The sequence below is a fragment of the Vigna unguiculata genome, chromosome 7, assembly GCF_004118075.2.
Source record: "Vigna unguiculata cultivar IT97K-499-35 chromosome 7, ASM411807v1, whole genome shotgun sequence".
Classification (NCBI taxonomy): Eukaryota; Viridiplantae; Streptophyta; class Magnoliopsida; order Fabales; family Fabaceae; genus Vigna; species Vigna unguiculata.
Genome location: NC_040285.1, coordinates 29,691,170 through 29,762,793, shown reverse-complemented (window position 1 = coordinate 29,762,793; position 71,624 = coordinate 29,691,170). Strand labels below are relative to the sequence as shown.

At 31.7% G+C, this 71,624-nt stretch overlaps 6 protein-coding genes across 17 annotated transcripts in view; 2 read left to right on the top strand and 4 right to left on the bottom strand.

Annotated features, from left to right (window-relative positions):
• The first annotated feature begins 9,191 nt into the window (after positions 1–9,191).
• LOC114190378 (heterogeneous nuclear ribonucleoprotein 1-like) lies at positions 9,192–12,714 on the top strand. 2 transcript variants are annotated; one of them, XR_003605796.1, is made up of 3 exons: positions 9,192–9,593; positions 10,554–11,908; positions 12,378–12,714. XR_003605796.1 is itself a non-coding variant. In XM_028079230.1 (2 exons), the coding sequence occupies exons 1-2, from the start codon at positions 9,372–9,374 to the stop codon at positions 11,760–11,762; spliced, it is 1,431 nt and encodes a 476-aa protein (XP_027935031.1). In that variant the 5' UTR covers positions 9,192–9,371; the 3' UTR covers positions 11,763–12,135. The 2 variants fall into 2 exon arrangements, 1 of the variants encoding a protein (XP_027935031.1); XM_028079230.1 differs by lacking the exon at positions 12,378–12,714 and having other exon boundaries at positions 10,554–12,135.
• A 1,592-nt stretch (positions 12,715–14,306) lies between these two features.
• Positions 14,307–22,874, bottom strand: LOC114190436 (tuberculostearic acid methyltransferase UfaA1-like). Of its 6 annotated transcripts, none has more exons than XM_028079315.1 (24): positions 22,345–22,874; positions 19,566–19,783; positions 19,252–19,357; positions 19,058–19,159; positions 18,929–18,988; positions 18,721–18,799; positions 18,464–18,611; positions 18,026–18,149; positions 17,734–17,914; positions 17,564–17,592; positions 17,246–17,394; positions 16,898–17,000; positions 16,658–16,753; positions 16,515–16,570; positions 16,307–16,430; positions 16,094–16,156; positions 15,918–15,977; positions 15,667–15,828; positions 15,471–15,544; positions 15,297–15,390; positions 14,997–15,133; positions 14,829–14,909; positions 14,626–14,731; positions 14,307–14,551 (listed from the first exon to the last, which is right to left on the bottom strand). In XM_028079315.1, the coding sequence occupies exons 1-24, from the start codon at positions 22,516–22,518 to the stop codon at positions 14,495–14,497; spliced, it is 2,583 nt and encodes an 860-aa protein (XP_027935116.1). In that variant the 5' UTR covers positions 22,519–22,874; the 3' UTR covers positions 14,307–14,494. The 6 variants fall into 6 exon arrangements, with proteins under 6 accessions (XP_027935116.1, XP_027935117.1, XP_027935118.1 ...); XM_028079316.1 differs by having other exon boundaries at positions 18,059–18,149; XM_028079317.1 differs by lacking the exon at positions 22,345–22,874 and adding an exon at positions 20,198–20,269.
• A 2,294-nt stretch (positions 22,875–25,168) lies between these two features.
• On the bottom strand, positions 25,169–28,761 carry LOC114192439 (cellulose synthase-like protein G2). Of its 2 annotated transcripts, XM_028082157.1 has the most exons (8): positions 28,039–28,761; positions 27,846–27,953; positions 27,361–27,483; positions 26,880–27,092; positions 26,678–26,777; positions 26,413–26,582; positions 25,974–26,321; positions 25,169–25,881 (listed from the first exon to the last, which is right to left on the bottom strand). In XM_028082157.1, the coding sequence occupies exons 1-8, from the start codon at positions 28,750–28,752 to the stop codon at positions 25,324–25,326; spliced, it is 2,334 nt and encodes a 777-aa protein (XP_027937958.1). In that variant the 5' UTR covers positions 28,753–28,761; the 3' UTR covers positions 25,169–25,323. The 2 variants fall into 2 exon arrangements, with proteins under 2 accessions (XP_027937958.1, XP_027937959.1); XM_028082158.1 differs by lacking the exon at positions 26,880–27,092.
• Positions 28,762–30,619: 1,858 nt separating this feature from the next.
• On the top strand, positions 30,620–34,925 carry LOC114190922 (protein unc-13 homolog). The gene is made up of 5 exons (XM_028079999.1): positions 30,620–31,267; positions 31,939–32,817; positions 32,906–33,361; positions 33,476–33,662; positions 33,742–34,925. Exons 1-5 carry the CDS (start codon positions 30,722–30,724, stop codon positions 34,713–34,715), a joined length of 3,042 nt encoding a protein of 1,013 aa, XP_027935800.1. The 5' UTR covers positions 30,620–30,721; the 3' UTR covers positions 34,716–34,925.
• Positions 34,926–36,556: 1,631 nt separating this feature from the next.
• Positions 36,557–39,891, bottom strand: LOC114190330 (protein PIN-LIKES 3-like). 2 transcript variants are annotated; one of them, XM_028079168.1, is made up of 10 exons: positions 39,702–39,891; positions 39,352–39,431; positions 39,116–39,240; positions 38,492–38,649; positions 38,184–38,384; positions 37,979–38,071; positions 37,345–37,445; positions 37,201–37,253; positions 36,923–37,108; positions 36,557–36,824 (listed from the first exon to the last, which is right to left on the bottom strand). In XM_028079168.1, the coding sequence occupies exons 1-10, from the start codon at positions 39,834–39,836 to the stop codon at positions 36,700–36,702; spliced, it is 1,257 nt and encodes a 418-aa protein (XP_027934969.1). In that variant the 5' UTR covers positions 39,837–39,891; the 3' UTR covers positions 36,557–36,699. The 2 variants fall into 2 exon arrangements, with proteins under 2 accessions (XP_027934969.1, XP_027934970.1); XM_028079169.1 differs by having other exon boundaries at positions 38,492–38,613; positions 39,702–39,890.
• Positions 39,892–63,126: 23,235 nt separating this feature from the next.
• LOC114192605 (TNF receptor-associated factor homolog 1b-like) overlaps positions 63,127–71,624 on the bottom strand; it is a 12,313-nt gene continuing 3,815 nt past the window's right edge. For all 4 annotated transcript variants that reach the window (XM_028082382.1, XM_028082383.1, XM_028082384.1 and 1 more), the window contains 7 exons: positions 70,231–70,389; positions 69,394–69,742; positions 68,726–68,838; positions 67,493–67,640; positions 65,805–66,277; positions 65,520–65,721; positions 63,127–64,690 (listed from right to left, as the gene is read on the bottom strand). In XM_028082382.1, the coding sequence (XP_027938183.1) occupies positions 63,287–64,690; positions 65,520–65,721; positions 65,805–66,277; positions 67,493–67,640; positions 68,726–68,838; positions 69,394–69,742; positions 70,231–70,389 (2,848 nt within the window). In that variant the 3' untranslated portion in view covers positions 63,127–63,286. The remainder of the gene's footprint in view (positions 64,691–65,519; positions 65,722–65,804; positions 66,278–67,492; positions 67,641–68,725; positions 68,839–69,393; positions 69,743–70,230; positions 70,390–71,624) is intronic.

The following is a 71,624-nucleotide window of genomic DNA, read 5'->3' as shown; positions in this document are numbered from 1 at the left end:
TATGTGAAAAAATAAGAAAGAAGACATCACTGTGTGAACACGTGTCAAAAAATTACGAGGATAAGAGAGATAAAAAATAAATATGACGAGGATAAAATGGTAATTTTGTATCCATCACCTTCTAATCTCTTCCATAATAGAGGGATGAAATTTTTTAGCCATCCCTCTAATCCATCCCTGCCATTCCCTTGCATCACCCTAAAAAGAACAAGGTGATCACTCTCCATGCCTTCCTCTCCAATCCTCTTGAACATACATCCCCTAAAAAAAACAGGGTCTTAGTCTCACATAATAAAATGGTGAAGGTCAACGTCTTTAAAGAGTTATTGGGTTGTGTGGTATATTGGTAAGTGTACCAAGTCACTTGTGGTACAATTAAATTGCAGTTATTACACTCATAAGGAGTATTAAATATATTGGTAGTTGGTTTTTGTAAGGTTTTTAGGAAAATATGGACAATAATATATATTATATAGGTTGAGTATAGTGGAGACTACGTTAAAGTCATGTGTTTATTGCAACTGTCAGAGGTCCAATAAACACAATAACAATCATGTACTTGCTTATTCAAATATGCAGGATGGATTCAAACAAAATTCAAATAACCTTACATAGATTTCTCTTGTAGTAATATCATCTAGTAACCTCATGAAAATCCAATCTTAAAGATTTTCTTCTACGTAGTAGCTCCTCTAGATGACTCAACTAGATACATCGTAACCTTGCTAGTCATTTGATGATGAATATTACTTCCCTATTCATGAAGGTCAAGAAAACACAGATTCTTCTTGTGGTGTCTATCTAGGTCTTGAACAACTTACTCAATTCATTGACATAAGGTATGTTCAATACCTACATTAAGAATCAGAACAATGAGATTAAATATGCAATTACATCCCTGGTAATTTGCATTATTTGAATTAGTTAGTTTAGCTATTGAAATCTCATTCACATGATTAAACATACATTAAACGCGTTTTACTGCATACCTAGAGATAAGTATTAAACATACATCAAATCAATAGAAAACATAGACATCTAAAATATAATTTGCATAATTGAAAAACAAGTAATAAGAAAGTTATTGTTCCATTCTCAATGCTTATTTTGATGAAAGTCACATTTTAAATCTTCACAATCCACCTTTTAACACTAAGTTGAGCTAGTTCTTTTATTCTTGCACTTTTATAAAAGAACTTATTAAATTCATAATTAACTAATTTTCACTACCACATTTTGTATTTTTAAGTTAAAGAAATCTGATTTATTAAAAAATATATTAATTAGAAACATCATCAGTGCCAAAATCACATGTAAAATTAAAAAATCTAAACATTTATCATTAATGTTATGATAAAACAAGTTTATAAATAAACTAAAAATAGAATGATGAGAAATAACAAACTTTTTCAACAAAGATTAGATAATTTTAAACACTCTTCATTCTTTTTGTACCAAGCAAGAGAATAGATTATTCTCTCACGATCTCTTTCACAATGAAGACAAATAATATAAACATTAATATACTAGTAACTTTATTTGGAATAAACTCTTAATATTTGTATAAAAAAATTTATATTGAATTTTTTATTAAGAGGATTAAATGAAAATAAAACTATTTTTAATTTAAAATCTTAAAGTTACTATTTATAAATGTTTCTTAATATACATTAATTAACTTTGTCATTTTTTACTTAAAATAAAACTAATATATAATCTTCACGACTCCTATAAAGATCTAAACACATCATAATTCATATAAACTCTAAGTTCAAGTATAATTAGCTTAAATGCACTCCTTATTAAATAAACACCATTTTTTATGATTGACAAAAACTTTTTTTATCTTCCTTCTTTGGATTCAAGATAAGAATTCTCACTATAGCATTTGTATCCTTCGACAAAAACAATTAAATAATGCCAACGTCTCAACAACAATAAACATCAGAAAATAATAAGTTCACAAACTTTGAATTCCTCTTCAATCCTTCATGCACATGCCTCCAATATAAACATTCCACCTCCTTCTCAACCAAGGTGGTCCCAAATGAAAATATTAACATCATTCCAAACTTTTCATTTGTTTCATTATCTTATAAATTTTTTAGATAAAAATACTCTTCCCCCACCATAATATAGGTTAATTATATTCGAGTTATTCACCTATAAAATCTCTTCTTACAAAATATTTGGCTTTAAAGATACGCGATGACAAAACATTAATGTATATTAAATTTTCAAAATTCAAGGCTTTTTACATATGAAATTTGATGATATAAAGTAATTTATAGTTTGAACTCTACATTATACCTTAAAAAATGCATTCCAATAATTTATCAGTTATTTTTTGAATTATACAATATTTAATAACTTATATATGCTTGATGGCTACTTTTAATATAATGATAAATACATGAAGAATTTATAACCTCCGAATTTGTGTATTAACTTTATAATCATAATAAATATTTGAATTAGTATATTTATTTTTATAATCAATTATAATTAATTTCTTCTAATTAAAAAAAATGATATCAAAATAAAAAGTCTTATCATTAATTACTTTACACTGTTCAACTTACTTAAAAATAATAACTTTGATAGGGTTAACGTTATAAAAATAAATAAGTATCTATTGGGTCGGATAATGTAATGATAAATCAAATGCAAACTAAATAAGTATATTATTTGTAGTGTTTGGGTTTAATCAATCCAAGTTAATTTAAGATCTCTAGGATCATAAACATTAACTATAAGCCTTATCTTTACGCTACTAAAATTATTATAAAAACTGATTATCATTTAAAAACTATTTGAGGCTATGACATTTTATTTAATTTTACTTATGATAATTGTATAATACGTTCTTTTAAATTATTCTAAAAACTAATAAAAAAGTTATAACTTAATTAATCTGATTATGTTAATGATGAATTATATTGAATTGAATTTAATAAAAAAAATGTAAAATCTCATCATAATTAATTGAATTGAATTATATTGAATTCAATAACAAATTTTCTTATCGAATTGAATGTTTAATTTGCTTAAACCTTACTTATCTCGATCTCTCCATTATCTTTAGAAAAGGATGTGATTAATGGTTTCAACGAAATATAATGCTTATATTAATCAAATTTAATATTATTTAAACTATATTCAAAATATTTTTTCACATCAAAATATAAATTATTTTCATCTAAGCAATTTATTATGTAATAAATGTATGCGTATTTCCATTTTGTTTGTATTCATATTCCTAACGCACACTTACAAATAACTTATATTACCACAAATTAGGCAATTTTTTTGTTTAAATATTTTAAAAAAAATATGTTGAAAAAATAGGATGGGTTCAATCATTAAATTTATATAATATATTTGACTGGATTAAACTAAAACCTAAGTAAATTTATTTTACCTTTACTTATTTTAATTGTTTTTAATATGCAATGTATGTATACTGTTATTCAGTTCGAATTTAAAAACCTAAGTTACTGTATATGACATCTTTTATTGGTATTATTTATTTAGAATTAAAACAGGCGGAATAAAAATAAAAAAATTGATAAAAATTATATACTTAGTACTGAATTAAAAATTAAAAAAATAAAATAAAAAAAAGATTTAAATTAATTTTTCTTTCATATTATTTCGTAAATATATATTTTGGTCCTACAAAATTTAATTGATCATTTAGTCATCAATATTCTAAAATTAAACAATTTTATTATATAACTAATATATTTTTTCACATTTCTATACAAACTTTATTGATGTGTCTATGGACAAATGAGAATAATGTAGTTAATTATTTACATAAAATATTAATTGATTATAAATTTTAACATTATATATATATATATATATATATAAAATAGTGTTTGTAAATTATAATTATAAATATCATATTAATATACTTATTAATTATAAATATTATATGATAATTTAAAATTGTGTGTAAGAGTGGATACGGAAGTTTTTTTAGCCGGTGCACAACAATAATATTTTTTTTTCATAATTTAATAATCATTAAATTAACTTGTGTTTATCTATTCACCAAAAGGACATAGATCAATTTTCTTTTATTAGTTAAAATCCACTCTAACAAACACAAGAAGTATGTATATAAGTTTCTTTTAATATTAAAATGTTATTGAATAGTGTTAGAATGATTTATGTAACACTCCATTTAATTAATAAACATAATTAAAATAAAGCGTCACACAAAAGATATAATTGCGCAGTCCCGAAATTTAAACTTAACTCCTTACAATTATCCAACATGTCCCAGAGTTTAAACTTAACTCCTTACAATTATCCAAGGCACACCACGATGCTAAAACTAAACTGATACAAAGTTCATCAAGAACAAAATAGTAAAGTAAGAGTTAAACTGGTACAGGGGCCACAGCCCAACAAGAAAGCCCATAGAAGAAAGATCCAAAGAACTAGGCAGCGAAACCATCACCTCCCTGATGACCACGGGTGTTCCTCGCATCTGCTCACATCAACAAGTCGATGATAATCGCAAAAGAGAGAACCACATATACAAAACACACAACAAACAACAGAAGGGTAAGCTAGAGCTCAAAAGTGGTTTTATCATGAAGTCAGTCATACTTTCACAGTCCAATATACATTTATCATCCAAGCATGTTATGACCTTCCAATCAATACACTAAGACTCGACTCGACTCATCCGGATACATATAACCTGATCGGATTCAGCGGATGCTTGCACTTGTGGTGGATATCTCTGCTCACCCCCGAGCTATGTGTTACAAGTGTTACAATGAATCAATTCCCTCACATACAAGGTTAGCCCTTAATGAGTTTCAGGCCTCCTGCTACTCTCACCACAAGAGTCAATCCGCTCTAAGTGAGACTAACTGACTTCTTAGAGTGTCAGGATGCAATCCTTACCTTGAATCCTTACCAAGTTATATAGATGGGGCACCACCATGGACTCCCTCTAACATGGGTCATGGAATTACATCCCGACCACTGAAGCACCACCATGGGGTCTCACCTAGAGGCTCATGGGATTACGTACTGACCACAGACCAATCATACTCAATCAATTAAGTAATATTTATCATGCACATAAATCTCATGTCAACCTCTATAACCAATCCTCATTCCCATCACATGTGGAGTCCATACCAACTCATCATTTCCAAACCATGAATATAGAATTTCATCTCATACCAATACCATGCCACTTTAATTACCAACCATCTCATACATGCGACATGCCAAGGTCATGTTAAACTTATCAATCACATACCATAAACCATTATACTCATACCCATTCGCCCAATTCATGCTTTTAAAAGTAATTGAATCAATCCACAAGTTCAACTTAAAGTAAGGAATTAAAATTCTGTAGCAATTCTCGCTTAAGCTAGACTGATCTCGCTTAAGCTAGAAATTCTCGCTTAAGCTAGACTGGTCTCGCTTAAGCTAGAAATTCTAGCTTAAGCTAGACTAATCTCACTTAAGCTAAAATCTCTCGCTTAAGCTAAACTAACAGCTTTTCACTGGTTTCAACATGTAAGAACACAAAATCTCAAACATGTTGCATAAAATGTTGGCATCATATTTTCATGCTTTAAAAGGGTAAACAAATCAATCATGGGAGCATACAAGTATTTAAACAACTCTGTTGTCAATCTCGCTCAAGCTAAGGAGCTCTCGCTCAGGCGACAGGGGTCTCTCGCTCAAGCGAAAATCTTTCACTTAAGCGAGATTGAAAACAGAGAGCACTGAGTTCTCGCTCAAGCTAGCCCATCTCGCTCAAGTGAGAGGCGTTCGCTTAGGCGAGCACTCGAAACCAAAGGGGGGCGAGTTACTGCCATTCTCGCTTAGGCGAGAGCTTCTCGTTTGGGCGAAAAACAACTCGCTTAGGCGAGCATAGCAGATCTCACCTGTTCTCACGCATGCCAAGCTAAAAATCCATCCATAAACAATACACAAATTATTTTCACACCATCAAAAGCACATCAAATCATCAAGAACACCCAACAGAACCAAAACAAAAACATTACTTATAAAAGCATAAAAAAAATCGTAGCTTCCCTTACTTGGAAAGAGCTAGCCAAAAGATTCGTATACCCAAACAGTGAGCACCACAACTATGGGAACAACTTATTAAGCTGGAAAAATGGTAGAACAAAGGAAAATAATGTTAGCAAGAGGGATCCTTGCTGGAACCAAGACAACAATGCTAGAAAAAAAGGAAGTACGAGATGAGGGATAACTTACGTGAAGAAGGAATGAGTTCGAACTAGCTTGACCATGGTGGTACTGAGCCCTAACAGAGTTTTTGTGGAGAGGAAAGGTAAAAGTGAGAGCACTAATTTTGGCAAGTGAGAGCATAATGAATGACCTTGGCTGCTTTATGGGCCTTGACACCCTATGGGCCAACCTTTAGGCCCAACTGATTAGAGTGGGCCTTTAAAAATAAGGGCAAAAAATAAAGTGGGTCTTACAATTTATATACTTTTTTTTTCTAAAATACTGACATTTTAATTTTCACATGCTATGTTAGTTTTTTAATGAATGTTTACCAAAATATCACACCGGGTAATATGAAATAAAATTATTTTTTGAGTTGTCACCACAATTCTTTTGGGTGTATATGAGAGTTTTGTAGTTGTGTCATTTGAAGTTTGCTTTTTTGTTTAGTATTCGTGGATATAAGCCTCAAGACCTTAAATAAATTTTCTGTGTGATTTTATTTTTCAATTTTGTTCACAAAACATTGCATGAGAAGGATCTGCAATTTTGTTCAGAAAAAGTAATAGTACAAAGGTTTGCAATTTTTGTGATAAAATTACACATTGAGTAATAATGCTTTTGTTTAGTGTGGATATAAACCTTGAGACCTTAAATAAATTTTCTGTGTGATTTTATTTTATTTTTGCTTATTTGTATGTGTGTTTTGGTTTGAAGAGATTACTTTTCTATTTGTGATTTCTAACACTGGTATCAGAGCAGAAGTTTTGATCAAAGGATTATGATCATCAAGGGAGGAAGGGGAACAATGTAGCATGCTGACTATAATCAATGTTGCCTATGTAGGGAGGTCTCGATCATTCTTTTTGTGTAATGACTTCATTGATACTTATGTGGTTGGGTCTCACTTGGCTAAGGTAGTGTTGGTGATAGATTCTCCTTGAATATCAATGAGTTGCCAATGACAATGATGTGTAAGTTGTTGTCAATGAATTTGATGTACAAGGCAGTGAGAATTGATGACAAATGTCATCAATGAGTCCCTCCAAATCATAGTTATGACAAGAGTGATTCAAACAAATATGTTGGTAGAATATCATATGTTTGTTCTAAAGTATGTGAGACTTTTGGTGAAGGAAAATATGTGATTTTTTAATGGGTGTTCATCAAAATTTTCACACCGACTCGTGAAGACAAAAAAAAAAAGTCAAAATGTATTTATTATACAAATTACATGTGTGTTAAATTTGGTCATCTAAAGGATAAAATTGATAAAATAATTATTTTAATTTATATTTTTTATTTAAAGGGTAAATGGAAAATGATCTATCTTTGCGGTTGTTACCACGACTCTCAACATTTTGTAGTTTTTTTTAAAAAAGAATTGCACAATAGGAGTTTAAAATTTTATCCATAAAAAATTGCACCATAAGAATTTGGTAGTTTTTTTGCGGTCTTTTGCAAAAGAAATTGCATGGGAGGGGTTTACAATTTTGTCTATAAAAAATGGTACAATTAGAGTTTGCAATTTTGTTAAAAGAAAACACATTAAGATTACAAGGAGATTTGTAATTTTTGTTGAAAAAAAAAATAGTATGTTGAATAATAATATTTTTGTTTGAGTATTCATATAGGTTTAAGATGCCGAACCACGTTAGATTTGATTTGTGGTTCTATTCATGTTATTGCTCTTTTATGAATGTGTTTCTGTTCCAAGATATTCTTATGACATGATTTTCCAATATTATATCTTTAAAATATCACTTTATAATTGTTGTGGTTAAACTTAGTGAAATGCAAAACAGGTGAACACTCCAATTGTTTAAAAGATAATGATACTTTAACCCACTTTTTTTACCCACTTTAACACACCACTCCAATTACCACTAGATCATCACATCAAATCACATCACTAAAAAGAATCAAAATAGATGATCTAAAGATAATTGAAGTAGTGGATTAAAAGTGAGTTAAAATATCATTTTTTTGTTTAAATAGTAGGAAAATAAATATATGATACATAGGAGAAAAATAATAGGTTTAAGTGTCAATATGTCTAATCCCTGATAAGATGAGTGATGTTACACAATTTATAACTAAGTGTAAATCAATTCGATTGACATATTTCTAGCTTGATTCGTGATAGAGTTAGCTAATGTTATATTCCTTAACTGATTAAATGATATTCATAAGTGAAAGAAGAAAAAAAATTATAAATTTTAAAAGATTTTAGTTTTAAAATAAAAGAATTAAAAAAAAAACTTAAAATATGGATATTTCTCCCCATTTTTCTAACTGTATTAATCATTGGGTCAATTATTGTTAGAATGTAAAAAAATATTTTTTAATTGTTTTTATCATGATTTAGCAAACCAAAATGACCTGTCACTTGATTTAAGTTATACAATTTGTAACTTTCTTCTAGTTTAACCCTCAAATTATAGAGAAAACTTAACTAATTTGGATAACCCCATGCATGATTAAAATTACTTATTTTTTTTTTATAGAGAAATAGTTCACATCCATCGAGTAATAAAAACCAAAAATAGATTCAAGCTAAAATAAAAAAATTCACAAGACTCAAAAAATTATTTATTTTGAAGTTCAATAAAATAGTTATTTTGATTATTAACATTTATGCATTAAGAAAAAAATCGATTTTTTAATGACATGAATGAAGAATTATTTTAAAATCATTTGATATATAAAACTGTGAAAGGAAACAGTGTTTAAAATGATTTTTGTTGTGATAATTAATTATTTCTCTCACTGAATTTTCTTTGTTGGTCCAAGGAGGTCCAATTCTGATTTATCATTAGTGGAAGGAAGAGGTTAATTGAATAAAATTGGCATGGGCTACACGTGCGACGAAATTGAATCAAGCAAATCTGAGCCGTTAAAAGGGACTACTTCTCGAGAACCAATTTTACTACCTTACAAAAACCCAACACACTCTCTCATTCATTTATTCGAAGCCCTCAACCTCCAAACCCTCTCTTCCTTCTTTCTTCCTTTTTTCTTCTCCGTTCCCAAATCAAACCTAAATTCCCACCTTCTTCCCTCTCACCAAATCGCCAACACACTATTCATTTTTATTTATTAATATATACATACAGAGGGAGAGAGGGGGAATGGATTCGGATCAGGGAAAATTATTCATCGGTGGGATATCGTGGGACACTACGGAGGACAAGCTCAAGGAGCATTTCGGCAACTACGGCGACGTTTTGAGCACTTCTGTTATGCGAGAGAAGAACACTGGCAAGCCCAGGGGCTTTGGTTTCGTCGTCTTCGCGGATCCCACCATTCTCGATAGGGTTCTCGAGGATAAACATGTCATAGATGGCAGAACGGTGACGCTTATTTTCCATTTTTTTACTTCATTTTTGCTGCTGCTGCTTCTGCTCTTTTTTTAAAAATTGTTTTTTTGGCGTGTTTGCTGGTGTGTTGGTTTCGAATTGGAGGTGTGTTTACTTTTGGGATAAAGTGAGACTTTTTGTGTGCTGGAATGATTGATGGGTTTTAATTGTTTCGTGGTTTGCTCTTGTATGTGGTAGTTGGATTATTTATTTTTCATTTTGAGTGGATAGGGTTTTTCTCTTGGCATGCACTTACAGACTAGTTTCTGTAACACTGGGATGGTTATTTTGTTTCTAGCCGTCTTTGATGCTTGGTTTTCAAATGGTGACTGTTTTGTATGTTGTCTGCGGGGGAGTTGTCAGGAAACAAGTAGCCGATACGTTTCTTGCTGTGTGAACTGTTGTTAATGGATGAATGTGTAAAAGAAGTTAATAGAGCAGCTTTCACTGCTATTTGTTTGCAGTTTATCCGTGCTACTTATGTGTAAATGTTTATGATAGATGACAGTGCTGCTGATATTTTAAGAATTGTTCCCTCTTTGTTCAATTCTTCAAATGTGAAGTAGTACAACTCTTTGAAGTTGCTAGCTTATGTTCCATTCCCTTCAATGGTGTATGCATGAACACAAGTGTTCGCATAATGCTGGTATTTTGGAATAAGTTAATATTGGTTTACTTGTTTTCATGGAAGAACATACCCCAGCTTGAACGCAGTACCTCCACTAATGATTCTTTTTAGATATTTGATAGTTTTTATATTTTGTCATTTTTTGTCTTGTATCGTTTTGGATATGTGGATATCTAAAACTATGATTAAAGGCCTCTTCCTCAAAGATTGGTTTTCATAATGTTGATAATTTGGAATTTTGGTTACTTTTGATACCGTGTCATCTTTTCTTTTTCATCATCAATTAAATGCCTAACTAGCAATCATTTTATAATTTCATCATTCAGGTTGATGCCAAAAAGGCTTTCTCAAGAGAGGATCAACAAATTTCTGTCACCTCGAGAGGTGGAAATTCCAATTCTGGCATGAATTCTGGTAATGGAGGAAACATCAGAACTAAAAAGATATTTGTTGGAGGGCTGCCTCCTACCCTGACCGAGGAAAAATTTCGTCAGTACTTTGAGTCTTATGGACATGTAACCGATGTAGTAGTCATGTATGACCAGAATACTGGACGGCCACGAGGATTTGGTTTTATTTCATTTGATACTGAGGAGGCCGTTGATAGGGTATTGCATAAATCATTTCATGATTTAATTGGTAAACAAGTTGAGGTAAAGCGTGCACTTCCCAAAGATGCCAATCCTGGTGCAAGTGGCCGTATGATGGGTGGTGCTGGAGGTGGTGGTTCTGGAATTGGTGGGTATCAAGGGTATGGGGCATCTGGAGGTAACCAAAATGCATATGATGGTCGTATGGATTCTAGTAGGTATATGCAGCCTCAAAGTGCTGCAGGTGGATTCCCTCCTTATGGTTCTTCTGCCTATAGTGCTCCTGGGTATGGATATGGTCCGGCTAATAATGGTATTGGGTATGGTGCATATGGAAGTTATGGTGGTGCCACTGCTGGGTATGGGGGACCTGCTGGTGCAACATATGGGAATCCTAATGTTCCTAATGCTGCTTATGCTGGTGGTCCTCCAGGGGGCCCAAGGAGTTCATGGCCTGCTCAGGCACCCTCTGGTTATGGATCCATGGGCTATGGGAATACTGCTCCTTGGGGTGCTCCAAGTGGTGGTGCTGGCTCTGGTGGCAGTGGTCCTGGTTCAGCAGCTGCAGGTCAGTCCCCCGGTGGAGCTGCTGGATATGGGAACCAAGGTTATGGATATGGTGGGTATGGTGGATATGGTGGAAGTGATAGTTCTTATGCGAATTCAAGTGCATATGGCACTGTTGGTGGACGAACAGGGAGTGCTCCAAACAATAGTGCTAGTGGTCCTGGTGGGGGTGAACTAACAAGTAGTGGTGGCAGTGGTAGCTATATGAGTGGTGGCTATGGGGATGCAAATGGAAATTCAGGTTATGGAAATGCAGCTTGGAGATCAGAACAAACTCATGCATCTGGAAATTATGGAACACCTCAGGGAAATGGTGGGCAGGTCGGCTACGGTGGTGGCTATGGTGGTGCTCAGTCTCGACAAGCCCAACAACAGTAATTTTGATAGTTGGATATCTTGCTGGATTTTGAAATTCAACTTGAGGATCCTTTGCCTTTTAAAAGTCTTAAATCATGAGGTCAGAATGAATTTTTCCAGCAGCAAAGGAGTGGCTCAAAGATCGATGTCAATACACAACGGGACTGGTTGGGTTGCTTGAATCCCAGTAGTTTGCAGTATCTGCTTTCCTAGTTTATAATAAGTAGTTGGTTGAAGAGATACTAGATGCTACTTTCTATTTAGTATTTGTTTCTGCGTGTAGCTTTAATTTGCGTGCTTATGATTTTAGTTGATCTCGAATGGCTGTTCTTGTAGCATTTAAGCTATAGTATGATATTTCACTTATATGATGGTTTGATGCAGTTTATTATCTGTTGTGGTTTTTGTGGTTGAAGTTTAATTACTGTCTCTTTCATTTTCTGATTACATATATTGTCTAGACTCATTGTAGTTGTCATGACAAGTAGAAATATGAAGATGTAGTCAAGCTATTTACTCATAGCAGTGGACACTTGGATTGATCACTTCATAATGGGTAGCGTAATCATAGTGATAGTAAAAACTTTGAGGATGGCATAATCATTTTCCCCCTGTATTTGCACTTGTGTTGTACAGGAGGAGAGGTGCACGAGTATGGAAGTGGTGGAGCCAAGTGTCCACCCGTATCTAAAGAATGAAATTTGGCCAGTCTTATTGTGTTTTTCTGGACCAACGCATCACCAAATTGGAGATTTCTGGCTTTGTGAGAAAAATTTCCTTAACTTTCCATCTGGTCTGTGGTGGCGGAAAGATAGAGAGAGTTAGCAGCACATTGACTATTTCAGTTGGCCTATTCTATAGAATTTTATCCTACCTGTCTTGTGTGTCCAGTGATTTATATTTTTTTTTTGTGTTGGAGCTCAGTATAATTTCATGTCTTAGTTGGAAAAATTTTAATCTTTTCTTCTCTAAACTAATAGTTTTATATTGCAAGTGCTTTTATCTTACACACAAAGGTTAAATTGACATTTTGTTTTCATTTATGACAGTACTCTTATTCAAATGTAAATTTAAGGTAAGGATAAGAGTTACCAACTCAATTTTATATCAAGCATTGTCAGGTATAGAATTGAAATGCTCTAATACTAGTTAATCTTGACACATTATAGGAGAGACTCGCATGTAGTTTTTCAGATATATCTTTAACGTTACTTTTCTCAGGCATATTGATCTTGACGAGTGTTTATGTTATTTTAGGTTTTTGATGGTTTCTTGTAAAAATGTTGGGTTGTAATTTAATGCTGAGTGTGCATTTCTACGTCTTTCTTTATCCATGCTATAATAAAATGCGGGTAACATGGTATGCGCGTTTCATTCATTCTACCTACGCTAGTTATTTGGCAGGTTCGTCCGTTGAGTGAATGAAACGACCTTTCTTTGTGTGAACCTTTGAGCAAACCATGTTAATGTAAGACTGGCCAGAAGCCCAGAAGTCCCTAAAAGAAGAGGATTGCTATATTTTATCTTTATAGATCTGTGTATGTTTGTTAGTTTATTATGATCTGCTAAAAGTTATAAAAGTAAGCTTGTAATTAAAGAATTTCGAGTTTTTATTGATAAAGAAAATGACTGTTGAAAAATGTCAAGTGGAGCAAAACACAGAAATTATATACATTTAAGTTTTGTAAGGTGTTTCGTCTTATTTGATTTTGGAAGTGTTCTCTTAGCACGAAATAAGTTTTAGGAGATTATTGACATGTTTTCATTTTTTTAATATTAAAAGCAACTATTTCATGTGTTAAGATATATAGATATTTGTTTCGGGTAAACATATAACGGTAACATTGATAATCTGCATACACCGTTTAAGTTACATTATTTGTTGGTTGTAGAAATCAATTGAGTTGATGAATGAATCTTAACAATGTTTCGCTAATCTTTGATTTAGATATGTAAGTAAGATGGAAAGGAGAAACACAATATTTTGCTTTTATAACGTTTTTTTTTTGTGAATCTTTCTTCTGTGACATAATCCTGCGCATTTTGAACTCTCAAAAAGTTTATCTTTTATGTCCTCCACGCTATTACCTTACTTCAATTACCATATACAAAATCTAAATTGTGAACTGCGAAAATTGGCCTTTCAATTTTACACATCTAATATAAATTTCATCGTAGTGTTTTGTACTCTTTAAACATTTTTCCCCCTCAATTCTCAAATCCCATTAAACGACTCTCCAATTGGACCTCTTCAAAATAAATTCCGTCTTAGCATTTGATTCAAGTAAAAAGAATGTTCTGACTAGGAAGCATCGTTGCTCTATGGGCCCTCTACGTGTGATTGCGATGTGTGCGACGGCAACATGTTTGTGCGAGAAAATGTGTTTATTTTATTTCAATTCAATAAATCTTTACATGTTTTACATATACCTATAAATCACATACTAGTAATGAAAAATTGACCTTTTTTTTTCTCTCGTCATAATGAAGACATAGCCGCATGAGGTTGAAGCTAGTTGTAACAACACACGGGACCGCAATTTCAACATATCTTATACTCCATAATACTCTGTAAATCATATAAAGCTTGTTCCATTCCTCAAAAAAATATAATTCTTTTGTAAGAAAAAAATTATCACCAATGTAGCTGTTTTAGCAGCAACACAATTCAGCTCCAATAAATTTTACATGGCACAATCATGTAATGCAGTCTGGTAGGACGTGTGAAACTTCTTCTGTCAACTTGTTTAGGTCTAGCATTTGTATGGATCGCCAAATGCAGCAATGTTACCAGGGCGAGAGAAAACCACCTACATTGTTACAACATATTACATATCATTATCATGCTCATTCAGTATCTAAGTATAGTAACTAGGTAATTTACCTGGTAATTCCCCAGTGTGAGTGACTTGAAACCTGCACCACAGTAATCAAAATAGTACTCCCATGTCCTTATGAACTTTTCATTAAATCCGAGAGCCAAAATTTCGCTGTCAGCAAGTACACACATTTTCAATAGTTAGTTGTTGTAAGTAGCCACTTGAATTTAACATACTTCAGTAAGTTTCAATCATCTTAAGACCATACTTCTGCCTTTCCATGAAGTTTTTTCTCCAGCATCTGAGTGTTTGATAGTAATGAATTCCTATATTTTCAACATGCTCCACACTGCATTTAAGAATATTCCTTTGTGAAAGAGAGAAGAATGAAGGGAATGGTCAATAATAGAACTCAGTTTTTGCATAAAACTTGTACCATAGTCTAGATGTGGTTGCCATAGCTGATGTTATCCTACTCAGAGAGGGTAGGCAACCTCCTGGAAATATATATTCCTTTATAAAATCAGAACTGCGCCTATATTCATCATAACGCTCATCTGGGATTGATATGAACTACACAACAATAACAATCTTCACCATGGTTAGAAGTAATTTTAATGCCAAAAGGAATGTACTTGTTGATAATGCTTCATTTGCACAGCGTAGCATACCCTCCAGAAAATTTCCATTATCTAAACACAGAAAACTTGTATAGGAGTACTAATCTGTCAAATACCTGAAGAACAAGAAGTCCATTTTGGGCCAATACTGATTCACAACAACCAAAGAACTCTTCCATGTATTCATGGCCAACAGCTTCTATCATTTCACTGAAACATGCTTATACAAGTCAAGTAATATGTTGGAAAGATTGCAACAAGTCTGCAAAATTAAACTATAAATAGTTCACCATGATATAATCCTGTCGAATTTGAATGTCTTGGGCAATTGGCGATAGTCACACAGTAGAAATTTGATGCTATCCTGGAATCACCACGATTAAAATAACATTAATTTGCTTTTAGCTTATTCTGATTTTATAAAGATTCAATCATACTTTTATAAAGAAAAATCATGGAACCATAAAAAAATTAGCTTGTTGATACCTGAAGTCCAGCATCTTTGACTCTTTGTTCTGCAAGTTTCAGTTGTTCCTTAGACAAAGTGATACCAGTGTATGTGCAACCTGTTTGTTTGACAACTTCAATGGCTAAACTTCCCCATCCACATCCAATCTCAAGAATTTCATGTGTCTTATCAATTTTAGCCTTGATTTTTTGAAGAAAAAGAAGTCACATTATACATTTTTTAAGACAATAGCTGAAATTCTAATGAAATAGAAATCTAAGGCACATACCTTTTGAATCAGAAGGGAGATTTTTCTCCTTTGTGCATCTTTCAAGTCTTCGTCTTTGTTCTATCAGATAATTTAACAAAGAAAAGAAGGAAGAATATTAGCTACTGCTGCTGCAGAAATTGGAGAAATAATTTTGATATGAACTTCGGACTCAAGCATCAGATAGTTGTTCTTGCCTTGAACACTGCACATGAGTATGTCATTGTTTCATCCAAGAAAATTGCAAAGAGTTCATTGCTCTGGAAACAGACCAAAGAAAAATTGTAAGCTTCTGTTCATTTAGTGTCAGCGCTCAAAGCCATAAAGTAACAGGCACAGAATATCAATAGAAAAAGTTCCATAATGTGTAAGCTCCTCTAAAGTCACTGAATCTAGGAGCTTTTGAATACCAGATCATAATGCCTAGAGATGTTCCTGCGAGCCTGTGTGAGAGTATTTCGCCTTGAAACATGGTCCATGAAGAACTTTGCAGATGTCAATGCAGATGTAAAGAATACAGGTGTCCACCAACCCCTAAAGTCAAAAACCAAAAACTTTGGTATGCAAATGCAATTAACTACATAGAAATGTAGACTTCAACTCATCATATAAACTTACCTATTCTTCTTGAGGTGTGAGTTGGATGCATTTGAATCTCGGTTGGCTATGAGAATCTGCAGTAAAATTATCAAGGTACAAGAAAGTAAAGTGTAAAGTCCCAAAGAGATAACTCACTGTAAGATTCAGATGAGAATGGTTACCAAAATAAGATTCAAGAGACCTTCATCTTTATCAACAAATGAAAAATCTCCGTTGATATATGCATCTGCAAGGCCTAAATCTGCCTGTGCCATCACCTGAAAAACATGTACAAATGATAGTTTTTAGTTCCTTGCCAATTTAATTTTAGAGTTGCATTGACAAAGATAAAGATATCTTGTCACTTACACAAAGGGCATCAATCAATAAACATACTTAATGTGAAATTTAAAAGTATATACCTTCCAATAAAATTGTGGAGTGTGGATTCTCAAGACACTCTTCAGAATGCCTTTTCCTCCGGTTCCCTCAAAGTTGAACATTGTTCCTCCCTCTTCCAATAAACTGTACACCTCAAGGTAAATGCACCATTAACTAATGCCATTTTTGACAAGTAAAATCCATAAAAGATGAAGTAGATGATATATTTTGGATTGTTAAGTTGAAATAAAAAAAATTATGCTAAGATCATTATATCAGACTAAATGATTACTTTTGTTTTTCATGAGTAGCAATTCCAAATGTTTATGGAATCACCCTGCTTCAAATTTTGTTTATCTTTCCAATTTACAAGTAAGAAGTAAACTCACGTTAAACAACCAGTATTGACATAGCAACTCAGGAATCTAGTCACAAAAATGCGTGCTCCCAGTTCCTTCCAAGAAGGTACCATGTGTTTTGGGTTGGTCTGAAGGACACAGTGTTTTCCCAGAATGCCATGAGCTGCAATCATGCCAGCCTGAAGAATAATATTACAGTTAAGTTCTTTTTTTTCACTTCAACGGATTGGTAACAATGTGCAAGAAAATTGATCGCCTTAAAAATTTCCAATTATGGAGACTCTTGAAAGAAATATTTTTCAGTTAAGACTGTATTTCGACTTTCATTATGAACTCAGCTTTAACTACCTTAAATCCATCTTCATGAAATCCATTACCTGAAAAGCACATATATGTGTATGTTTAGATCACTGATATATCTGAAGTACATATAAATTCATCAATCTAACATTGGTTCTAAAAATAATGGAAATTTAGTAGGCATAAGTGAATTTATGGAAGCTTGAAGTATAATGTACCTTGGTAAGCCCCTGAAAACCAAATTTTTCTTTTCCCTTGAATATGGTCTAGCTCTAAGGAGGCTTTGAATGCAGCAACTGATGGCACTGGATGACCAGTTGACCATTTAAGCAAAGTATTTTCTGGTGTATGATCAGGATTTAGAGTTACAAAAAAGGGTAGACTTGTTTCTTTAATATTCTGCAAATTAGAATGAAGATCAACAAACAAGTTTATTCATTACGCACTTTAGTTAGAATAACATAACGCAATTCAGTTTTGATCAATGCATTTATAAGAAAAATTACCAACCTGAAGAATATTGAGCCAGTATGTGACACAGACTTTATTGTTGTTACTTCCAAGAAAGTTCCATGCGCTCCATGCTGCTGGGTTTTGGGGCATTAAATTTTTGTCACGATGAAGAAAAATATCACTGCCAATACAGATCAAAGAATAAATCTGCAATTGGTCTAATTTGAAAATAGATGACAAAAGGATTCTTTATGTTAGCAGATTGGTCTAATTTGAATATACACAATGGAATATAGGAATGTTTTCATCCTTTTGTGTGACAACATGTTAATCCATGACATTGAGTAATTAAACATTTTTATCCAATGTAAACTCTGTTGAATTCACAGAAATGATAAAGCAAAGGATTGCTTGCATGCATGCATTTGATGAGTACTTTCAAATGTTAATAAATATAACGACTACAATTGGAAATATTAGAATGGATTTTTTTACCTGTAAGCATATTGAAAAGCACCAAGAATTCTTCGCTCATCATATGTTGCTTCATCTCCTAATAATCTCAAGGCATCAGGTGCATGCACTGCCAATATGCATCCATCATACACTTCTTCAGTACCATCTTTGCAGTACACAACACATCCTGCAATTATTTTTCTAACCATGTCACCACAATACCAAGTATTACATAATTATTATTACAAAAAGAGGAAGGAATTGAAATAGTAGCAACAAATGGATTGCTCAATGACCTTTTTCAGTCGTAGAAACCAAGTGAACCTCACGATTAGTTATTACGTGACTACCTTCCCTTTCAAGCTCTTCTTCGACCTGGTTTTTATAACCAATAGTTAGTGACAAAAGTTGGCTTATAACTTATAAGTTGAAAGATCTCTTGCATGAGAGACACTGAAAATGTCTCCCCAAGTGACATAGTTGTTGAAAATCGAGAAATAGCACCTTCTTTACATAATTTTGTGAGCGCCATCTTACAGTTAGCCACTGTGGTCTGCCAAAGAGCTGCATTGTATAACTAGATTATATGCCTGAACATAAATCTGGAAAAGAGTGTATGTATTGTGCTACTACCTGAAGTAGATGGTGGTTGCGACAGAACGAAAGAACTGAGAAAGCAGAGAAGCTCAGAACTCCTTCAGAGGCGCAGGACCAGATAGAACCACAAATTGGAATCTAAAGGCATTGGATATTATAAATATACACTAAGCATAGAAATGATATATATGTGCATATATATATATATATAGAAAATACATAGAACTCACAAGATAGGCTTTCTGAAATAATTCTGAGTAACCCCTTGACTTGATGAATTCCCCCAGACTCTCATTGCGGTCAATATCTGGGTTATTCTCAAGCATATCAAGATAGCTGCATTGGAAAATTTGAAAAGACAGAGCCAACCAATGATCAGGACAATAACAAGGTATACTTAGTGTTTTTCTCAACTTCATCTTTATGCAGTTGAATTCAAATTAATTTTGCAGGGAAGTGAAGCTTTGTATGATTTATGATTCCTCAGTTCACTGTCAATCAAAGATCAAAGGAAAGATGGAAATAGAAGTAGGTAAGAACTTGCCTAATGACATCATCTTTGAACTTGAGAATTTCCCTAATCATTTGCCAGAAGTAAGGATTGAGTACATTCTTTTTCTGTGCAAACAAGCTGGACAAACCAGTTCTGCTTCCCCATTCGCAGCCACGGCCTTTGTCTAGGCTAACAGAAAAAGACATGTCTGATAATTCCATATCTACTCCAAGATTCTCAAAAAATTCCATCATATTAGGATACGTGACCTGTTCAATAATCCATGTTATATATATGTAGTCTCACAAGCATTGCTATTTCACTATATAATATCAACCGGTTTCAAGATGAAAAAAGTGTCGGAGACATCAAACCAGAGATAAAACGAAATTATATAAATGAGTAAAAGCTTTATAAGTCGGTTTTGTATAATTAAGTTAGACTCAAGCTCTATTTCTTAAAATGGTACGAGAGTTGGTTCTCTGAAAGTTGAATTAAGCTTAAATTCAACCCAGGTTTTAGGTTTTATGCATAGAGTCACAGACAGCACAGTAACTGATGAACCTGAATGGAATAATTATCAGCCACTTCCACTCATGGGAGTTTTATGCTCTGTTGATTGACATTAACAGCAAAGTATTTTGAATCAGTATTTTTTCACAACTTTACAGGATAATACTTACCATTAAAAAAAAGGCTATACCAGACACCTCTGCGACTATGGTACAGGCAAATGAGAACGCAGAATATCTCAAAATTTGTAATAAAAGACAGAACATTAACCAAAAAGATTGGTTGACAAATTCATGACACAACTAACAAAATCATTTTTCAAAAAGTATAATGTATAATGACATTATTGAATTGTACAGATATAACAGAATAGTGATATTTCTTTATCCATGTCTGTTTTTTTCTTCTCATGGGCTCTAAAGAACATTCATTTTTATCCTTACACGAAATCCATGCTAGTAATTGGCCTTTCATGTGAATCCTTGTTACTTTTCATTCTAATGAGAATAAAAAAGTCATTAACTGGATGCAGTGGCAAATCTTGATTAAATTATTGAGGGAGTGACCCAATGTTAGATAACATAATTTAATAAGAAGTATTAGTAACCACCGAGACATCAGTGTCTAATAATATATATATATATATATATATATATATATATATATATTATAATAAGTAATATTTGGACTTTTTTTCATAAAGATTAAAGGTTTCTAAGAGAAAAAAAAATGATTACTTTTTTCATTGATTCACCTGTTAAAAGTAAAAATTAAGCGAAGTTATTAGAAAATTTCAACAAATTAACTTGTTAAAACATTAGTTTTATTTAATTTTTTTCCAATTTTTTTTCTTTTTCTCATAATTTTTTTCCAAAGACGTCTTAAAATCATTCTGAAGTTTCTCGTTGTGATTCATGGAGTTGAGAAAGAAGGATGGGCAGTGTATAGTTAGAGACTGTAGCTGCATTCAAGAAGTATGTATCAAAAAGGAGTCTAAAAAAGGTAGGCATGAGGACCACTGGAGGGCCCCATAGAGCTATAAAGTTAATACCACAACCTAAGTATGGTTACAGTTTCTTTCATTACAAAAATTACACTTTTACTTCTCTAATTTATATACTACTCTTTTCTTTTGCATATTATTCAAAATAAAACTCAATTTTTCATTCAAGACCAATAAAAAAATATTTAAAGTTTTGTAACTAAAGTTCTTGTATTTAAAGTCTAATTTTTAAAATGATACAAAATCTTATTACACTTTTTAAAGCTTTTGGCTTAGTAATCTCTTGGTGTAAAATTAAAAAAAAAAAAAATTCTCATGGACTTGGTTTTGTAGATTTGTTTGGTTTTAAAATCTTCTGTTTCATATAGTTTTATTGATAATTACAAGAATACTATTGTTTTGTTTCTTTGATTTGTTATTTGAACTTTTTTTTTATGAAACAATAAAAGTAATTATAGTATTTTTTTTAAAATAATGATATTTTAACTTCTTTTTTTATCCACTTTTAATCTATTATTTTAATCATTTTTAGATCATTTATTTTGATTTTTTTTAATGATATAATGTAATAATTTAATAGTAATCAAAATAATAGATTAAAAATGGGTAAAAAAAAGTAAGTTACATTATCTTTTTGTTATCGTAAACAAAAGTACCTGGTTCTAATACACTAGAAAGTTCTTAGAAGGAATTACTACAAATGATTTTGAAAAATGAACTATTGATGGGGATTAGTGGAAAGTGTCTCAAATGTGTGGCTAAGCATCACCCAACACTACAAAAGTACAAATCCTTTTTACATTTCTCCTCTTTTAACCCAAAATAGAGTCTATGTTCTGCATTTTTCTTTGCTAAATGAACAAAGTCACATAAATAAGAATCAAAAACAGTAATACTTCATCATACACACCACATTCATCAGAAACAACAAGTACCTTCTTTCAACTTCTGAACATAATTCTCTTTTTACCAATCTATACTTCTTCATTCATCCTTCAAAATCTGAACACAACTCAACATTTTAACACTCTCTCACAGTTCATGGAAGAAAATCAAAAGGCTGAGACCAGATAGAATCATCAATCACAGTTTACATGAAAACTGAAAACATCCAAAAAGCACAGAGGTTGCAGTTTAGGATAATGTGTCAGGGAATCATTGGATGTAGTTCAATGCAGGTCCAGTCTCCTGGTATGTTATATACAACTAACTACTAAGTTAAAAACAAAACCCTGTTTATTAATCAGTGAGTTGAAGAGTTGAATCAAACACAAAGAAAAAACACAAGAAATCCATTGAAATGTATGTGCTTACCCGATTGAAGACCATGAAGCCAAGGTCAACATCAACACCATCAGCATTCACAGTCTTGGCATGTCCTCCTAACCAATCCTCCTTCTCATAGAGCACCACATTCACTCCACTTTTGGCCAAAACATAAGCAGAAGCCAACCCACTAATCCCAGCACCAACCACTGCAATTCTCATCTTTTTTCTCTCTCTGTCTCTGCTATGTAACAGCAGCCAAAAAATTCAAGCTTTTATCGCAATCTGAAAATGTAGAACAACCCAAAGGAGAATGGTGAAGGAGGGTATTGTTCAAGTGTCTGGAATAGATGTTACTTCAGACACGTACGTGGAACTCAAAGGTCCACATACATACATACAAGGGTGTAGCAAGTTGAAACTGAAATTACTGCTAACTATAATAATACAAGTTGTTTAATGGCTTGCCAATTTCAGCCTTCTGACATAAGCTGTACAAAGGGAAGTAAAAATGGTCTCACAAGTATCCAATGTTTTCATTCTTTCACGTGTTGTAAATTCAACAAGAGAAATGTTCTGTGAATTGCATTGCTGAGTATTTGGGGAAAGAACCCACCAAAAAATTATAAACGTTTGGTGAATGGTTTCATTTTTGTAACAAAAAAAAAAAAGTGTTAGATAGTGATATGTATTGAATGGTGCAAAAAATTATCTATAAAACGATAAAATACATATATTAATATGATATTATATATATAAAAAAACTTTTAAATATTGACTAATTTTAACTATAATAATCAATTTAGTATTAATTTATATAACTAAAAATTATTGGTTACTAAAATAGTTACTATTATGTATAAAAAATTATAATTGATTATTAAATTGGTCTTTAAAATTAATTACTATGGTTTTGACTATAAACAAAATTAATCACTGAAAATTAACTATCTAGAATTTAGTCATCAAAATGACTTAATTTCAAATTGATATTAGTGACCAATTATAATTTTTTATTTATAATAATGACTATTTTAGTAATCAATAATTTTTAATTATGTAAATTGGTATTTAAATTGGTCACTATAATGATTAACTATTTTTGGTTTCTAAAATTAATTTCTAATTGAAGATTTTCTTAGAATATATATATATATATATATATATATATATATATATATATATATATATATAATTTACTTTAATTGAAAAAAAATCTTTTGGAGTACTTATAATTTCAGTTTTCAATTAATTTTTAAATTTTTATAATTTTTTTATTACCATATTAATTATTTCAATCATATTTTTCTTTCGATCATTCATCATTATCAATATCTTATAATCTTACGCAATAAAAAGATAACCATAAATTTTACCTTGTGTAAAAAATCAATAAAATCCTAGAGAACGAGAGAAAATATGTATATAACAAAAATTTCTTTATATAAAAATGATAAAAGAAAGTGGAAGAGAGAAAAATATATATATAATACAAATTTTCTTTATATAGAAATGATTAAAAGGAAAGTTTAACAAAAAGATAATAAATAAATAAATATAAAAGTTACAAATTAAGAACTAGTGTTTCTTTTAAAACATTACTTCAAGCAAGTGTTTTTTAAAAGACGGGCTAATGAAAAAAATTGATTACTAAATACTATTAATTAAGTCAATTTTTTTTTTCCAATTAGTTAAAACCTAATTTAAATGACATAAGAAATATATTCAAAGTTTGATTTATAATATGTATTACAGAGTTGTTATATCAACATTTGTTCTTGTATACATTAGTGTGATGAGAGGATAGAGAAAGATGATAAGGTAGGACCACAAGTACCATTTTGTTTTTCATAAGAGAACCCTACAAACCATTACTTATTGAGGTGCCATGAAAAAGGAACTGTGCAAAGATCTATCAAAGATACGAATTACAGTCATAGAAAGAGAGGGAAATCTTAAGATTCAATTAAAGAATATTTAATTTTAACTTTTCTTGATGAAAAATTTTATCTGAATTTTTTGTTATAAGTTTATCTTAGATATTGTTATATATTTTGAATCTTAATTAGGTTGATATGTTAAAACACAATAATTGTTTATTTTTATACACAAAAATTTATTAATAAACAAAAAAAAGATTTTATTTAAATTTAGTCAATACATGATATCAGTAAAAGATGGTTTGTATAATCATGGTACAATTTTTGGATTAATGATGAATAATATTTCTTAAATATATAGTTAGCTTTTTTATTTCAAATTTTTATGAACTAAATGTTGAAAATATATTTATTGGCTCACTTATTGTGACACTGTTTAATGGAAACAACAACTGGGAGTTTTGTACTACAATCTAAATTAATAAAATTGAGGTTTATATTCTTTTATATAAAATACATCATTTGATTCAAGAAGAAACTAAACCAAAAAAAAAAAAAATTCCAATTTATGATAGAAGATTGATGTGATATGAATTTAGAATTGGTTTTGTTCTTAACAAGAAAAACAAATAAAAAAAATGTGTGGAGAAGATTAAGACTAAAAATATTAATGTAAAAGAATGAGGAGATTGAGACGTTATAATTTACAATAAATATTATTTATTTGCATTTAATTATTAATACGAAAGAAAATTAAAACGTAGATGAAAAGTTATTAACATAAACCACAATTTATACGGACAACATGCAAGAGAGTAATTTGTCTGGGATAAATATGATTTTGATATTTTCACTTTTAATAAATTTTGAAATTAATTTATTTTAAAATTTTAGATTAATTTAATTTTTTATATTTTAAAATACGTGAATTTAATTTTTTAATTAAATTTTATTAAATTTATTTGTAAGACCGAAAGACTAATACACCGTAATGTAAGAAGAGTGTGGAATGTTGAATCTATTGCTTTATTTCATCGAACAACATCATGTTACACTGTTACAGCAGTTATGTTCTCCACCACACAGCATTTCTGTACACTAAAAGCAAAGGTGGATGAATGTTATTGGGCACACACAAAAGTGATCTTTATACTTTCTTTAGTAAAGAGTAAAGTGTGCAAGTGATGGTTGTGGCCAAGATGTTTGATGTTATAACTAAAGGTAGTGAAGGATAAATGCGTCCTACATCTTTTCTTATCAGAAGCCCTTCAATTATTGGATAGTTGAAAACAATGATATGAGATGTAAGCAAAAGCTGCATGAACATCTGGTCCCAATTTCCCACTGAGACCACTCTGTAGATACCCCCTATGAAGCAAGATATGTTAATGGTGATGAGTGCGACCATTGGGACCAGAAACATGTTTGATGTTCTAAAGTCATATTTGTCCATTTGGTAAAGCCTTGTCTGTTCCTCATCCTCAACTTTATTGGTTGGCAAGAAACTAGCATCTTTCAAACCAAATTTCTTCAGTATAGCATCCAAACATCCATATAGATGAGATGTGATTGATACAATCATCCATATCCTTTGTTCAATTATCCATTTTCTGAATGTTCCTCCAGTTGAAAGCACTTCAGATAAGTGCTTGGTGAGAGCTGATAGAGGGATAAACAGAAAAATGAAGAAAAATGGGTCTGAGACCTGACACAGAAGTAAAATCATGAGATCTGTGTTTCAGTATTTGAAAGCTAATGTATTGAATTCAAGGAAAAAAATGAAAGCATAGGAGTTACCTTTGGGTACAAGGGAATTCCACTTAGCAGACAAAGCTGAGGGACAATTGCTAAACACCAAAGTGGCAAGCAATAGAGAGGAAAATATGTTAGTTGTGCATAACAAAGACTCTGAAGCAGAGACATTCTTAGAGGCCCACATATAAGAGGGCAAAACCTGCTTAAACCAATATCTAGCAGTCCACAGTACCATCTGGTGCCTTGAACTAGTAAATCATTCAAATTAGTGGTACTGTTTCCCAGAAACTGTGCTTCTGGTGGATCACACAACACTGAATTCCAACCATTGCAATTCAATATGAATCCGGTGTGAACATCTTCACATACTGTACCATACAGGAACCCAACCTGGAAGCATACTCCAAAAACAAAAGTGCATTGTTTATGCTCGATAGACGAATTAAGCTATATATGATTGGATTGTAAAATATCCCCATACCTCTTTACCCCATTGAGTCCCAATTTCGTAGTCACAGGAAGCCAATAGCAAAGTCTCCTTTAAAGGCAATGTACGTCCAACAGTGACTGAATCTGTAGTGCAGTTTTGGTTTAAGGATTTGATGAACTCATTTGATTTGCCAACATATTGTTGGAGTTCAAGATCAGTGTCTAACATCCAAAACATAAAATTGTATCAGTATGCAGTATGTATATGTTCACCCCAAATGACCAAATTTCAAGAAACAAATCATCATGATGCATACCTTTGATTTTGTAATTTCCATATAGTGATTCCCTTTTCATATAGAAGCCTGTGCCAGACAATACAGGTCCCATTAGCCCATCCATACCTTGCCATAGAACCTAGGTAAAAGCTTGGTTAGATACAATACAACGTTGTTTTGAAGATATATTATATTCTAGACAGTGATATTAAAACTTGAAATTTTGTCTGATATCTTGTACTTTATATGCTGATCTGTGCTGACTGTCATATATGTCGTTCTTGCTTATATTGTGATATTTCTGAGGAAATTGAACAAAAGCAAGTGAAGGAGATATCTGGGGATTAAGGTGGAAACACAATGCTTGGCGTGCTGAAGCTGGGCTATTGCAGAACATGTCACAATCCAGCACTAGAATGTACGGAGCATTGCTTATCACAGCAGAGACTCGGTACTGCAAGAACATACACATGTTTTATAAGCATTCAAATAGCTTATTACAAGTCTGTAAAGCTGCTTGTGAATTGTTTCCTTTAATGGAATCTTCAGATATTTGTGTTACATTTGTTTGTCAGTTTTTGTAAATTGTATCAGCGACAGTATCAAGATTTTAGCTCATGTAAGGCACTGTTCACCTTGATCCAATAGGTTGAGTCACGTAATTTTGTCCCTAGAGAATGCCTTTAATAATACTACAGAGAGAAAAATGCAGAGAATCTTACAAGGGCATTGAGGGCCCCGGCTTTGAAATGGTGGGGTTGAGAAGGCTTTTTCTCACGGGAAACATAGACAAGGAAAGGCAATTTCACTTGCTCTATTTCACTGCAGCTATTCTCCTGTATCACCTGCCATCATCAGTGTTTATCTGATAAGTTGGGTCATTGGATTTTCTCATGAAAATTAAATGGTATACCAGGTGTCATATGCTAACATGACTTTAGTTGTAATATTACTGCAATTCACTGAAAAAGATGCTGCTCAAAGAAAATTACCCATTTATCTGTATGTACTTAAAATAGGGATGAATCAATTTTGATACGCTTGTGATTCACGCACTAAGTAAGCCTAACATACACTTTTGAACCTGGGATAAATGAACTATAATTGAGCCTACCAAGCCTATTTTAGGTAAGTTTATAAACTTCAAATCAGTCCATTTTATCAGTTCTTTCACCAAAGAATAATACTGTGGATAACATATTTGTACCTCTATAACAGGTGGATGATTTTGACCTCTTTTGACAGTAGTATCTCCAGAGTTGTCCTGATCTTCTTTTACTCTTTTTATGCCTTCTTCAAAAGCCTCGTACTTTTCCTGCAGAATTTTGTCTATCAGTCAACTATCACTCCCAAAATCCAAACTTTCAGAGAAAATTAACTTCATCTCACACACAACCCACCTTGATCATTTTCTTGTCTGCAAGAAACTCAAAGCTCCCATCAAAATCACCACCATGACTCTCTGAAATAGAAAAGTAAGCCTTGGGGCACCTACATTCTATTCTGTATCTTGTGCAGAAAGGAAGCCACCACCTTGCAAATTTCGAAGCCTCCTTCATGGCATTCAAGGTGACAGGTGAACCCCCATCATCAGAAACATACAGATGCAGCTTCTCTGGTGGGTAATCCAGTGCCATGGCCGATAACAAAGTGTTCATTACGTCCAAAGTGGGTTCCTTTGTGGGGTCTGCAGTGCATATGAACACATCGAGGGGAGGGAGATTGTGATCTTGTGGTAATCTCTCAGGAAACACAGTTCTGGAAATGGGGTGCCAACGAAAAGCTTGATCAAGAATCCAAATGAAGGAGAGAATGATTTCAGAGGCAAAAACAAGAAGCCAAGGGAACAAAGGGGCTTCTCGCGTTTGTGGATCCTGAAAGAAGAAACACAGCCTATAATAAACCAAGAAACAAAGAGCAGTAAAATGGAGGAGCATGTATAGTCTATTGGTGAGAACCAAAGACTTGTTCACATGGCTAACACTGAGAGGAAGAGTTTCCTCCATTTTTCTTCCTTCCTTCCAAGTTCCAATGGTGTAAAGGTTTAAAGACTCTATCTCTTTTTCTAGTTCATTGAAATATATGATAGAAAGCAAATCATGACCGCAATACATAATCAAACGTTGTTTGTTTCTGCCTGTAACAAAAGTTATACGTGAGACTGATGGGGAATTCGTGGAGAAAAAGTCAAACCTGTCCTACCCATTAATTTCTAAAGGATAATGTTATGCAATAATTGAAGCCATTGTTTGATTTCTTTTATGGGACAAATGTTACTTGCTGACAGGGTAATATTTTTTCAGAATGAGAATTTCAATCATGAGATATCTTACCTTCCTCCTCACTTAAATATCATAACGTTATTAAGGAACTAATAAACTAATTATACCTTAATCACACATTTCATAGAAGTATTATTTATTTTATAATATTTCTGAACGAATAAAGACGAGTAAGAGTGATATTATAAGATTATTTTGGTCTTGTAACAAGAATATGTTCGGTCTTTTAGGAGAGATGATCAAGAGATACAATACTAATGAGATATGAGTCCAATAACATAAGAGATTGTTATAATTTTTAACCCAAAACTTAGTACAATGGGTTTATAGATTTTTATTTTTATATGATGTTCAACTTTCTCACTTTTTTTTTTAATGTAGAACTTAGACTTGGATTCGCAATCTTTATAAATATACTTTATAAATTCGTGAAGAAATGTTAACACATATCTTTTAATCTTAAGTCCGTTGACTTTCATTATTAGGGTCAATCGTCGTTCATCTAAGGTATTGTCTGTTTTTAACTTTGAAGTTTCACCATGATTTGATTCTTAAAAGACATTTAAGAGGGTGAGATAAATATTTAAATTTTCTTTGACCTTAACTCTTAAATGATACTATCAAAGATGCCAGAACAACGTACATAAGTGAGTTAATGTTCAAGTAAATAAAAAAGAATACTTTTAAATTTAAAGAAAAATACATAAAAAAAGAAAGCCATCTTTGTACCGGGAAGACCATTTAATTTTTGTAAGAACAATATCTATCTATCTCTATATATATTTACTTATTTAAATACGGTCTTATAATAAAAAAATTATTTTAATTTTGTTTCTAGTTTAAAAATATTTTGCTTTTAGCAATTCAATTAATTATAGTGACCATAGACATGATTCATATGATATATTACTTTATGTAAATATTGTATTAATTATTTAATTTGTATTCTTTATATATTATCATGTTGTATCTGCAAGAAAACTCTTTCTATTAATAATAAAACACACATAAAAATTATTCTCTATTATCTCATTTTCTATTATTCTTTTTTCTATTTTATTAGTTTTATTTTATAACAAAATTAAATTTTAAACTCACTTTAAAAGTGTCAAGAAAAGTAACTTAATATGAAAACCGACAAATATAATATATATTGTTTATTTCCAACACTAATAAATAAAATTTAAAGCAATGATATGCATATACAACTTTTCCTTTTCTTAAACACATCCAATATACTTTTTCATTTCTTTCCTCGTCATATGTTCTGTAAATATACGAGAAACATTTTCTTAAAATCTATTAAGAACTAGTTTGTCCGTTTTTAATCACAGTTAAAATACAATCAAATTTTGTGGAAGATTTGAGATGGGCTTCTACATCTGAATGAGAAAGAGAGTTGAGATAAACAAACCAAAAATAAAAAAACAGACAAAATGGTAAAGCAGTAGTCGCTCCCCTTTCGTTGTTTCTCCAGTCCATTGAAAAGACAACAGAAATAAATCCGAGAAAAAAGCGCTAAAAAGGGAAAGGAAAATACATGCATGCACACGTACACCACACCATGTCGCTTTCTTCGCCGGTGACAACGTTGGCAAACCCATAACCATAATCTCTGATCCTCCTCCCATGAAACTGGTATCACATTAACTATAACAACATCACAACATGCAACGCCACCATCCCTCCCTTCCCTCCCCCTCCCTTCTAACCCAACAAAATGCAGTCTCTCTTCCCTTACTCTTTCGCCCCACACTTCTTCTTCTGACACACCTAACCCTCACCACGCTCACCCGCCGGCATGGGTCACCACACCCGCCGCGAGTCCTACCCCTCCGCCACCTCCTCCCGCTTGGACTACCACGTCCACAGCCAGCGCCGCCCCGACACCAACGCCCTCTCCTTGCCATTCGGCAAGCTTCATGGCCTTGACGATGACCAAGTCAGGGAGACGGCGTACGAGATATTTTTCACCTCCTGCCGCTCCACGCCAGGATTCGGGGGGCGCCATGCCCTCACCTTTTATTCCAACCATGACACCAACGGTAGCGGAGGGGAAGGGGGGAAGACGAACCAGGTGGTGACGAAGCCCACGAGCAGGGTGAAGAAGATGTTGGGGTTGAGGATGGTGAAGAGGAGTCCTTCCCGGAGGATGGTCAGCAACGGCGTTTCCTCCACGCCCTCCTCGCCTGTCGGTGCCCCCGGCAGCCCTCTCTCGGGCTCCGTGCCGTCGTTCAGGCCACGACGACCCATGACGGCGGCTGAGATCATGAGGCAGCAGATGAGGGTCACAGAGCACGATGATCATAGGCTGAGGAAAACCCTCATGCGGACCCTCGTGGGCCAAGTACGTCTTCCATTTTCCATTCTTCTTTCTCTTGTTTTTCCCCAACGTATATATGTGCTTGCATTCAATTCGTGCTCTTTATTTTCTAAAGGATTTTTATCAAGAGTAATGTTGCATGAACACCCTTTATTACAAGCCTGAGCATAACATATATTCTGTTCTTTATCACATGTATTTTCTTTATTTCTTTAGGTGTTAAATAGCACCGAGATTTCCACGCATTTCCCTGTAATAAACGACCATGTCTGCATCATCTCAATCAATTTCTATTCGCTTATGGTTTTCATTTTATCAGAAAGACATAATGAAACTTCACAAAGTGGTATATGGACCAAAACTATGAACACACGGGAAGGATTCTCTCATGTGAAAAAAATATTGAGATCGTCGTCAAGTCTCATCATTTATTTTCCGAAACCTTCCCTTTGTAATGAATCATATTTTATTGACAAAACTTATATAAAGATCGAAATTTCATTGAAGATAATCCATTTTCTAACAAGAGATGAATCCATACCATATGAAATTTTCTTTCATTTTGTGCATATATAGGGTGAAAGGGAGAAAGAAGGAGATGTGTTACGGGTATTATTGTCGTATTTTGGTGTATCGTGGTTTTTAATGTATAGAATGTGGTAGCTATTGGTCTAAGTATTTGTAATGGATTTCAGATGGGAAGGCGTGCAGAAACTATTATACTCCCCCTGGAACTGATACGTCACCTAAAGCCTTCAGAATTCAGTGATTCACAAGAGTACCATATGTGGCAAATTCGACAGCTGAAAGTTCTTGAAGCAGGGCTTCTTCTCTACCCAGCAATCCCTCTAGAAAAGACGAGCACATTTGCGACGCGCCTCAGGGACATTGTAATAAGTGGGGAGTCCAAACCTATAGACGCTGGCAAGAACTCAGACACCATGAGAAGCCTTTGCAATTCTGTGGTTTCTTTGTCATGGAGGACCATCAATGGTACTCCTGCTGATGTTTGCCACTGGGCTGATGGATTCCCTTTCAACATTCACCTCTATACATCTCTTCTTCAAGCCATTTTTGATGTCAGGGATGAAACACTAGTCCTGGATGAGGTTGATGAGCTACTTGAGTTGATGAAGAAAACTTGGTCTATATTGGGCATCACCTTGCCAATTCACAATGTGTGCTTCGCTTGGGTGCTGTTTAAGCAGTACGTAAGCACTGGCCAGATTGAAGTTGACCTTCTTTGTGCCTCACATGCCATGATGAATGAGGTGGCAAATGATGCTAAGAGAGAAAACGAATCTACGTATGTTAAGATAGTATCATCAGTGCTGAGCTCAATGCAGAGTTGGGCAGAGAAGAGATTGCTTAACTACCATGAGTATTTCCAACGAGGGAATGCTGGTCAAATCGAAAACCTTGTACCTGTTGTCTTGACAGCCTCAAAGATTTTAGTTGAAGATCTGACATTCACTGAAGGGGATAGGGGGCAGAAAGGAGGCATGGCCATAGTGGATTGCAGAGATCGGATTGATGATTATATTCGTTCTTCCATGCAACATGCATTTGATAAGGTTTCAATATAACCTATAACTTTAGCTTTAGTATTCCAACCTAGTCAAGTCATGTAATAATGTGTTTCTATGTCTGTATTTGGTGTAGGTAATTGAGACAGTGAATGCCAAGTCTGCTGAATCTGAAAGAAGGAAAGAATTCAATGAAGTTCTGCTCCAAGTGGTTCAGGAGACTGAAGCGTTGATGCTGAAGGAAAGACATCATTATAGTCCAATTCTCAAGAAATGGCACTCAACAGCAGGTGCAGTTGCAGCAATGGTGCTGCACTCCTGCTTTGGTAAACTGCTGAAGCATTATGTAAATGAAGTGAACTCACTGACAACTGAGTCAGTTCAGGTGTTGCAGAAGGCTGGAAAGCTAGAAAAGGGATTTGTCCAAATGATGGTTGAAGAAGCTAGTGACTGCGACGATGGCGGCAAAACAGTAATCAGCGAAATGGCTCCCTATGATGTTGATTCAATCATATTGAGTCTTCTAGGAAAATGGATAGATGATTCATTGCTCAGAGGCAAACAGTATTTGCAGGAGGCAAAAGATACCGAAGTAAGTTTTGGCTATATGATCCTTATTCCTTCGCAGTGGAAGGACACAAAATTATCACATTTTTGTTCTTTATCAGAGAATACTTTTTGTAACTTGTAATTTGTTTTATTGCAGACGTGGAGTGCAAACTCCAAATCAGAGCCATATGCACAATCAGCTGCGGAGTTAATGAAATTGGCTACGACAACTGTGGATGAATTCTTCAAAGTTCCAATTGCAATTACAGAAGATTTAGTTCAAGATCTTGCTGATGGATTGGAAAACCTCTTCCACGACTACATGAAGTTTGTTGCTTCATGTGGTAATTAGCCTGAATTCATAATAAATAAGAATTGTATGGTTTTGGCTTTATCTCAAAATAACGCTCTACCCTCTTCCAGGCACGAGACAGAGTTTCATTCCCATGCTTCCCCCGCTGACCAGATGCAACAGCGATTCAACGTTCACGAAACTGTGGAAGATGGCTGCTCCATGCAGTGCTGGTTTTGAAGCTCGTCTACGAAACATGAAAGGAAAACATGAAAGTCAGAACCCTAGGCCATCCACCAGCCGCGGAACACAGCGCCTCTACGTTCGTCTCAACACCTTGCATTATCTCCTTTCTCAAATTCATTCTCTTGAGAGAACAATCAGCATGAACCCCGGAGTTGTTCCTTCAAATCGCCTCCGCTTTGCAAGCATCCGCAAGAGTTCTGGTTCATTCTTTGAATCAGTGAACTTATCCATTCTAGTAGCCTGTCAACATGTCTCAGAAGTTGCTGCATACCGTCTTGTATTCCATGACTCAGCCCCTGTGATGTACGATGGGCTCTACGTGGGTGGTGTTGCAAGAGGGCAAATGAAAGCTGCACTGAGAGTTCTGAAGCAGAATCTGACACTAATGACTACAACTCTGACAGATAGGGCTCAAGCAGTGGCAGTGAAGGAAGTGATGAGGGCGTGGCATGATGCATTCCTTATGGTTTTGCTTTGCGGTGGAAGCTCACGGGTGTTCAGCCGATATGACCAGGAGAGGATCCGAGAGGACTTTGAGAAATTGCAGAGAGTTTTCAGGGACGGTGTGGAGGGGTTGATTGCAGAGAATGTGGTGGATGGAGAGGGTTCAGTGGTGGAGGGAGTGATTGAATTGATGGGTCAAAGTAGTGAACAGCTGATAGAAGATTTAAGCCTTGTGAGCTGCACTTCAAGTGGGATAGGTTTGATGGGTAATGGACTGAAGTTGCCAATGCCTCCAACTACAGGAAAGTGGCATAGAACAGACCCCAACACAATCTTGAGGGTGTTGTGCCATAGAAATGAGCGTGCTGCAAATCTTTTCTTGAAGAAAACATTCCAATTACCAAGGAGGAAATAAAGAGTTTCAAAGGGTGAAGGAGAGAGAATCCGATCTGGCAATGCATTTTTTGTTTATGATTCCTACTTTCTAAAACTTATGCTTCTATGGGGAGGGAGCGGGTTGTATATTTTTTTGGGATATGAGAGGTGCACGGAGCTGGGTTGGGGAGGGGGAGGGAAAAGGAGGGAGGGTATATGTGTTTCAAACCACATAAGCTCCCAAATGCAGAAAACAACAGTCAAAATTGCAATGAAAAATGACAAGAATTGACTGAATTCAAGTAATCTTGAGCAATGTGTTTATTTCCAAATTATCTACCACGTTAATCTTCACACAAGTAATCAATAATGCTTATAGTCGTAATGGTTAAACGCTGTTTAAGGAAAAGAATCCTTCACTTTAACATGGATAAAAAGGAGAAACGGTTTTCAATATAGTATTTGACTTTGTTACTTCTATTCAATGAAAAACTTACATAAACTTCAATTATTTCCAACACAATCAAACAAAGCAACTTATAAGTACTTGATACTCACATTATGCCATAGTTGACAAGACAAGGCAACTTACCCTCGGATGCAGAATCTTCAACCACACGTAAAGGAGCATATTGTCACCTTTCGAAATGGAAGAACTACACCCAATATTAGACGAATAATTTGTTCAGAATTTAAATATGAGTGTAAGTATGTAAAAATAAGAAAGTTGAATACTATATAAGGATGAAAAATCATAAACTTGTTATTTTAAGATTTTGGATTAGAGGTGATATCAATCCCTTATATACGAGTTCTGCTCATGTTTCATTAATGTTGTATCTCTTCCGGTTATCCTCTCTAGATCTTTCATTATGAACATTTTAACTAGTTTACAATGTTGACATATTAAAGGATGTTTAACGTGCCTTACGATGGATGATTCTTTCCCGTTTGGTAAGAGTGATAATGTTATAATTCTACATATGGTAGTTTCTATTATTCTTCAGAGATAGAACTATGGAAGGATAAAAAGGAAGAAGGAAATTAAGAGAACACTTCCTATACCAATCCAATAGTTGGAGGTGCTCATAGGACATACAGATCGAGTTTTTTTTACGGATGATCTTAGTCCGTGTTTGGTTCTGTGTCATATTAACATAAAATTAATTTTTTAGTGCAGAATCATCGGCACGTGTTTTTGATTTTTAAAATTAATTAAAGGGTAAAAAATTCACGAGGAACTAGTTCTTAATTTTGCATTCCAACGCTGAACTAAACACACCCTTAAATGATTTCATAACGTGTTTCTGTTTGGTACCTGTAACAAGGATGGAAAATGTTCTTAATGCTTTAACCAGCTAGATAAAGTTGTTTTACGGTTCAAATATTTTGGTCATATTTTTATTTTTACCAAAGCTTTATTGGTTAAGATGCTATTTCTAATTGTGTTACTAGTTGGAAAACTACACGCAGTCTCTTACTATATTGTCTGCCATCGAATATAATAGTGGCAAATAGGTTTTCTTTTTGGGTTTTTCAAGATTAAGACAATACTTTTGCAATTCATGTTAAATCATTGAAGTTTGAAATTAAATAATAATCATTAATAGTGATGTTAGTAGTAATTTTGTTTAATTATATGATAAATGAAAATTAATTTAATCAATCATGATTATTATTATTAAGAAAATCAAGGCTTGAATAAGTTTTAAGTTTTGATATATATTATCTATTCTTGTTTTGAGTTCATCACTTTCCACCTATTGCTTTGATAATTTTATATCTTTCTTTACATACTACATCAGATCAACACAATTTTTTTTATGTGAGAATTTTTCTTCTAAATGTTGCATTCATGTCTTGTAGTTTTCTTCTCCAGTATTTGAAGCAATACTTTCCCATAACATAATGCGTATAATGAGTGAAGTAATTTGGTACAAAGTGAAGCAGCTAGGAATTAATTGTACATTCCACTAACACTAATTAACTGAATAATGTTTAGGTTTTAAAGAAAGTGAATACATTTATAGAACAAGCCACATGAAAAATGTGGACCATAGTGTAAGAGTGAAGGAGGCACAGGCATTAGTTGCTAGCATAACAATTGAACATTCTGTTTCACCGGCTCCAAATAATTGAGTAATTGTACCTTCCAGAGTCACATCACAAAGTAAAATATAAGTAAAAGTGAAGAGCATGGTGTACATATGAAACGCTAGATTGTCACAATAATCTTAATCAACTTACTTATGCTCATTGCAGGTGGAAGAGCGTATTGAAGGAGTAAAATAAAGTTGTATAACGGATCTTGGTGGATAATACCATAACGAATTGCACCTTTTACAATGACAACACCAAAAATTGGTAACACAATGTATCTAACCACGATGATCCCCACAAGAACCGAAGGCTTCAGTCCTGAACGTTTCAACCCTGAATGAAATTAACAATTTTTCAGTATAACCTTGTTCATCTTCAGAACGCAGACATGAAAATGAACATTGAACGATGATGTTGGTTATTACCATTCAGAAGATTTGCTCCAACTAACAAAGTCATTGCTGGAATGCATGCGTCCCTGCAAAATATTACTTACTATTCTGAACTTTGATCATCACAAAGTAATAATACATTTTTGAAGCTGGTGATAGCAAGAGGATGCAACTTACCCCAGCATGGATGCAGAGTCTTCGACCACACGAAAAGGAGCATCAGCACCGACAAACATCTTTTGGAAAGGAGGAACTACACCAATTATTAGTCCTACAATCTACATATAGAAAAACCCAGAGCTGTCAATAAATAAGATGGTTTTAGTAACCCTAATGTTGGAAGTCTCACATCGACTGAAGATAGACGATTTTATTTTATAAGGATGGATGCAACAATTTTGTAAGGTTAAGTTAAGTTTGAAGTCCAATTCTTAATATGATATCGGAGTCATGAATTAGAGTCTATCTTAATGAAATTTGTTGTTTGTTTTTCCTATTGAATATATTGTTCCATCCCGATCGGACCGTTATTGGACTCTCCATAATGTCTAATCCCACGTCTTCAAGCACTTCTTAACAAGTGATGTATGAATGCATTATTTACTCACTACAAACTTACATCATGATTCACACATTAAACAAAGGGATACAAACAACTACTTACCTCCATTACAAATTTTAACTACGTTATTCCGTTGACATGTCTAACATGTTTTCTTATTGATGATGTTTTCCAAGTTTGCTGAGTACAATTTGAGACAGATTTTTGGGGAAAAGAACAAGAAAGAAATTAAGAGAATAATTGGCCTACCGATCCCAATGTTGGAGGTGCTAATAGAATCTTCAAATTGAGCCTTTTTACTAAGGTTTTTAGTGGTTTAATAATCTGCTTTTCTTTTGATTCCTGTAAAAAACAAATGGAAATTGTAATTGACTTCATGAAGGGGTACAACACAAACGAAACTATCATAGTTGAAGTTCAAGAGCATGTATTATGTATCAGAACACAGACTAACCGTATCAGTTTTAAACTGAGTCACAAGATCATTGGTCTGTGCTGCAGTAACCTCTGGTGTTGTTGAATGGTTTTCGAGATCTGCTTCTGTTGCTGACACTGGACCTTCTGTGGTAGTATCAACCTTGTTAACATTAAAATTCCGGCACGAATATACGCGGATAATGTGGTACACAAAAGTCCAAATGTAGATGTTTGATATCTGGTAAACCAAAATTAGAGAAAGGAAATTCTTAATTCAGAACTGTTCTGTTTTCTGTACGATGAACCTACTCAATTGTACCAATGTCGCAGGTTAGATTGCCTTACTGCCATGGACAGAGAGGCATATGTCAACCCTTTTGTATTACAAACATTCACAGCTCCGAAAGGACTACCACTTTCCTTGCAGACTGCTGGAATTATGATGAGAGGCATGTTGCCTTGATTTCCTGTACTCATATCAAATCTAGAACAATGTATCAAATCTAGATCGATGAGAAAATGAAATTGAGTTAAATATGTTTTTAATCTCTATCAAAAACTTTGATACACTTTAGTTTTTAAATTTTAAAAATAAATAGATATAGTAATTTTAACCTAGTTAAATTAATTTTATTTTTTGATATGTCAAATGCGTTTTATGTTAGTATTTAGATTGTTTATATTGTTTGATATATTTTCGCTTCAATTTTAGCTCAAAAAGTTATTTGATATATAAAAAAGTTTAACATAATTGAATTAAAAGAATTATACCCATTATTTTTAAAATTTGGGAATCAAAATATATCTAAATTTCAAACAAAGATGAATTTTAATTTCACCTAAAAGTTCAGGGACTAAAAGGCGTACTTAACCTAATTAAATCTGTATGTGTGAAATATTTGAGTCAACATTGGCTTGATATGATCTATCACTATCAGATTAACTATTGATAATGATTAAGTGAAGTACCTGCAGCACAACACCCCAACACAAGGCCTTGCATATCAGGAGCTGCTTTAGTTATTTTCAAACACAACCATCCCAGTGCTGTCCCAATGACAAACGTGAAAAGAATATTCAATGGCATGAACCACCTTCAAAGTTCATAAAAGTGTCTCAGATAGAACAATTAACGAGAGAAATAGATTGAAAATAGAAGTCAGGGTCAAAATTGAAAATTCTGCAGTGGCAAGAAATCAACTTACACCATAGCCAGGCTCTTAAATGTTATAGTTTTAGCCAGGATGCTGCAAACCAGAGCCGGTGTGAAGACAAAGTAAACCAGCTGTGAAAAAATTCACTTAGTTGTGAGTTACCAAATTTACCCTTTGTTCCATCAAGATAAGAAAAAGAATGAAGCTAACACATTTTTGTCAATGACATTATGCTTCTGCAATATACTGCAGATATGAATGAAAAGAGGTTTGATTGAATTCTTTTAAAGATAATGACAGAGACTGGGTTCTAAGATAAAATAGTAATGGGTTTGCAGAATAAAAGGTATGAAAGGAAAAACATAGATTATAGCAAAGAGAGAAGAGAAAATTAAACATACTGCATTCAAGTGCTTCCTAGCACTCTCCCTGAGTATATTAAAGCGGTGGAGAGCAAGAAATGAGCCAAGACCAGTAATGAGAAGCACTTTCAGAACTGGCATTAGTGCAGTTGTGAAGAGCTTCCACAACTCCATTGTAGCTTCTTACTTTACACTCTCCCACTATGATGCAAATAATATGTTTTATGAGGTTCACCCATTTATAGTTCTCTATGAGTAAAAAATTCTGCATGAGTGACACAAAAAACATCATCATGCTTTCGTAAATAGGATGTTGTTGGTCAAGTTTGAGATAAAAATTTCACATTAGATAGAATAGACAAAATTAAATACTATATAAAAATAAAAATCCACGGTACCATTGTCTTAAAATTTTAGAATAAAAATAGTATCAAATGCATTATATATACACGTAAGACTTATGTCACATGCATATATAACACTGTGACTATAACACATATAATGAAAAAATATAACCCAAGAGATTTTTCGTGGCACATGAAACCACGTAGCAAACACTATCTATGATAAAATATTCTATCGCACTGGCAGCACAAGAAGAGTGATTCCAACCTGTTTTTAATAAATTGGGAAGAACAGAGAACCCACAAACTAAAAGTACACGCACTGATTTAACTCCTCAACTTTTCCCGTGTTCAAATCCCAACACCAACGGTGAATAGATTCCTCAGAGAAATTTTAAAAGTATATGTACACAAACACACTTTACACTACCATTTTTAAACTAATATCATGTCAAAAAAAGTAGATAAAGGTGTAAGAAAACAAATGAATGAGAGTAGTGAATTTATAATTCATATCACTTGCATTGTTAGAGATTTATTCTGGAACAACCAAACGTGGAAAATAAAAGCATCGTTTTGTGTTAGCCACTATTTTAAAATGTTCTGTGAAGCTTTGGCGCAAGTTTCATCTTTCGTATTTTTAGTTATTCATTTGAATAAAATTACAAATTAGCGTCCACAAAATAAGAAAGGGAACTGGATTCTTGAAGCATCGATTGAACTCAAACACCTAACTTACACTATGAAACTCATATTTTCAAATAACAATACTTCAACTTCTTGAACATACTAGTTTTATTCCTTTATATATCACCTCATTTTAACATAGCACGATCAAAAGTTAAATAAATATATATAATTAATAAACTCTTCTCACTTAAACAATTCAAGTATATCCACACATTTTTTTTTCTTATTAAGCTCTCTTTTTGAACAATTCGAATATGTCATATCTCATATTCTATTATTTATATTTCACTCAATCCATTATCATTAAGAATATTGTTATCAAATTATTCTTTATTTTATCATCTTTTAAAAGAAATCATTTTTTAGAGGATATGCAAGTATCAATTTATTATATTTTTCTATTCTAATTTTGAAAATAATAATTTTATGATAAAATATATTTTACAGTATAATATTTTAAGAAATTTACATACTATAATATTATTCTTTTTCTTACTTTTAGAAATATACCATAACTTTGTGTGCGAATACTTTTCACTTTTAATAGAGTAAAAATTTAACTTTTTTCAAAATTTAACTTTTATTAAATGTTTTTTATTATTATAAAACTACTTATTAGAAGAAGAAAAAAGTGAGTCTCTTTCACCTTTTTGTTCTCATTCTCAAATCGATGGAAAAAAAGAGTAAAGTCTTTAAGCTATATTCATTTTTAACTCTTGATAATTTATTATTCCATAGTTTTTTTTTCTTTTTTTTTTCTCTATTCACTTATACGAATTTATTTTATGTTTATCTTTTTCTGTTTGTAGCATTGGATTATAATAAGGAAGTAGTAATTAAAATCAATTCATATCCTATGACAATAAGTTATTTTGGTAATGAGATAAAAATAATTTAATAGCGAGGAAGTCACATTTTGAATTGTAAATGTAGCAAATAGTTTCTAGTAAAAAAAATAGATCCTAAACACGGGGTGTGCTTAATGTTAAAGAAACTGTGATCAACAGGGTATAATACACTCTTTTTTTCTTCAAATTTACTTTTGTCAAATACAACAACTTTAAATAATACGATAACTGTATTTCTTAAAGAGGGTCTAAAAAAGATATTAAAAATTATATATAACAAATATTATAAGGAGAATGAGATCAATTACGAAGGGAGGTAATGGATTAAATTCTAGTTGATTGCTGATGTTTAGGATGCTATGATATTAAATAAATAAATAAAATAAAAGTTAAGCTTTTACTATCAACTATAATCACACATTTAACACATACTTTGATGGATATTTATTTTAAATCTTAAAAGAAGTTCAGAATTTATACATAGATATGCTATATGACATGTAAAGCATTTTCAGTAAGCAACCACGGGTAAATAAATCTTTTTAGCATTAAAGTCACTATCAAGATGTAATACAGTACATTATATATATTCATAAAAAAATAATTAAAATAAAATATTATTGGTTCTACTAGGGATCCAAAAGTTTCACGTTTAGAAGTTGAGACTTAAGGCCGTTTAAATATTCTTCTCTTCTTTTACATACTAAGATGTCTTTTAAGGACAAGATCGTGATGGAGCACACATTCCAAACTGGATAATATTTCGGATGTATAGTGATTAACATTGATCCTATTATCAGACTTGAGATCCAAACATTTGTACCCACCATGGAGCCAATAATTGTTAGGAATCCAAATGTGAGTCTAAGTCCCACATTGGTTAGAAATGAGAAAGTAGAGTACTACATAAGAATAAAGACCCATAAATCCATTGTTTTATGGTTTTGGGTGGTGTCAATGTCTTATGTGGTTTGACTCAAATCTCATTGGTATTGTAACCTAACAAGTGGTATGTGTGAGTCTAAATCAGTGCCTTGTATCTCCCTAGTGAAACCCCCTCTGTAAACTAACAATAATAACTATACTTTCAATAAATAAATTCCTTTTAATTATTCATTTGTTGGATAATTTTTTTTTTTTTTGACATTTTTCTAAATTAGACAAATCCTTATCAATATTTAAAGTGAGTTTGACTTTATATAAAAGAAAACTAAAGAAAGTAATTACAAATATAGTATGCGTGACTCTGTTCCCATAAACATTAAAGGAGTAAACCGAGAAGAACACTTATTCGAATGTAGGAAAGGATCTCATCTTATACTTTTCTAATGAAACGTTCCAATCCATAGCATTATCTTTAGTCCCTTTTTACAAGTTTGTTTTTGGCCAAGTTTATCTCGATGACTTTCATGTTGTCTATTGCAATACCTTGTTTAATAAGAAAATCATCTCTAAGTAGAGTTATATTAGTTAATTAAACAAAAATGTTAAGCAAATCAATTTCCAATCATTTTAAGAATGGTGTTGGAAAGTTAACATAAATTATTGATAAGTATAATATCCTTATCTAAATTTATTAAATTCCCTAATTTGTAATTCGTAGGCCAAAGAAACTTTTTCACGCAAAATTCGAAGTCAGCCGTAGTCACCTGTTTATCCCTATTTTATTTGGTTATTTTCTTCTCTTCTAATCAAACTTAATCCAAACACGTAAGTTCAGAAGATTACACATAATTAATCATCACCCTCTGAGTTGGAGTCCACATTAACATAGAACACTTTGGATAATTATAGTATTATAAGAGAAACCAAACTTGACAACGTATACTTTTGAAGGAATTAGTTATTTTGTACGATATTTTCCAAGTATATGCTTCTTGGCAGTTGTCTGGTTATATATTATTTTTCCTAATGATCCTCACGTTACTTATGTTCTTACTGCACTCAATATAATCTCATATTATTTAAAAATTGAGATTTAAGATAATTTAAATAATTCATTCTCCTTCCATTCTCAGATACATATTTTAAGAATAAAACCTTGATTGAAGGATTTGTGTTAGTTTTGTTATGTAGAAGTACAATTTTTATATATTTTTTGTTTAAAATACAAATTTTAAAACTATCATATATGTATATATATTATGTATTTGAGAAATTTTGTAAGTTCGTGTGAATAATAATAGATAGAGCATCCAAATACTCTATTATATATTTATATACATTTTATCCAAAAAAAGTTATTTTGTACGAGTAATCAATTAGCTTTGAGAAAGCATTATATTATCTTACCTTACCAAATCCACAATTAAAGGTGGTATATTAACTATAAGTTCAACAAAAATTGATACTATACTAAAGTAACCACTGGGAAGAAAAATGACTTGCAAATTAACTTAGTATACAGACGCACTTCCATAATCAAATTTATCTTCAAATAACATTTATATATGAATACATCTCAACATAGAAGAAGAGTATATGAAATAAAGAAAAAATGTTCATATCCAGCAACTCAATAAAGCATATAACATAAACTGCAGAGGATTGCAGATTAAGATAGTATAGTAAATACAGTATATAATAAAGATAATATTTGACCAAAAATTGTGGTCGGGGATTAAATTAAACTTAGAAGCAGAAAGATTTTCATACTTAAAAGAGAGCTTCAATGTTTATTGGCTGCAAAAGCAAACGGAACAACGAGACGAGGATAGGGCTGAATGTTTCCTGCGACATTGATTTCTTCGAAAGGGGGACAGTTTTTGCCATTTGTTCCTGGGATATAGGTGCATGTGGAAGGTCCTGAGGGAGGCACTGGACCCTTGTCTAGGGACATAAGATTCAGTTGTTCTTTCATGCTCAATACCCTACCGGCTAGGTTTGGCTCAACATGGACCGCAGCAAGAACCAGAATTAGGGCTAAAATGAAGCTTAGAACCTTCATGATTTTGTGAAACTGGAGGAAGCAAGACAATGGTGATGAAGCATCTCAATGGGGGTGCTGCTATTTATATTGGTTGCCTTTCGTGACTCATGGTTTTGTTTTATGGTTTGGTTTTGACTATTAATTATACTAGTATTTTAGTATTTGACAAAAACGCATCAGATATGAATTTAGTCACATGCTGCATGATTATCCATTAATTCTTCCACGTAATTGATGTTTAGCCTGATTGAATGTCTTGTAAAAAGATTTAGATCAAATATGATACTCATTAATTTATCTTTGGAGAACAAGTTTGGATAGTTAACTACTTTCTCTCTTTCATATTCATCAGTCTACGTAAAACTATGCATTATACTGTGAGAAATTTCTTATTTTTATTTGATGAAAGAATTAAACTTAGATTCTCGACTCAAAATTAATATGAAAGCAGAGGGCATGTTTTGTAGCATAGAATAAAAAAATGAGTGAATTAAGAAGTGTAGAAACAAGTGTAGAAGGTGGGGACATTCCAAACTGGAACAGGGTTTTTGATAGAAGTGCACACGCAAACATGAAGAGGTGTGAAAGCAACCTTAACTTAGATGAGTAAAAAACTGTATGAAAGAAACAAACTCTTCCATGAGAATAAGGAAATAAAAAGTAGGTCAGATCCTGCATTTTGGTATTAGGTGGAAGTATCTGGCACACACAAGTGGGGTTGGTATGCTGAATCTAACTGCAAATCACTATTATTACTTCTGAATCTTTAAAGCCAATGCAAAATAGATTGCATAATGAAGTACTGTTATCAATATCTCTAATGTCAACGCACTGTACCTTAAGGGATTATTTAGTTAACGAAGAATCTATCTCCACCATATCAAAAGCAAAGAAATTGTTTCTTATGTTTTGTTCTTACCAAAAGAATGTGACGGATTTGGTGAGAAAAAGTGTGCTCGCACCATTTCAAAGGACTTGATTTGAATGCAAAGATAGGAAAAATAACACTTTTCTTCAAAAGAAAAGAGTTCCTTTACAAATATATTTCTTAGTTCTATAATAATTTATATAATTGTAGATGTGCGTACCAAAAAAAACAGAGATCAATACATCAGGATTCGAAAAAAAAAAAGGTCACATTAGATAAGAAAAAAAAAATATTTTTTCCAAACAAAATTCATCTATCTTATAAACCTTTTAATAATATAAGATCGTGTATTAAAATTTTAAATTAAAAATAAAATAAATACAATGAAAATGTTATTATTTTATATTAGTTTCTAATTTATTCATTTTTTTCTCCTCTCTTATAATTATTTGGTTGGTTCTTGATATAAAATTTAAGTGTAAATCTAAATTTTACATTAAATTAAAAATGAGGAGATTGAGTACCATATATAAGGAAGAATATTCATAAATATATTGTCTAAAAGTTTTAGATTCTGTCTTTGTATTCTTGTCTAATTAGTGTTGTATTCCCTCAATGTCATAATATGAATAAAAATTGCAACAAATTGTGGTTGTGTATGTGGGTGACCATTATATGGTGTATTTGGAATCAAAGAAACAATATCACTTTTAGAAATGCAAGGGTTGAAGATGATGAAGTTTTCACTCTAGGCCAACTTAAATCATGATCTTGGATAGTGTACAAAAATCCTAAAGCATTTTTTTCATATTCTGATTGGTGTTTGTGCTGTTTAGGTTAGTGGTAGACTCTATTCTTATCCCTAGTATTAGTAGAATGAAAATTTATCTATATATGGTGTTGTGTTGCTTAAGTCTTGTTTGTTTGTTTTTCTTTTTTTTTGGAATCTATACTAGTGTGTGGTTTCAGTGCGGAGGATGGAAGGGCAGGCAGGGGCCACGACTCCCCTCCCCAATTTTTTTATTTTTTTTATTTTATATTTATTTTTTTTTTAAATTATATAAATTTTGTAATTTTTTGTAATTTTTTAAATTAAATAATATTATATTCAAAATTAATAAAAATTAAATTATCTATTTTTTATTTATTTTATAAAGTACAATAATAAATAATTAAATATAAAATTAAATATATAAAGAAACAAAATTATTAAGATATTTTTTATTTTCTCTCCTATTGTCTTTTGATTTTTTCTGTATTCTTCTCTCATGCTTATTTATTTTCTTTTGTTACTAAAAAAAAGTTAGACATAAATTCAGTATTTTTATCCTCATTTTTTCATATTTTCTCTTCCATTATTAAATAAATAAATAAGGTAATTTTGTCTTATCTCACTTGATAGTGAACTATTTGTTTAACATTTAGCATTATTTTTTATCTCATGACCTTTTTGTATATTCATTTTTTATTAATATAGAAGAAGAAACAATGTACTATGTGATTTTTCATAGTCGATTTTTAATTGTAATTTGATTATCATAGTTTTTTTTAGTAATTATGTCTCTTAACTTTTGATTAGATTATGATAAATTATTTTTTAGCCTTAAACTTATTTTTTAAATAGCTGTATTAATGAAAAACAAAAGAAATAATTTTTTTTTTTAAATTGATAGAGAAACTATTGGTGAATATGAAAACATGATAATATGGTTATTTATCGCATAACAATGAAATGAAAGTTTGTGAATCTTTTTTGAATCAAATGCATGTTAATAAAATGGAAGATGAATATTTTGCAGAAAATATGGTTATTTACATCGAAAAAAGTTAACTGAGAAATTTAATTATAATTCAATTACCATGAGTTCAAAAATATGGAAAAACTATATACATTTCTTTAGATATGTGTAATTTCTTTGATAATTATAAATATACTAGATTATGTATTCATTTTTATTGAATGAGTCACAATAATATTAAATATATAAATTTTGAGTATATTATTTTGGCTCCCCCAAAAATTTTGATGAAGATCTGCCATTGTGTGATTTTGTGCTTATGATTCTATGCAGGATGAATACTGGCATTAAGAGTGGTGGATCAAGTTAATGTTCCAAGTCTTCTTTTTTATTATGTTTTTTTCTTGTAATTTGGTGGACAAAAATTATGGGAGAGAAAGATATATGGTTTAGATTTGTTCATGATGATTTTTTTTTCTTTTTCTTCCTACTTTGTTTTTTGTATTTGGGTTGGGATAACCATATTGCTCCTATTAATATATTTGTTATTGCTGATAAAAAATAAATAAATATATTACCTTGGGTTGGAGGTATTGTCCTTGGACTCATGTCTTATTGGCATTGTATTTTCTTAGTGATTCTCTTCAAAAGACCCACTCAAATTTGATTACTTTTCTACTTTTCTCTACATTTTTATTTATTGTTTATCTTTTTCACATGAAAATGTTTGATTCTCAATTTCAAGTATTTAATCACAAGGTAATATAAAAAAAATATTTTCTTTACTGTCTTCAATTCTTAATTTTTGTTTTATTTGAAAAGCTTGTCTCATTAAAATATTTTTTATTATAATCCTTTAAAGGTTTGACTACTTTGATATGTGGAAAGTTTAATTAGAGTTGTCAAAGTGGGTCAGATCCCGTGGGTCAATCCGGCCTACCATGGGTTTAGACTAGGTTGGGTTGAAATTTTTTTACAAATTTCAATACGGATTAACTTTTGACTCGGTCCACCAAGAACCCGAGTTGAATCCGTGGTGAGCTGGATTGGCTCACCAACCCACCCGCACATAAAGGGTCACACAATTTTTTGTATGTAGGTTGACTTTGGTTGTTTTTTGTTTAGCCAACATATTGAGTTGGCAAATGCATACATAATATTTTTTTATTTTGGTTTCTATTTGGGATTCAACATTATTTTGGATTGTATTGAAGTTTATTTAGATTTTAATCACAATTAAAATTTAGTTTCTTTGGAACGAAAAAAAATGTATTTTTTAAATTAAGTGAGTCAGTGAGCCAACCCGTTTAATCCAACCTGTTATGGATCAGGTTCGAATTTGTTTGGTTTGTTAAAAAGTGAGTCGGGTTGGGTTGACTCACTAAATAACCAACCCGTGGTGGATCGGGCTGTGGTAGACCGAGCTGGGTAGCCCGTTTTCACAATTCTAAGTTTAATCATATTTTCAAGATACTTTTCATATTATTGTATGCTAAATTGTATATTTTTTCTTTTGTATAATTTTGTTCGTATCAAATTATTTATATATAGAACACAAAATTGATCATTTTATTTTTTTTAATTTTTATTTATTATTTATTTTTATCATATAAAATATAATTTTGATGTTTTTTTATATAATTATTTTATTTTTTAACTCATTTTCATAGTAATTCTATCACCATAATTATATAAACATATTTCAAAACATGAAATATCTATGTCTGAATTTGAATTGTTATTAGTTTAATTTTTTTTTTGTATGATTTTGTTCGAATTGTATTATAATTTTTATTTGTGTAATTAAAAAGAGATTTAAAGAGAAAGTAAAAAGAGTAATTTTTCAATCACATTTTGTGTTCGTTACAATAAAGCAAAGTTAAAACATAGACCATTTTAGTCAATTATGTTTATAAATGAAGTAAAATAGCATTTGAATAAATATTTGAGCTTGCACTCAAAGTGCTTATATCTTCACGGATTATTTTAAATGGATTTCAACTGAAGTTAATTAGATATTTATATAGAAGTCTTATACATGTTAGTGGGCATTTTTTACGTTTTTCCTTTTTTTTAGAGAAGATACTTATCATCGTTTTCCAACATTGTATTATTTTTCCAAAAAATGTATATATATGAACAATATATAATAGTTGTAGAATTTGTAATTTATTGTTATCATTTTTAATAACAAATAAATAATCAATATCTTTTGCCGACAGCAGAACTTGATACTATTTCATCAATACCTTTCAACTAGATCATTTCCTATGATTGAAAAACTTTAGAGTGGCTACAGCTTCAATTTGTTCAGAAGTTTGAATTTGTTGAACAGTTTGTACTCAGAGCGTGATAAAAATTAAACCTAATCTATTCAGTTTTGAGATAGCAATAATTTGCATCTCATTATAATCCACACACAAACAGATATATTTTCATTATTCGGTGAAGTTCCAAACGACTGAAACTATACAAAAATATCATAAAATTAGTAGAAAAAAACCTATATATACACATGCACTCTCATCAGATTATTCTTTAAATCATTATTTATTAATATATATGTATATACCATACAACTGAAATGTATAGTTAACAAAAGTGTGTGTATAAAATAGCATCGTCTTATTTTTCTAAAGAAACATATAAATGGCGACGTATAACATCAGAAGATTACAAATAAACTTAATAATGATAACTAAATTGATTAAACCAATAATGAAATTGTTATAGAATAGAGGGGTCCATGCTTCAACGGAAGCAGAAGAAGACGAGGATACATATATAATAAGTTTAATAAGCATGTGTTGGGAATAGTCCAAGTGTAAGTCAAAAAGTCCCATATTGGATAGAAAAGACAAAGTTAAACACTATATAAGAATAAAGACCCATAACAACATTGTCTTAAGGTTTTGGTGTCAAAGTGATGTCTAAGTGTGAGTCAAAAAGTCCCACATTGGATAGAAAAGACAAAGTTAAACACTATATAAGAATAAAGACATAACAACATTGCCATATAACCATATAGAACCACAATCTCTCAATGACCATAACTAGTTGACTATGACTATAAACCATATATGAAAAAATATAACCTATCAGCATGGTGGTGAAAGTTTCCTGCGACATCCATTTCTTCGAGAGGAGGACAGTTTTTGCCACCGGTAGAAGGCCCTGAGGGAGTCACAGGACCCTTGTTGTCTAGGGACATAAGCTTCAGTTCTTCCTCCATCTTCAATACCCTACCTATGTTTGGCTCAACATGAACCACAGCAAGAACAAGAATCACTGCCAAAATAAACTTCACAACCTTCATTGTTTTGGAAACAGAGGAAACAAGGAAATTGATGAAGCATCTATGTGGGGGTGGAGGTATTTATAGTTGGAGTTCAGTCCATGAACTGTGACTCCTTAGTTTTGACGATTAATTCATGTTGTACCGTTTTTGCTTCAAAATCGTGGTTATACCTTTCCTCCACTTTATATCCACATAATTGGTGTAGCCTAATTTATCGAACATCATTATTAATCGTTTAACTATGGACAAGTGTTGACTTGATTATAACTTGTTGCTCTCTTGATGTAGATGAATCGTCTACGTTTTGAATGAGAAGATGCAGAAGGTCAAATGGGAACTATATTCTTACGAAATGACTAAATAAAACCATTGTATTATTACTTTATGAGTTGTAAAAGCAAGTTTATAGTTGGTGGGGACATTCCAAACAGGCACAGGGTTTTTGAAATGCACACACCAGATCCTGCATTTGGCATATCTTGAGGTGCAAGTAGCTTGCATATAGGAAAGTGGGGTAGGTATATACGCTGAAATCATGCCAAATAAATTACTTCATACAAAGTTACCTCATTAATAGTCAACTGTTTATCAATGATTCAATATACTTTGCCTCAAAAAATATAGCCTCTGTTTGGCTAGGAAGTGAAAAGTTGAAAAAGAAAGGAAAAGAATCATCAGATTAAAAAGTAAGTTTCTTTCAAATGAATGTATGGTAAACGTATGAGTCATTACTTAACAAAATAAAACAAATATTATAAGTTAATATATTTAGAAAATTAGTTGACACGCCTTTCTGTTAAAAATGAAATATTACCATTCATCTAAAATTAAACAGTTTGTCTTGTTATAAGTTATACATTCTTATAAAATAATTGTTAATTATTTGATAAAAACGGTACATAGAAAAACTATAAGTGACTTTACTCATGCATCAGAATGAATTTGATTTAGTGATAAATAGGAGTCACCACCGATTTATCTAAATGGTAATCTAAAGCGGATCATTTAATTAAAGAATTAGAGATAGATGTAGAGAAGAGACGAGAAAGGAAAAAAAAAATAGGAAAATGAAAAAGGAAAAAGAAAAAACAATAAAGCTTTCGTTAAAAGAAAATGTCTTATTATTAATAATCAATTTTCGTGATCATGATAGATATTATACTAAATAATTTAGATATCAATCTAAAAATTAAAAAATTATTGATTACTAAAATAATAACTATTTAAAATAAAAAATTATAATTAGTTGTTAAATTGATCATTAATTGATTAGAGACTAATAAACACTCATTTCTTTTGGTAGCAAAATCGTAATGTTTAGTGACAAATTTTTTTGGTACCTAAATTTTAGAAACCAATTTAAAGACCAATTATAATTTTTTATTCATAATAGTGATTATCTTAGTAACCAATAATTTTATTTTTTATTTTGTAAATTGATATATAAATTAGTTAATACAGTGATGGTTGGGAAGGTCTTAAGAATAACAGATAACCAAGCGTGAAAGCAAAATCAAGATCAAATCTTTCCTAAATAAATAATATGCAAAATAATAAAATGCATAAAATAGAGAAGGGAGGAACCAACAAACACCAAAACTTTTAAGGTGAGAAAACCTCAATATGGAGGAAAAACCCACAGAACCTTGTCCAGAAAAACTTCCACTAGTAAAAATTAGTGGGTATACTACAAGTTCTCTTGAAGATTCCAAAAATCAACAGAGCATTATTCTCTTCACCAAGAAGGTGGATAACAAACCACGATGGATATTTTAAATAAACAATATAGTGAACCTCAATGTATGAGAAAGGGAATCTCCAAGATAGCTTCTCTGCACAGATTTGCACAAGATAAAATGGTTGTTCTTTTCTTCTTATTCACTCTCTCTGATGGCTCCTTCTTTTCTCACTAGAGACACTCACAACTTCTTTCTCTATGTCTCTCACTCTATTTTCCTTCTCTACTCATACCTGATGTAAGGTTTCTCTTTTTTTCTTATTCACTCTCTCTGATGACTCCTTCTTTTCTTACTAGAGGCACTCAACTTCTTTCTCTATGTCTCTCACTCAATTTTCCTTCTCTACTCATACCTGATGTAAGGTTGCTCTTTTTTTATTATTCACTCTCTCTGATGACTCCTTCTTTTCTCACTAGAAGCACTCACAATTTCTTTCTCTATGTCTCTTACTCTATTTTCCTTCTCTACTCATACCTGTAAGGAGTGCATATTTTTAAATTGCATAATTGGTCGGGAGCCTATAAAAAAGGTCTCTTTTTATTTTTCTTAATTAAATCAGTGTGGACCCAATAAATTGGTAACCCACCTGATAGTGATTAACAACTTTTGGTCACTATAATTCATTATGAATGAGACATTTTCTTATAGTGTTTTAGTTATTGAGTGTTTCACTGTGAGTATGAATGTCTAGCATAGACATTAGACTATTTATGGTTAGGAATAGGTGGATGAATATTTGATAAAAAGGATAGTAAAAATATATTAAATATATATTATTGTATAGTTTATACTATAACAAGTTATATATATATATATATATATATATATATATATATATATATATATATATATATAATTTTATATCTAGTATTTAATTATAAAATAATTTTTTAAATCATTTAAATTTTTTTTAAGTATAGTATATAGTCCTTAAGATGATGCATAAGGTATATCACATATAATCTCTCGTGCTATCGTATATAATCCCTTGTGCCATCATGCGAATTTCGATAACTTAATAATATACCACTTAAACATTTTAAAATACTAAAATTTCAATATTAAAAATTTTAATAAAGAAAACCTTAAAAAGAAACATAACTCTGATTTTTCACTACGAATAGAATTATGTAAAAGTAATATTAAATATCTCATCACTCCAAATGAATATTTTCATAAATTTGTAGTATTATTTATTTTTAGTAACTAAATACATTTTTTAAGTACAGAAATTATACAAATTCTTTAATTGAATGTTAAATTATTATGACAACTCTACTTTATATTTTGTTTTAATTTCGGTCACGACGACAATAGTAACCAAGACATTCGAAATTTGTTCTTTCTGAGTAATTAAATAAACTATTTGTATATCATAAATCTCAACATAAAAAGAAGGGCCCATACATATATAATACAATTGTCCTATGATATATGTTAGATAGAAATTTTCCCATATCCAACATTATAAATATAGCATTACATACAGAATATTAGCAAAATGCAACAATGATAAATATAAATTATAAGCAAAGATCATTTTGGTAGAGTGAGATATACAAGTCTTCGACTTATTCCAATATAGAGTTCACCACCAATGAACCTTATTTATTCCAATAAATAAACCTTATAACCAGAAGCTTCCATGCTTAAGAGAACTTCAATGCTGACTAGTAGCAACACCAGTTGGAACAACAAGACGAGGATAAGTTTCAGTTTCGGCTTCATAGTTTTGTTCTGAAACATTCATAATCTCCTCGAAAGGGGGGCAGTTTTTGCCACCGGTTCGAGGGATGTATGTGCAGGTAGAAGGCCCTGATGGAGGCACGGGACCCTTGTCTTCTACAGACACAAGACTCGGTTGTTCCATCATGTTCAACACCCTAATAGCTAGGTTTGGCTCAACGTCAACCACAGCAAGAAAAAAAATCAATGCCAAAATAAAGTTTAGAACTTTCATGGAGTGTGTTTGAAAACTGAGGAATTAAGAGAATTAATATTGATGAAGCATCTCAGTGAAGGTGGAGGCATATTTATATTGGCAGCCATATGAAGTTTAGTCTATTGTGACTTCGTGCGTTTCGTTTAGAGTTGAATTTTAAGTATTGAGTACGTTACTAGTATTTAGTGTTTGACAAAATATATGTTTAACACATGCATGAATTAAGAATGTAATCAAAAAAGGCAACTTTAGTTGGTGGGGACACCCCCAACAAGCACACACTGTTTTTCTCATGCAAACGGCTGAAAATAATACTCACATGAGTATTATAGTGTATATGTATCCAAGTAACTAGCTTTTCCATGAAAACAAGAAAAAGAAAAAGTAGGTCAGATCCTGCACCTGGCACAAAAGTGTTATAGTATGTGGCAGAGGAAAGTGGGGTGGGTGGTGTGAGTCTATCTCAAATATCACTATCACAGTTGAATCCTGAGGTTACGCTAGCTAGTGCCAAATAAAGTGCACGATCGATACTGCAGAGTTCGTGCTCAATCTTAATGAACATGTAGGATTCGGAGTTTGAAAGTTGGATCTACGTTTTAGACATGACAGATATGAAAATTTGAAAGTTATTTAAATTTGTTCCAGTTTAAACGCAAGTTATATTTGATTTGATTTGATGCGAAATCAAACCTATCTGCACTGTGAAAAGTGATTGGTTGGGTCTTGATGCAAGCAATTGAGATGCAAAGTGACTCATAATTTCAGGTCCTGAAACAAGCACTGATAAGAAAAATTAATGATTACACTCACAGATATGAGAATTGACGCCACAAGCAGATACTATGAATCAGATATATTTGACGCACGCATAATTTGAACTCACTCTAGCTCTCATTGCGAACGCCACACGACTTCATGAGAATGCTTCCAAATTCATCCGTAACCAATATTGACTCAACTTCTGCAAACAAAATTCAACACTTTAAATTCCCACAAAATTGACACAAGTTGGTTCAATTATGCTTAATTTCTTGTTCTGATACCAAATCACGAAGATATCCTTTGTATGATTCAATCTAGGAATTGCAAATCAATTTCTCTTTGTAGGTATTGTTCTAGATGTCCTAAAATCGGAAATTTTCACAATGACGGAGCGATGAATAATATTTGATTTTTTAAATTAAGTATTGAAATTATAAATATTATTTAATTTTGGATTAAACATGTGTTTTATCTCTTGATTTTTAGGTGAAATTTGGAATTAGTTTATCTCCGAAATATTAGTCCAATTTAGTCCCCCAATTGTAAAAGTGCGTGTAACAAAATTTTGTTAAGTTGATTTAAGTTTCAAACATGTTTTATAGTAGCATTTGAGTTTTTTATATCATTGGACACATTTTCGCTTTAATGTAAGCTGAGAAACGCGTTTGAAACATAAAATAAACTTAACAAAATTTGTTTAAAAGGACTAAATCCACAAATTTCTAAAGTTGAGTTGATTTAAGTTTCAAACATTTTTCATGATAGTATTTAAGTTGTTTACACCATTGGACACGTTTCCGCTTTAATGTAAGTTGAGAAACACACTTGAAATATCAAATAAACTTGACAAAATTTAATAAAAAAGACTAAATCCATAAATTTCTAAAATTGAGAAACTAAACTGGGTCAAAGTTTTCTGATTTTGATTTTCATTTTAATAAATTATTATTTGATATTCTTATTTTATATTTCTATCATCAAAATTTATTTTTTATTTATTTATTGATATTATATATATATATATATATATATATATATATATATATATATATATAAATATATATCATTTAATAATGATAAAATAGTGTTTTATTTCTTGTATTTTTTTTATTATTTGAATTACATAATTAATATTTGAAACAGTAAACAAATCATAAAAAAATCAATATAATTTCTGAAATAGATATAAATAGATATGTAATAAAAATTTCATGAGAATGAATTAAAAGTAAATGTTTACTTAAAAATGAAAAATAAAATAGTTAAATACCACCAGCGTTTACATAGTTACCGAAAAAGAATTGGAAAAGTTTTCTTGTGCGTGCTTTTTCTTTATCAAACAATATTAATGGAAATAAAGGAGTTGAAAAAATGAAACCGATAAATATTATATTTTCTTTTCAACATACAAAACTCACAAATAACAACCAAACTTTTTCACTAGATAAAACATATATAAACAAAATATATTTTATGATCTTTACAAATATAAAGTATTATAAAAAATTTATATATACATTGTAGAGTCATCTCTCACCATAATAAATCTAACCTCCTATATTTAACGTATAATAGATTTGCAAAAGATTGAAGTACAACAAACTCTCATCAATACTCATTTCCACTAGATCGTGCTTTAATTTGGAGTTGTGATATTTTTGTGACTAATTTATCTTATATAGTTCATTTAAACTTTAAATACTTTTTATCAAAATTTTCTTATTTACCAACTTAAATATAGAATTATATTATTAAAAAAATTTCAAATAATTATTCATTAAAATAATTAGGTGTCAAAAGATATTTGATTCAAAAAATAATAAATAAAATTACTATTTTGATAAAATAAAGAAATAAAATTATCTTATTTATTATTAATTCTTATTTACTTTAAACAATTTTACTTTTGAATTAATTTTAATGTCTCTTTCTTTCAATTTCTCATTTTTCATTCCATCACAATAAAAGAAAATACATCAATGACGTATGTGATTACGTGTCATTATTTTAGGGAAAGAATTGTTATGAAGTCTTTAAATCACCACGATGAGAACTTTCTTTTACTTACATGCATCTCCACGAGAGTAAAAATTACTCAAAATGTTCCACAAATTCCTAATACTCTTATAACAATAATAAGGTCTCGAACCCTCTTTTTGAATTCTCATCGACAAAAGTATTGTGGTTTTGCAAACAGTGAGTGACAGAATTTTGTTGTCATTTTTTTATTTAAAGACAATGTTAGTATAAAGTTAAAAGACGTGTGAAAATATATTAAATATGCTCCTTCATTTTACATTTTTTTTTATACGTGTATGCAAAACAGTAAAGTTCACTTGGCACAAATATTGAAATCTAATATTTATTTATACATCACACATCTCAAAGTATAATTAACAAGATTCTATGTATAATACATTTGTCTTAAGTGTTCTAAAGAAGAAATTTGTTGCATACAACTATAAACAACTTAAACAAGAAATGGAAAGATTGCAAGAAAATATAAAAATGAAAAATAAATTATAGGCAACAATGATCCTTGTGTTAGACATAAAGTGTTTGATTTGTTGGATGGTGAGGTTGATTTCAATGTTGATTTGTTGCAACAGCAAATGGAACAACAAGGCGAGGATAACTAGTTTGGTGAGTGTTTTGTGGAAGAATGTTGATTTCCTTGACAGGGGGGCAGTTTGAGCCACCAGTTCCAGGGATATATGTGCAGGTTGAAGGCCCTGAGGGAGGCACCGGACCCTTATCGTATACAGACACAACATTGAATTTAGATTCTCTCTTCATTTTTCTGTACTGTTTCACAATATCTTCTTTTTCCTTCATCTTCAGTACCCTACCACCCACGCTCGGCACAACTTCAACCACTGCAGCAACGACTACCACTGCAAACATAAATTTTACAACCTTCATGCTTCTATCTATGTCTATGTGTTAGAAAGAAACTTGGAGGAGGAAATAAGAGAAGTGATGAAACATGTGAAGCAGGGTATGGCTATTTATATTGGATGCCTATGGAGTTGTGTTCATGATTTGCTATTTGTGTTTCGATTAATGTTCCTACCAGAGTTAAGTCGGTCCGACATCATTAAGAATCACGTTTAATTATGAGTATTGTTTGTTTTAAATTATAAAATTTTATGACGATTTTGTTTTTAAAAGTAAAGAGAAAATAAAATATTTAAATTATGTTTGATCTCGATCCTAACCAATATAAGATTTATTAAATGTACGGAATTTATTATCTTAAAATTGTATGGAAATTATTATCTTAAATTTTCACATGACTAAATTTACAATAAATAAATATATATATATATATATATATATATATAAGTTTTATAAAATTAAATTAAATTTAAAATTTGTTGGTTAACTTAGTATCATAATCATGGATTAAAATTTATCATAATAATAAAATAATAAAACCAATTTACAATATATATTAAAGTACAAATTTTACTTTATAAGATAATTTTATAAAATTGATAGATTTAAATTTGAAGTTATAAGTATTTAAAAAATTCATAAAAAACATAAGTATCATAAACAATTAATAAAATTCTTTTTTCTAATATTTTTTAGTTTGCATCAATTTTAACCATTCGAATATATATATATATATATATATATATATATATATATATATATATATATATATATATATATATATATATATATATATATATATATATATATTAACGATAAATAATAATTATCTTCGACTATTCTGTAATTATAAAAATTTTATATATTTTATCTTTTATTATCATAAAGAAAAAAAAAAGTAATACGCAAGTGGGCGTCTATTTCCATAAGTATTAATAAGTATTAAGACTCATGTACACATACGTTAACATCCCAAAAACACAATAACATGTTAAAAAGTTAATTGAAAAGAATATAATAGTATTGAAAGTAGAGCATGTAATAAGATAATAATAATAATAGACATAAACAACTATTTTATAGATAAATAGTGGTTAAACCTGTTAATAATAATAATATATAATAGTATTTATTCATAAACATTTTCTCTTAAAAAGTATTATAGGCTAACAACATTAAAATATAGGGGGTAACAAGATTAAATAATAATAATAATAATAATAATAATAATAATAATAATAATAATAATAAATCTTGTTAGGTCATAATATGAATCTAATAAGATTAGTCTAAAATCTCAAATTTGTTTTCTATTCATCCTCACACCATCACACAATTAAAACAAAAATATTTAAAATAAATAAAAATATAATTTTCAAATAAATTTTAAAATCTAATAATAATTATTTTTAAAAGATATCATTTATAAACATACTGTTCCTACCACGTAGGAACACATACAATATGCAATGAGAGATATTACCGATTAAAAGTTAATTGGAAAAAAAAAAAACAATGTAGGTAAAAGGTATTGTACGTAGAAAGAAATAATAGCAATAAAAAAGAAAAAAAAACAAATTTCATACAGTGGATTAAAATATTCATAAAGGCAACTGTAATTGGTGGGAACATTCCCAACAAGCACAGGGTTTTTTCTCATGCTGACTCAAGAATACACGTAAACATTATACTATAGTATTTTTTTTATTTTGTAAAACTTATTTTTATAAAATATACATATTTTATAAAAATTTGTAAGATATTTTGGAATAAAAATTTCTTAGCAAATAGGTATCCTATAAAATTTTCTATTGATTTATAAAGTTCTACCAACTATATTTATAAAAAATAAAATATAAAAATTTAATGAGTGGTAATTGTATTACAACTTTTTGCCAAGACAAAAAGAAAAAAAATATTCTTTAATAAAATTTTAATAAATTTTTGATAATATACATGTAACAAATTTTAATCGATAAAAAAAATTAAATATAATTCGGAAAGAAAAAAATTTGGTATATATTAAAAATAAATTTTATTAAACTTTGTTAAAAATAGAATTTATCAAGTATCATGATCTAAAGGAAAAAAAAAAAAGAAATATAGATCGTGTACTTGACATATGAATTACTGTCAAACATCATCAAGCGTTACATTTCAATTTTAAAGCTATGCTAAATAAATATACACAGTAAATATATTTCATCAATATTGCTAAGGGTACATTTGAATATGTTCCTAAGAGCATATTGAACTAGAATATTAAAATGATTTAATTATTCGTATGTACGTCAGTTTGATATTCACTTTTAAAAGATGTATCAATCAAAATTCCAATCTTTTAAAAAGATGTCTCGATTAGGTCATTTTCAGCAAAAAAATTATTAACACTATTAACGATATTAATATTTAAAATGACTTAAAAAATTAAATATTTATATTTATATTAAAATTTAGTGGTAGAAGTCATTAATTAAGATAATGAATTTAATATTTTTTGTCTGAAAGGGATCTGATTAAGACACTTTTTTTCAAAAATTGGGATTCGATTGACACATTTTTTAAAACGGGACCAAACTTATACATATAAACGAAAGTGAATATCATCTGATTAATTAAACCTATATAAAACTACTATTTGAAAGATCTCAACTCAATATAACTAATTAAGAGTAAAGATCTTAAATAAATTTAAGAATATTATCATACCATGTCAATTTTTATAAGATATAAATTAAAGGAAGAAAAGGAAATTAGATAAATAAATGAATTGCCGTTGACTTGTAAGTAAATCATAAGTCAATGTTTTGCCGTGAGGTGAGCAGATATCCCATTGGGTCATGCATAGATCAGACAGAGAATTTCAAATTTGGAAAGGTTTTAAATATTAATGAGACTTTGTTTATTTTAATTCCATTCTTGTTATTCTTGAAAAAAATGGATAAAAAATGTATTTTTAATTCTTTGCTTAATCGTACTAGATTAATTAGGGAATCGTTGTATCTACTTGTCCATTTTTCATTGTTTTTCAATCTACCGGAAAAAAAAGAAACGCATTATTTAAAAAACTCTATAGATATTCTAAATTTACTGAGAATGGATTTCATCTCTGAAAATCTTTACGGAAAATGAAATTTAACTAACCAGTTTCCTATGTGTTAAGAAAAGCTTGAATTTTTATTCTGAGAAAGTGAACGTCAAAATCTACATAATGCTTGGAACCTGGAATGTTGACTACATTCAGATGAGTGATGCAAACAAGTGGACTTCGATTGATATCGTGAAGCAAACAAAGTTGTCACCAACCAATACTTGTAACGAATCCAACAGACACAACATAGTGCAAAATCCTCTAAACTTCATCTTAAATATAAGTACATTTTATAAATCAATCTTACGAAAATAATTAAATTTAATAAATTTTCTTTTTAATATGACATCATTATCCTAATTAGATGACGTGTAAAAAGTCTTATAATGAAAACTTATCTTAAAGTTTTGAGTTAAAACTTAAATGGAAACACAATTAGTTAAGTTAGTGTGTCGTTACAAAAACACCTTTCAACGAAATACGAATATTCTGCCTGCGTGGTGCATAAAACATATTCTTCTTTAAAAAAATGCAAATTAAATAATTGGAAATAATACATTGAAAGTATATATATAATAATATTTTTAAAGTTGTAAAATGGGAATGAATAAATTGTGAGGTTGATATGAAATAGATGAAACCTGAGTTCATAAGCAAGAGATAACCAGAAAAGACATAGTGCGTAAAGCATAATGAGCAACAACTGAGAATATTCGTAGCCACAATCCCAGATTTATTATATCTTTTTTACAGTGCCATATATGCTTTGTGTTTGCTTCATCACACACTCATTTGTTGATGCTATTTTTTCAACAGTGATTACGCACTGTTTTTCTGGGTGTGGAAAAAAAATCACAAATCTTTTATATATTAAATTAGATTTTATTTAAATTTATTCATTTGCTGCATATTATTTTTCTCAAAGTTTGTTTAACTTTAAATTCAGATTCTCTTAAATAGTCACACATATTTTTGTTTAAAAAATTACTTTCTTTTGTATATTATGTGTACTGTTAATAGTACATCTAATCTCCCAGTTTTCAAAAATTATTCAATTAAGTTTATTTCAATGTACCATCTCATTGTTAATAAAAAAATTATTAAATATATTTTTAATCTATAAACTTCAACGTAATATAATATCAAATTTTTTTTATTTCTGTATTTTAGAACAAAGGTCGAGTTATTTACATTTAAAAATGTCAGCATGAAACACCAAAAGAATTAAATGACTATACTCATTAAGTTTAATATTTTTTTATGCAAATACTCTTAACAAATACTAGTTTTCAAAATCTAGGACAATATAATATAAAAAATAGTTTCTGAAGTGTAGATATTTTCTTTATTATATGCTTAAATTTCTATTTTAATAACTTTTACAAGTTAACAACTTGTGCGAAAATAAACATTAATTTTATTTGATTTTTTCTAAACAATTTAACAAATAAAATATAAAATGTAAATTGTACAATTACTTTTTATCTACACCCTTCATTTCTAACTCTCGAATATTAATAAGAGAGCTGAACTCATAATTTCTCTCACACTCTATTTCAACTTTGTCACCAGGTAAGTAAATAGAGATCAAACTATGTTATGGATTACAGCTAACCATTGTATTAAATCATCTGACTAGAAATGTGGGTCAGTAATTATTTGCCTCTAAATTTCAAAACTACTACTAAAATAAAACCTATAAAGTATGATTTAATAATATCCTTTTAATAAATACTAAAGCACATACTTAAAGTTGGTATTCACCTTTTCAATGAGATCGAGTACATCTTGATTGCCCACAAATTCTAAGTAGCTCTAGTCAAAACCAAAATATTAAGCGAAACAGAATCATCTTGAATTTAATTTGTTAGCAACACAAACGTAAGATCATCATCAATTCAATTTGATAGTCACAATGACAAAAATAAGAGAAAATAAGACATTCTCACATCACTCGTATGCAACTTCGCCGTAAGTAAGAAGAGAAAATATTTCCTAAAGGCCTAGTTCTTTTTAAACAAACACGATAATACCAAATGTTAAATATATATATTCAATTATTTTAAACATTAACTAAGTTCAAGGAAAACTAACTACACCAAACTTTATTACACTAAAACGATATTATTATACTAAAAATAAAATATATATAAATATTTATTATATTAAACTAAGTATTTATCTAATCTTGACATAATATCGCAAAAACACCATTTGTCCAAAGGGCAAATTTTTCCCGTACAATCCGATTAATATCCATGGCATATGCGATAGAGTCTTGTTTTCAAACCTAATAATGATTCATCCATAATCTGAAGCAGGCAAAGACATGAAGTGGATAAAAAGCTGGAATCAAATAACTCACACTCTTTACAAAATGGTTTTTAATCGAGAGATTACAACCTCACTCCAATCTAAAAAGACCCAACAATTTCCTCAAACACATTACATTTGTTAGTTTACCGTTTCCCTCTTAGGGACCACTTGACGGCCTGAATACAGTATAACCATTGACACCGCATGTCATATTTGAGTAATCTGGATAGTATGCATAATTACCGTTCTCTGTGTTTCTCATGCCTAGATACAACAGATCAGAACCACCCACTTGCCATTGGTTTGGTATCAACCCATCTACCTGACCATTCACGCAATGCACACTACTCATCGCTGGAATATAATCCCTCGCTGAATCATAATGCCCACCAGACAAGCTATACCCTCCTTGGAATCTATGGTCATTATGGTAACTTCGTGATCGCTCAAACCTGCAAGAACTGGTTGAAGATCCCAGATCATCATTTGCCACCAAATCCCCAGGAAAAGTGAGCTGTCGATTTAGCAACTGCGATCCATTATTTGGAGACTGGAATGCTGAACTTGATTTAGCCGACTTCCCAATAACATGTTCATCATCAAGCAGGTCATTTATGATATCAAGGTGTGGGAACTCATCCACCATTAACCCTTGGTTATGACGCCCAGATGCACAGGCTGGGAACTCAGTTGACATGTTGCCCATTGATCTACTGTGCGCCGGCCTGTACAAGTCATGATTTTGAGCATCATCGAGCCTGGAGGGTTGATCAAAGGGCATTCTGTTCGATTCCCTTTGAGAACTCTCAATCCACTGGGAACCATTCTGTAAAACATCCCGTGCAATCAAGCTAAAATGAACACCAGACTGACCAGAACTTTTGTCCAATCTGTCAGAGCTCTGGGATAAAAATACAGATGAATGTAACGATGGTTGAGAATAGCCAGGTGATGATGGATTTACTCCTGAACTTGAGGAGCTGGAATGGGTCAGACTAGCAGCAGTTGACGCCACAGGGTTTCCCAAAATCACATTTCTGTAGGATTGAGGAGCACGCCTATGGGTAGTAGCAGGTAAGGGATCAGGACCCAACCGGCCAGCTGCACTCACTGAGCGTGCAAGTAGGGGAGCAGTTTGAACCATGGAGGCAACAGGGGCAGTTGGCCTGGGACCAGGAACTAAAGGAGCACTTGAAGGTCTCGACATCATTGGCACTTGTGCCTCAGATCTTTCAGTTAATCTTGCAGTTGAAGTCTTTTGTATATCGGTTTTAGACACAGCTGGGACTGGTGATGCAGGAGTAAAAGGTGAAGATGGGTCTTTATCAGTCTGTGGGGAGCCACTTAAAGATGTTTTCCTGATATGAACAGGATATACAGTAGGGCTAGTCTTGTGTTCTAACTTCATTTGAATAGAGGATGATAAGTTTCTAGGAGGACTAATGGGTGAGGATGGCACAGCTGATATCTTTTCTTTTCGTAGACTGTCATTGTCAACAGATCTCTCTGCCTCAACAACGTCTCTGATGCCCGGTTTCTTCACCGAAAGAAACTCCTCTTCCTATCAATTAGAAAAGCAAAAGCACCATGTCAAGCTCCAATTAAACCAGAGATAGAGGCTTTAAGGTGAAATTGAGTATGAAAATAATTTATTCGTTTGTAAAAAAGATATTGAATGAAGATAAAAGTTTAAAGAAAAAAAAAAAAGCGAAACGAAAACTTTAAAAGCAAACATCAAATAAAAATAAAGTCATTGCCACTCCAAATCTGATTTCCTGTCCACTTCGATAGAAATAAGATTCAAATTCTTCCCAGTAAACAGAAAGCAGAGAATTCCAAAATCAAAAACAAGTCATGGGAAAGAAAATAAAGGGGATGTAAACATCTTCGTTCCAGCAAAATTTTGGAGATAAGCATTCACGTAGGCTCTCAATGGTTTAATGGTGTAAGAAAGGAAAGGAAAAGGTGATGGAAACAAGATGAAATGGATACACATCTTTTTTCCCATAATTAATCTCTAAACAGGATAGGAATATAGAAACATCAACTTTTTAAGTTGCAAATTCAAATTATTTTCATCTATTTGCAGATAGAAAATTAGTAAGGGAAAGCAAGGTGTTCAGTCATCTCTCTATTTTTAAGACCTTTTGTTGTACGAAGTGTAACTAATTTGAAATTATTTTCCACAAGAAAACTATAATCCTCCTCTTAAATGGTGAAAATAAAAAGTAAAAGTTATGGACGAACCTTGGATGATAAGGCACAAACACTAAAATTTGGGGAAAAAATAGACAAAAGGCATTTCATAACACAGAAAGTCAAATAGATGTGATTTAGAGAAGAATTTATGTTAATTGGATAAGTAGTTCCAACAAAGTCGAAATGACAACCTTTCTGACAACGTGCTGCTCGGCCCACTTCAACTGATCACGTAAGGAGAGGACAACAACCTCAGACTCAGATTTGCCAGTCTTACCACTTCCAGACTCATTGTTACTATCCCCAGCATCTGCCGCAGAACGAGATGGCTGACTATCTATTTCATTCGTCCAACTACTAACATCAGACAATGTTTTGCCTCGGTTCTTACCTCTACAAATAAAAAGTGTCATATCATATCACATAAACACATGAGCATTGATATCCATTCACACAAAATAAAAATATATAAGCACCTGCTAGGCGACTTTTGGACTTTATAATTTGAGAAAGAATTTCCCTTGTGGGGGTCACTCATGACTACTGACGGCAAAGAATCAGTAGAACATGTTGAAGAACTATCATCTATCACTGAACTGCTCCTTTTCTCGGACATTCCATTTCGTATCGTTGAAGCACCACCTATGCCATTGTTTCTATCCTCAGATGGAGGATGAACTTCTGATGCATCAGTATCCCAATTAACAGGACCAGCATCTCTGTCTTCTGAATCAGGCTGAAGCGTTTCAGCAACACCATCTACAGAGTCAGACACGTCAGAAACATCTTCCACAGCATCAGCCTTTTCAGACACAGCTACACCTTCCTCTATGTTAGAATCATTTTTGTCATCAGCAGCATTGTCTTGGTTCTTCTCAGGTACAGAGACAGTAGACCTCTCCTCCCTCCCTTTGTCCTTTCCTTTTCGGTTGTTACGTTTTTGTTTGGCCTGTAGTAAAAAGACAGGAATATCTGTCAACAATTATAGAAAAAAAAATATCAACCCACAAAACTCCTTACCTCATGCACATTAGATTATTTAATCCCAAAAATAACAAGCCGATGTCGACAGAAAAACCTAGAGAACATTACAGGTTACAAATTGGTAGCAAAATTACATCCAATTAAGGAAAAAATCAGCTCAAAGGGTCGTTACTGATTAACAATATTCAAATAGGTGTTTTGAATGGGTTAACCAAAGACTGACTAAATTAACCAGTAAATTTATTAGTTGTTCATAAACTTGATATTTTAACCAGCAAGCAGAGGAGACAATCCTCACCCCACAAATCGGTGTTGTAGGCTTGTTTAGAGTCAACCCAGATTCTAAGATGGTATTGAACCTATCTTAAATCCATTAAAAGGGACATCCACCATATTATCAGCATATCAAGCCCGCTAGTGTTGGATGTGAAGGGGCGTACTTTTAAAAACTAAAGTCCAGCACTGACTAGAAGTAATGTCAAAATATAATGTATAAGTGAAAGGCAGCGTTTATTTTATAGCCCAGTTTTACAGGGTGGTTGGTTAGACCTAAATCTATATTCTAAGATGATTTCCTAACTACTCTCCTTTTGTTCTGTTTGTATTTCTTGTACATTATTGCTTTGCTTTCATTAGTGGAGTTGCACCAGATATCAACCCAAAGAAATTTATAGAAGGCTGGGTTTGTAAAGAAGTAAGAGAGGTCTTCAACAGGCACCTCACATCACACATAAAGATGGGGAAATTATGTATATGTGCATATATGAACATACTATGCCTTATTTCCCTTAAATTTAAGCGAATTGAAAGATGCTATTCATTAGAAAAAAAGAATCCAAATTAGTGAAACTCTTACTCCAGCTGGGGTTCAGCATAGGCAGGAGTTGATGACTTCAACAGTACCAGAATAAAAAAAGTAAATCGGTGGCATTGACCAACTCTACCTGCTTTCAATGTGTTCATTATATCATAACAGTTTTCATTTACAGTTCATTTTCTGTAGTTTAACTATCTTCCGTAGTGAAATTCATAAGAGTTCACTTCTAAACCACAACATTACAGATAATCAAATAAGAACCTAATTTGCTAACAAGAGAGCTAGACAATGCATTGCATCAGTGAAATCAACATTCCGATAACCAAAAATCCCTTGAAACTGCATTTTCAATGGGTTCCAGACCTGTTTTTTCTTCGACTTCTTCTCCCTCTCACTCCCACGTTTTGCTTTTTGATCACTTTCAGCTTGCCATGCAGCCTCTTCTTCACGGATGAGTTCTTCTTGTCTTTTTAGTGCAACAGCTTCCTGGTAGGCAACCTCAATTTTATTACTGCACCCATGAAACTAAATAGTCAGGATATCTAAATTGATGCATGTCTATTACCTACATATGAAACAAAAATTATGCCTCTTCCTAACTTCTAGGTAGGATGCTTACATGGGCCCTACCATTAGGAACTTCTCAATATTTCCATATTTTCAACAATTTCCTATTCTCCGTTGGCAATACTACAAAGTAGAGGAACTCCAAGCTCATTGATACAAGGGGATCACAACTTCTGAATAAGCTAATATTTCAAAACAGGCATTTAAACTTGAAGCAACTCATAACTAAGTCTGTATTATGCAGAATAATCAGCTGCATCCTATTTTGCCAACAATTGTAGAACATTGGCCAAAACGTGGAAGTAGATAAGCACTCAGTTGATGCAATGCAACACGTCCACACTGAGCTAACATTTACGAAATGAAAATTGCTAACTACTTTTCTGGTAGAATCTGGTTATCTATCAAAACATAAAGGCACAAAAAGGCTATCTTCTATTCTCATTGGTTCCACCAAAAACCCTATAACCAGGATGTACTACCCTGTACCTGTTGTTCTATTTTGTTCTATTTTGTTCCATTTTTAGAACACAAGACATACTATTGAACTCAATGTCCTATAGTGTCTCATTCTTGCGTGTCACCAAACATACTCATTCATAGATTAGATTCCAATGACCAATTGTGTCCGATTCTAATGCATTTACCAAACACACAATGTAGAAAAAAGTTAGCCAAAGTACATTGAACATCATGCTAATGTTCTTGCTTTGATCTGAAAGAACTCAACCAAAAAATGTTAACTCAAAGGAATAGCCTTAACCTGGACCCTTCACTTTAAGGATATTCATCAATGGCAGCATAAAGATTATCAACCTGCCCCCCTCTCCCCCTCAATCATTGTTAATATCGGTACATAGAAATGGAGAGCATCCCAAATCAGCAGGCTAACTGTGTCAATATTATGCATGCCTCTCTAATACTTGATTAAGGGGGAAATACAAGCATAAGTAAAGAGTACATATAAAAGCAATGAAGCTGAGAAACTTGAACGCTCTGAATTCATTACAAAATTACTGTGTATACTACCTGAATATATGGGCAAGGACAAATATTTCCAAAGTCCTACGACCCAATTCTGTTAAACGCCTTTCATCACGCTCAATAGAATCCTTGTTGAAATCCTCTCCAGAATTTCCATCCTGCAAAATTAAGAGAAAAAAGGCCTTTATTATTAAATCCCGTCAAATTTTTAAATTAAAGTAGTCTAATACCTGATGATTACCAATTTATGTAATTTACCGTTGAAAAAATTATTGCAAAATTGTTATTATTCAATTATAAATTTTCAAAGCAACTCTAAACACGTGTAATCATTCTAAAATGACAGAATAAAAGATGAAATATAAGAAACAGAAGCAAAAAACATTGAAGCATAAAACATAAATCGAATAACTCTTAAGGTTAATAGCTCAGATGACCAGCTGATGTAGTAGTAGTGATTGAGTGAAAACCAATCCTAAAATCAATGCTATTCAGAATACAATAGCCGAGTTTCAGTTTCCTTTTCTCCCTGGTCTAGACCCCATTTAAACATATTCTGTTCTGCTCTTATTTGTCAACTACATCCTCAAAAACCTCAGCCCAATACAATCACATTTCATAGAGATCAGTGCTCAACCGTGTCACCAGTTATCAGATCAGGTGTCAACCCAAAATTCCATGGTCACTATCACAAACATAATTCTACATCTTACCTTTGTCCGGTTTTGAGGGCACTTTTCATCTTTAGGAGGCAGTGGTTCTATTGCAGCCCTTTCAAGTAGCAGTAAAACATCATCCACCAGTACAAACATGTCTTTCTCAACATGAACAAGTGGCGCTGGTATTTCTTCAGCATCCAGCAATTTCACTTTAGCTTTTTGGTTTTGAGTCTGGCCTTCAAGAGCATTCAATCCACTATGCAAGGAATCCATTACCAAAGTAGAAGTGACTTCTTTCTCAATGAAGAAATGCTTTACAACTACTTTCAAAATTACATCTGTCTTCTCCCTAGACATGTGGCGCTTAGAAGTCTGGTCAATTTCCCGCCAGAAAGAAAAGAAGCTGCATACATATTAATATTTTATCAGAACAAAATAAGACACCAGAACTTAAACGTCTGAGATACTAGGGAATTAATGATAATACATAATATAAAATAGGAAAACAATATGCATTCCAATAAAAAGAAAATATCAAATCATATTTAATTTCAAATAGGATGTAAACATACATTTCAAGATACACACGAAATAGGCAGACTGCCTGAAGTCAGCTATAATACATAAAAACCATGATCACCTATTTGATTTGACCATAACATTCATTCCTCTTCTGTATCTTTTATGCAATATAGCTAACATTTTTTCTACTTTCCAGATTGAACGGGAATTAAGTCAAATCTTTCAGTACAAGTGTTAAACTATTGTTATTGATCTGGAAGTGTGAAAAAGAAGTAACATCATCCAGACTTTTATTAGGTGACAATCCGGAGCAAGATTAGACTTGCAATGTGTCTGAAGAGGGAGATTTTTAAAGGAGAGCACATGTACCTTGACCATCTAGCTTTATCCTCTATCAATTTCCCAAGTTTGCTTCTTCTCTCCTCCACGAAACGCCGACAAATTTGTTCTACATTTGTCAAATATACCCTAACAAGTTCTCTCCTATATTGACAATCAAGGCACCGGAAAGGTCTGTCTGATTTCTCCCTATGCAGCAGAAACAAAAAAGGAATATATGGTCACACTTCAAGATAAAATCCCAAGGAAAATGAAAAAATAAATTAACAAGTTGCGACATTTGTCTGCCCCATAAACTTAATAAATAAAAAACAAGAGCGAAATTTGGTGTATTTAAAAAATAGAAGAGAAGATGCAGTCTAACTTGGCAACAGACGAATAAAACTTGAAATTCTGAACAAGGGATAAGCATAGTGCGTAGGTGCGCAGAGTAATGCAAGCAGGTTATTGTGACAAGGGGTAGGCTTTTTCACCAAGAGTTTTCTCAGTAGTGGAAGAACGCAATTTAGGAGGAAAAAAACTTCTGACATTTTTCTAAAAGTGGAATTTATATTAAAAAAAATATTTCTACCTACTTTGTTAAAAAACCATCCAAATGCATCTATACACATGAAAAACTATCGTTACAAATGCTTTAAGCACCATTGTATGTTTTATTTATGGCATTTACAAATTTGGACTGATGATTGATAAATATTCACCCCACACATTTATATTTATAACAATCAGGTATGGGTATACAAATCACCAGCAGTGCCATTTGGGTAATGAACCATGGGAGAGGGTGTGAATTGTGATGATAGACTCAATACACCCTCCGTTTTGAGGTCAAATTGTCAAATAATACCCTCGTACATGTTCTTTATTTCACCTTTCTGGAAATTAAATTCCAGAACAATTTGGAACTGTAAAAAAATCGACTCCCAGATTTAAATTCTGCAAGTCATTGTTCATATACCAGAATTTAAATTCAGAAAAGTCAACATTTTACATTCCGGAACACACTTTTAAGAACGAGAAATAAATTTCTGGAAAACATTTTATATTGACTCAAAATTCCATGACCTGAAGACAATAAAATAAAATAACAAAGAAATGAAAAAACAAATAAAGACAGGATGAAGGGGCTCATTGAGCCCTAAATATAATGAAATTTACCATAGCAGCACAGATGGTGTGAAAGGGGAAGGTCCCACAGTATTATCGATGTTTAACTTTTAACTACAGACAAGCTGCATTTGACATCATCTACCAGGTTTTATTTTATCGTGATCAAGAGCCACTGTTAACATACTATACATTCATCTCAATATAAATTCTGTGGAGAATGCATACAAATTCAAAGAATATGGAATGAGACCTCATACCATATGTTCACGAGGATTGCCACACAAACTTTAGGTATAATATATAACAATAAGAAG

Bases quoted from the DNA above. Each gene is read 5' to 3' on its own strand.
- LOC114192439 (XM_028082157.1), bottom strand. From the start codon at position 28,752: ATGTATTGCGGTCATGATTTGCTTTCTATCATATATTTCAATGAACTA. The intron at 27,484-27,845 runs GTACAAATATGT...TGATGATGGCAG, and splicing joins ATCATCCACCTGTTATAGAG to GTGATACAGGAGAATAGCTG. The intron at 25,882-25,973 runs GTAACTCCTATG...CTTCTGTGTCAG, and splicing joins GAATTCCCTTGTACCCAAAG to GTCTCAGACCCATTTTTCTT.
- LOC114190922 (XM_028079999.1), top strand. From the start codon at position 30,722: ATGGGTCACCACACCCGCCGCGAGTCCTACCCCTCCGCCACCTCCTCC. The intron at 33,362-33,475 runs GTAAGTTTTGGC...GTTTTATTGCAG, and splicing joins AGGAGGCAAAAGATACCGAA to ACGTGGAGTGCAAACTCCAA. The intron at 33,663-33,741 runs GTAATTAGCCTG...ACCCTCTTCCAG, and splicing joins GAAGTTTGTTGCTTCATGTG to GCACGAGACAGAGTTTCATT.
- LOC114190436 (XM_028079315.1), bottom strand. From the start codon at position 22,518: ATGAGAATTGCAGTGGTTGGTGCTGGGATTAGTGGGTTGGCTTCTGCT. The intron at 17,001-17,245 runs GTGAGTTTACTT...TGAGGTGTACAG, and splicing joins GTCAATACTGGTTGTTTAAC to TTTATTGGAAGAGGGAGGAA. The intron at 16,157-16,306 runs GTATTCAAAAGC...GTCTGTTTCCAG, and splicing joins TCTCTAGGCATTATGATCTG to AGCAATGAACTCTTTGCAAT.
- LOC114190330 (XM_028079168.1), bottom strand. From the start codon at position 39,836: ATGGAGTTGTGGAAGCTCTTCACAACTGCACTAATGCCAGTTCTGAAA. The intron at 39,432-39,701 runs GTATGTTTAATT...ATTTTTTCACAG, and splicing joins CTAGGAAGCACTTGAATGCA to CTGGTTTACTTTGTCTTCAC. The intron at 38,650-39,115 runs GTACTTCACTTA...TCATCGATCTAG, and splicing joins GTTGGGGTGTTGTGCTGCAG to ATTTGATACATTGTTCTAGA.
- LOC114190378 (XM_028079230.1), top strand. From the start codon at position 9,372: ATGGATTCGGATCAGGGAAAATTATTCATCGGTGGGATATCGTGGGAC. The intron at 9,594-10,553 runs GTGACGCTTATT...TTCATCATTCAG, and splicing joins ATGTCATAGATGGCAGAACG to GTTGATGCCAAAAAGGCTTT.